Genomic DNA, 72,089 nt, shown 5'->3' with positions numbered 1-72,089 from the left:
CCCTATCGCCAAATCCTGGGTGTGGAGAATCATCATCCACCACCCTTTTAGTTCGGGTGAAACTGTAGAGACATTAGGACTTCTTGGAAGCAGGAGAAGTAAAAAATGCCTTCATCGGGAATCGAACCGCAGACCTCTGGAATACGCGCCCAGCATGCAGACCACCACACAACGAAGGCATGCCAAGAAGGCGGGAGAAATACCTTATAACTTAATTCTTCAGTGTTTTCACTCAGTTTATATTACCAAACAGGGATAACTGATTTGTTTTGTTACTTTATTGTTTTCAGGTAAACTTGATCAACTGAAAAAAACTGAATTTGCTCATTATGGTAAAACTTTCCAGTGCTATATGCTTAGGGGTAGAAATATTTTCCGTTTCCTAGTAAAAATAGCGCTAAGTTGCATTTCTAGTAGAGAAACCTAAATCTATGCAGCCTGCTTTTCGTGCCTCGGGAGACGAACCTAATGAGAGTTACCAGTGTTTCATGGCCTTAACGATTCAGCCACTAATAGGCTGAAACTGGGCTAAATAAGACGGAATACGAATTTTTAATGGAATTTGGAATGTAATAGTTTTTAAGTATGCATTAATTCAACTATTGTTTTATATTTGAAGCTGCATATTCACATTTCCTTCAAATTCATTTAATCTAGTTCTTAATATCAGGAATATTAGAAAAGTTAGAAATCCCATGATATTTTTCTTACCTGGGGCCCCACTAATAGTCGAGAGGATAATACCAGTGAATATTGGTAGTTGGAACCAACTAGGTGTGAAAACCGGTAAATGGGCTGAATACATAGGCGCTCTTGTGGTTTTCTTCATGTACACTTTGAATACGAGTCATTTTATAAGCTGTATCTCTCGCTTTCTTGCCATGCCTTCGTGGTGTGATGGTCTGCATGCTGGGAGCGTATCCAGAGGTCCGCGGTTCGATTCTCGGTGAAGGCGCTGCACATTTTTCATCTTTCCTGCTTCAAAAAATCCTAATGTTTCTACAAGTTTTCTCTTTGAAAATTCTCCGCAAAGGATAGAGATCTCTCATGATGTACCATAACTTAATGAGCAATAAATATTTCTACATGTATTGTAAATATTATTATAATGCCCTTTCCAAAAGTAGATTGTAATCTGGTATAGAATTCATCAGTTGCAATTTACTTCTATGAAACGGCAGTTATCTGCATCCATGTTTTCACAATCATAACCTCCAACCAAATAATGGTAGTATTATGATGATTGTTCTCAAACCATGTTCATATTAAATTTGTTATTGCACGTGCGATAATTTATCCTGTGAACGAAAGGAAGATCCATTTCTTTTCACGTTTTACTGTCATTTCAAAATAGTCTTTCAAACTATTTACGATTTTTATGTAGTGAACTTCTACTCAAAACTGAACTCCACAAGAAAATATTCCTATCTATGAATAAAGTACCAATTACTTAATTTTGTTTTCGTCGGTCCAGGTGGATTTGCTTACAAATTAAATTGGAATATTTTTATTACTTTAGCATGTCTCCGACTACTGAATTTTGCCCATTTTCTATTTTTTGGCAGTTACGTTGATTACTATATGCTTCATGACTAAATATATCAAAATGGCGTTCGCTTAGAAGCTTAAATATATCTAGACTGTTAATGAGAAGAATTTACAACTGTATCTTTTTTATAGTGCAGATATCCCTTCATTCTGTTCTTCCTCTAATATTTTGCACCAGACATTGATGTATTGAGCAAATTTCAACTTATAAACTTCCCCCGATTCCTCCATTAGTGGACTCGAGTGTCAAAAGTTTTCGTAGGCAGTGTTATTTGGTGTGAGACCCCATTATTAATCTCGCATACCACCCGAGTCCGTTGCCCAATGCCCAACGGAAAGGCGCAATCGAACGAGCAGTCCCAGAGGTACCGAGTTGTCAGTTGGAACACGTTCCAACCAATCGCAAAACTTTCTCGTTTTAAAATTCCGACCATTTAAAGTTTGCCAGGGCAAGTTCGCTTTAATAAGATTGGAACCGTCTACAGAGGATTTGTCCTAACTGAGATATTAACCAGATTTTATTCACCTGGTTAGAGAGTATAGCTGGCGTCGAATTTCAATGAAGTCTTTTTTTAATTTTTCTGTAGTGCCTTTTCACGTCCTTCATTTGTTCACTTCTTTTTTCTAGAATTTACTGGAATTGGAAATGCTGTCTCTCGTAAACAGAGAGCTATTCGTTTACGTCAAAATCTTAGAAGTGAATTAAAATCGGTACATATATACATCAACTTCGAGACTTGGTTTTCAAGGCATTTACAAGCACAAACGCATTTTATATTCCGGACTCCTGCCAAGTTTTAGAGAATTTCCTTCAAGTTCCCTTCCATAACATTGATTGTACTATACACATCAAAACTAAATCCAAAATAAAAGCATGAGGATCATTGTCAAAATAAATTTCAGCGCCAAAAGTAAGCAGCAAACGCTTATAACTCAATAATTCTAAAATCACGATTCTAAAATCTAATCAACTCTGTATAAAAGAGGCTTGGGTGGGTAGAACTACAGATTTTACTATATTTAGTATACTGGACTGAATAAGACAATAGAATCTTTTTATTACTTCAGCTTTTGAAAGATGAATCAAATCTACGTATTCAAAATTTGATGTTCTGTCCACAGAATGTGAACGATTTATCTCTGTTGCAAAATGAAGTTTTATTGTTTCTGTATAAATAAGGTCAATATAGCTTCCATTATACGTGCAAACATGTCATGACATGTTATCCAAACATGCCACGTTTGCATGACATGTCATCTTAATAAAATTGGCATCCTTCCATCTAGTATATGCCAAATTTGCAATTCGGACATCATGAACGCAAAGCATCTCTTCTTATATGCCCAGAACTAGTAGATAAAGAGAGAGAAACGTGAAGAGATAAGTAAACCATACTGGAATGCCAGAGCTTGCATGAATTCCTTGTAAAGACTACATCTCGTATGTTACTTTCCTTTGTTGTTTAAATTTTTAACTTTTTACTTTTGCTCCCATGTTCATTTATTCTGAATCTTACTTTTTTTTTATTATATATCATTGTTCTTGGGTGATACTTGAGCTGTTTTATTTATATGTTTGAACTGATCTTTCCAATAAAGCCATATCTAACAACATATTTTTGACGGATATTTAATTACAATTAAAACAATTTCAAGTATAACTTCTAATAGTCATAGGAGCAGAAGCTTCCAAAATTTTAATCCATTCCCGCCTCGATTGAAGCCTTGTTCTGTATGACTTGAACCAGGAACCGAGAGGATGAAGGCGACTGAACACTGATAGTATGACCCTGGCTCCTATCCCGGTGAACAGACTGATTGTATAATGTTCTCGTGGTCTTCCCTCCCTTCTTATATAATGTGAGTACCAATCAGTTTACCCTGAATGTCCTCTACGGAGGCATGACTTTTGTAACATTTTCCGTAATTTTTAGGGATTTTTTTTCATTTAACACTTAAGCAATTTAATTGTTATTATTGTCGCCCAGACGGTATAGTGTTTAGGAAAGCCTACTACGGTACGGAATTGCCCGGGCTCGGATACCGGAGAAGACATGGATGTTTGCAAATGCATAGGGTCGGTGCGGCACTCTAAATATGCGGTGAGCCGAAAGTCTCCTCGTGTGGATTGATGGGAGTGGAGAGGGATGAGAGACCCTCGGATCCCCTCCGGAGTGCTCTTCCTCAAAATTGGGGGTGGAAAATAGAAGCCCAACCTCTCTTTGGATTAGGCTCTGGCAACCTTTATTCCATATAGTATGGACAAGACAACAACAGCACTTTTTATTACTAATTTGACTAATAATAACTACTCATTCTTATAATTAATCAAAGTATTTTGACTTAAAAGTTAAGAAATTCGCTTTTATTTCTCCTTCTTTAACTGGTTTGTAAATCTGTCTAAAAAAAAAGTTTTCTTTGAGAATATCTTCGACTTTAGTCTCTTCCAATTGATCAATTGATTAATTTGATTTATCCCTCTCTTTTATTTCTGGCCATTGAATAATCCTTCACTTACTGTAAAGATATTCTCTTTTTGATTTTGGCAACTTCCCTTTACAGTGGCTCTACTACTCATGGGAATATGAATGGGGGGGACTCATCCAATTAGGGTAATAGCCGCTCTTTCAGTTGTCCCCCTTCATCTGTTTTCTATTAATCTGTCATAAAAGACTAAGAGCTATTGGCTTGCCTAATAGCTTTTAAGAGTAAATGCTCGCAGTTATTTTTTGGTTTCAATTTTAGGAAATAAAAGCAGAGACACATTCCGGTAAGGATTCATTCTAGAGCTTCATTTTAAACAGCTCACGGTGGCAACAGTCAAATTAGGGGATTTACGTCAAAGGAATAAAATGGTGAGATTTTTACTTTTTATAATTTCGTTTTAGTTTCGGAGTTTTCGAAGTTATCTGAAGTTTTAATGAGTATGATTCGCAGAAAGTTTCTCCTGTGCTGCCTTGGCTTCAGTTTTTTTTTCATCCTATTAAAATATATGATTATTAAAAGCGTATTAGCCAGTTCAACCAATCGGAAAACTTTTCGGCTGGAATTTCCAAAAATTTCAAATAGATTGAAAAGAGCGAAAAACTTCCATTGTTCCAGTTTTGTTTTGAATTCATTTGTATGCTTCGAAGAATCCTAATGACTATGAGAGCCCGTCAGAATTCTAATGAGAAAGCGATTTCGTTAAAACTTCGATCTTGTCCTTAGCAAACAGATTTTCGATGGCTGTTTCTATCTGCCAAGGAATTTATTGTATCGTTCTTTATATATATTCAAAGTCATGATCTTTAAAAAAAAATTCATTCGTTCAGATGAAAGATTTCCAAAAGAAATATGAAGGATGCATTAAAATTAAAGAATGATGTTTAAATTATGAGATTGTGTTCAGGAAACAGTTTTTCGAAAGCTTTTCCTGTCAGCAATGAAGCTTATGTTATGTATCTTTACATATATTCAAGGCCGTGATTTTTGGATAATCTGCCTTCGCTTACGATTAAAGAATGGCGAGGGAAATATGCAGGATGCATTAAGATTAAAGATCTATGGTAGCAATATGGATCTATGGTAGCAATCAGGATACAGATTTTCCATGCTTGTTTCTATCTGCAAGGGATTTCTAATGCACACAATTCCATATATACACTATTGTCTCCAAAAGTCTTTATCCTGACTATATTTTCGCAATCATTGTTGGTAGACATACACTTCCAGTTACAAAAACATTTTAAATGACGCAAAGATTGATGTTTTCGTACTTTTAATTTAAAAAAATTTAATTTGTATAAAATGCGAGATCTAATATTTTATATGCTCTCCGATTCCTATGCTTAAATTTCGGAAAATGTTTCACACATTATTTTTAAAAAGTCATTAAGACAAACATATAATTATCTATTTAATTTCAAAATCTGTGATTCTTGACCTCATTTTCAACTCGTCTTTAGGGGTCGGTTAAAAAGTGAATTAGAATAATTCGAGGTTGAATTTTCCCCTTAAACTTCATTCAGTGATATCCTTTTGTGACTTACTCGAGTGTAATATTCTTTAATTTATAAATGTGTTACATCTGCTATGCCACAAGAATTTCTAAACAAATAACTTAGTTGTCTTAAAACGTTAAAAATACTTTATTTATGTACTGATTCAGTTTTATTATTTTAAAATATTAAGCTAAAAATTTGTAAGGTTATACTTGGTATAATATCGCTTCCTTAGACCTATAACCCTAACGGACATAGAGCGAGTTATCGCTATGTATGAGCTAGAACATCAAAGTCTTAGGAAAGTTAAAAAATAATCTTTCTATTTAAACAGAACTTTGAACATAAGGGCATGACTTTGTGCTAAAATAAGCACAGTTTGTGGTGATGCAAATAAAGGAGAACGGTCAATTCAATTAAACGTTGATCAGCGGTCAAGACTACAGAATAAAATACTAAGCTAAATAAATTACTGGCGCGTCAGAATATAGCGGCGGGAAACACAAAGCCGAGATAGTTATAGTTGACTCACTAGCAGAATCTAACCCCGTAAGAGTCGCGATATCAGAAATATCTCTTTCTCAAGATCCTGAAATTTCAGCTTAAACACAAAAAAAAAAATCAAATTCGCATTCTAGTGAGGAATACGGAAAGAAGAAGAGATCTATAATAATTGGTTAGTTTAAAATAAAAATCTTACAAATTCATTACACTTTAAGTTTTTTTTTATTTTTTAGTTTCTGCAAAATGGTTAGAGTAGGCAATCTGACAATGCTAAAGATTGCCAGTGTTTACTAAAACCAGAATTCTGTAAAATTCCTTTAATAAGAACTCTTGTTCGTAAACAAAGTATAGTTCTCAATACTTTTCCCGATTATATGCATAGAAATGTTCGAAACTTAAAACAACTTTTTCTAAACTCATATTTTACTTTTAATTAAATAAAAATGTAAACACTTCGCTCTTCAGTTTGTTTACAGGCCCTGAATTTTATGTCCATTTCTAAAACTACATATTTCATTGAATTTTTATCGTTTGATATTGTACTTCTTATAATAAATGTTACATTTTCCTTAATGCTTCCTTCCATATTAGAACTAGAAAAACATATAAAAAGTTATATTTCGTAACTTTCATGAAACTGATTTTTTTTACTTTAATCAAACATACAAAACCATGAATATTTGGCTCATATAAAATAATTTTGTAACTTGAAATCTATATCTACGTTAACGGCTTCGAAAATAAAGGCCGGGTGAGTACTTTAGTGGAGACTGTGTGTATTCAAAGCCATGATTTTTTTAATGAACTTTGTTCGTCAAGATTAAAGAATTATAAGGTAAATATTAGGAAGCAATAACTCCGTAATAAATAAACGTAACTAAGCTGCTGCCACTCTTTGAAAGCTAAATAAGAGTTCTTTATTTAATTCTTGATAATTTAATTCTTTATCCTAGTTTTTGACATTAAGATTGATACTGCTATTGAGATACACAAAACAGCAGTAGGAAGGATATATTTTAGCTGCATACTTCTAAATATCCAGAATGATTTTGCAACGTTTCAAGGTGCAGTGCGTTTTATATTTTGAGAACTTAATTCCTGATAAATATAAAACTAATCTTATATTTGCAGCTAACTCACTCTTTATGCGTGAAATCTTCCCGTTTTTTATGTAACTTTAATACAGAAAGGTGATTAGTGCATTTAGTTTTTCGCAATATAATCCATTCACTTTCAAATAATCACAAATAACATAAGAGGAACAATCAACGAACCTTAGAAATCCTCTGATCAATAATTCATTCCGAAAGTGTTTATTTAACTTTCGTCGTTTTGTGCCCCACCATCAGTAAGTGAATTAGTAAGACCGCTGAATACTGGTAGTTCAACCTAGTTTGGATTCGAAACCAAAGACACTGGCTGGGTGCATGATTGATTTTCATGGTTTTTCCATATATAACATTAATACGAGTCAGCTTCTCTCAGAAAGTCCTCCACGAAGGTATCACTCCTCTTAGGCAGATAGCCATCGGCTTTTCCCATACATACAAATAACTAGCTGTTGTTTCTGCGTCATTCTTTATCTTCCGAATCTCGTATTGAGAATTAAATCCAAATTTTAGCTCAGGATAAAAAACTTGTGCTTCAGATTTTAATGAAACCAATTCCATTTCCTTCAGTTCGAAATTCGTAGACAAGACTGCCTGATGAATATTAGCAAAAAGCAAAATGGGGGGGGGGATTGCCTGAACATTTCTGCTGTTTGGAGCCAGAGGTTAAGAAAATAATAATACTTATTATTAGTTTTAATAAAATTTACTCAAAACTTTCATACGAAGCGCTCTAAAACTCTCTAGTATCTTAAATATACTTCCCTCTTAGTCCACTAGAATATTTAATTTGATACAAAACTAATTTTAGGAAGTTTTGGATACGCTTGTAAAACATTCTCATCAAAATTAAAACTTACGAAATTACATTACTGATTCCGTTATTCTATTTCTAACAGCTTAACAGGTTCTCCAAATCAAACATTAGGCATTCATTTGAATGTATTTTCCAACAATAACTCACAAAATTCAGAACTTGGAAGTCATAAGAAGAATTCCACGAAAATAACAAATTTCTTTTGCATTTCTCTTTTTTCCTCCTAAAGAAAATTTATGAGGTTATAATAACCCATTCGTTAAGCCTGATTCTTCAAAGGACTTCTAATCTCTTTCATTTCCTCTTCAATCATACGTGACAGCACCTTCAGTAAGCTTTTTATCTTCATCTTCATTTTCACTTAGAACCACTTCTGTGCAATATTTTTCTCCTTAGTATCCGAATTTTTTGTCCTTATGTTTACTTACGTTCTCTTATTCCACAGTCTAATTTAAAACGAGAAAAATTATATTTAAAATTATTCAAAGAGAAATTAAAGGCGAGCCTCTAATTTCTTGCCACACATCGGTACGTAGAGCTAAATTAACAGCAATTATTATCTGCAGTACTTTATTAATTATTTTAAGGTGGAAATTTTGATTAAATCTGAGCATTTTTTGGATCTAATATATATATTTGATATCGAATTAGTAAAGCAAATTTTTCATTTACTTCGAATCAAACATTTCTGAGAATTGAATGAGAAAAAAATTTGTGAAATGATATTAGAACTGTATATCCGAATTTGAAATTTTTTTGTTAATATTTATGATTATTTTGAAATCATTTTATTTTCTAAATAAAAGCAAAAGCTAAGTGTAGTCATTTATATATCTAGTTCGTTCAAAATGTATATTTTGCAGTAGATATTACTTATTGAAACAACCGGATTAGAAGTAGGATTTCTTGGAACCTTTCTACGACAACTTTAATTCAGATAAATTGGCCCATCACCAAATCCTAACACTAAATCGACTTTAAAATAGTTTTTTGAATCTAAGAATTTATGTCTTCAAACCCCTAAAACAGGAGAAGTAGATATAAAGACAGATTCGAATGATTGGTAAAAATTTTCCCGTGCTGACGAAGAATTCTGAAGAAAAAATCCGGAAGAAAATACGGTGATATGCTTAGGAACGATCCATCAGAAGTAACACAAGCTGATAAAAACATGCAAGTAAGTCATGGGTTTGACCATTATCATAAGGAAAATCATCTCCCTACTAAAAGGACTAAGGAAAGTCAAGCCACCGGCGGATATTCTGAACTTATTTTTGAAAACACCAGAAATACTCAGAAGTTTTGTAAGAGAAGAAAAAGTGCTGATTACTACGTCACCAACTCGACAGTGGCAAGAAATGGAATCGGAAAGAATACCCCTTCTTTGTTCCACTATGTGGTTGCACATGATTCTTTTTCTTTTTTTGGAGGGGGGGGGGTCTTGTAGGCGGCGACACGCCCTATAAAATTCATTTGAACAGTGCAAAATCACAAAATATTCAAAAACAGCATATGTTTAGAATTTCAGATAAACAGTTTTGCTCGCTGCAGATAAAAATGCTTTATTTAGAACAGTGCTGCAACTGCTCATTTTCAAATATTTATTTCAGTTTGTTAATCAAAAATGCATTAAAGTTTTAAAAGCATGAAGCAAATATGAAACAAATTCGAAATTCTAAGTTCGAACTCCCAGGTGCACATGTTCGGGTGGAGGACTATGTTATTCAAAATTTGATGGCTTTAGATACCGTTGGTTTTTCACAATACGATTAACATACATACATGCATACAGATTCTTCATTTAAAAATAATGTAGGCAGATAATATTTCGTGGCAACAATTTAAAAAGTGATTCTCCGTTTATAGTGAACTGACGCAAAATTCCATTTCGAGACTAACATTCACTTTGGGAATAAAAATTGTGCTTGTCATCACATTTTACTACAATCTGCATAAAAATAATAGTCACTCAATCTGTTAACATAAGAAACCCTTTTCTCCTAAACTAATATTTTATTTTTAGTTACTTACAAATGCAAACATTTTATTCTTCAATTTGTGCATGGCCCCTGAATATGATATCCGATTTTAATCTCGATCAATTTCTGTCGTTCAGGAACCATACTTTTTGAGATTTTTTTTTATAATACCCAGTACAATATTTTTATAAATATATGTACTGGAAACGTATAAAAAGTTAGATTTTTCAATTTTCGCAAAATTAAATTCTTTGAATTAGAAAGAACAAAGCATGAATACTTGCGTCTTGGAAACATTATATTAACAATGACTAAGTGAAAAGGAAGACATGATAGAAGGGAGGTAAATAAGTAAATAATTTGAATTTTGGACTCTAGTTTTGTAATTTCGTATTTTACAGAACGAAATTTTAATACATTTTGTAAATATGTAACTTTTACTTTGAAGTAATTCTAAAGGCCTTTATTTTTTATTTTAAAATATTTTCGCACACTTTCTATTCGAATGTTTTATTAATAATTAAGTTTTTTAACAATTTTTATCCAGTAATTATTCAAAATCGGATCGTGTCGGGGTATTTTCTTCTTCAGTTAGAGAATATAAATAAATTAATTAATTTAACTTAAGTCGAAATATTGCTAGATTTTTTACTCAAGCGGACAAGGAAGGCGAAACACAATCAGATCTCTATAATTAATGGTAATTATATCAAAACAGTCTAATATCCCTTGAAAATTCAGCTTTTCTCATGAAATCATCAATTATATTTAATTTAATTTTTTGTTAATTTTTAACTGAAATTTTACCTTATTTAGTGCATCATCTAAATTCTACAATTAAAATAGGTTTTAAATAAAATAGTATTAAATCCATCGGTTTTTTTTTTTTTTTTTTTTTTTTTTTTTTTTCCCGGTAGCTTATCCCACCCCATCCGACAGTAACATCGATCTATGATACCAAAACAAACCCACAAAATTCATCGCGGCAAGGGATCAAGATTGCGCCCTGTCGCTGGCAAGAGCCTTGAGCACCATATAGGTGACAGTATGACTTTGCTCAGTTCCGCCCCCCCCCCAAATTATTTTGATGGAGAGCACCCCGGAGGGAACAGGTCCAAGAGTCTCCAATCCCTCTTCCTCTACCATAACCTCTTCCCGTGGGGTTCTCGTGGGGAACTTTTTCTTGAGAGGACTTTCGGCTTGCCGCTTGTTTAGAGTGCTCCCATGCCGCACAGGTACTATACATTTACAAACATCCATGCCTTCTCTGGGATTCGAGCCTAGGCCCTTTGGTATAGCAGTTAGCGTTGCTAACCATTATCCTGATTGAGCGGCCACTATTAATAATTAATTAGCAGCATTTACTCTAGATTTTTCCTTTGAATATTCATTTTTTCTTTTTTTACATTAACTGTTTTTACTTCTTTGTACGAAGTAAAAAGAAAGTATTGTAATCGCGAAACGTTTCAGGCAACACATTTCAACAAAAATACCCATTTTGACCGCTAGCGAATGCAATTTAACGATGTTTTTGCATGATATCTGTACATAAGGACAGAATAAAATACTCTTTTCCTCCAAAAAAAATTATAAAACTGCTTTAAAATGAATTCTGAAGAGAATTTTTCGTGGCGTCTGTACGAACGTACGTACGTACGTATCTCGAATAACTCAAAAACAAGTAGCCTCAGAACGTTGAAATTTTGTATATAGGACTGCTATAACATGTAAATGTGCACCTCGTATTTTGGTTGCAATCGGCCGCACCAAAAGTATACAAATATATTTATATATATATACACTCTGTTACCCGGCTCAGTGATCTGAGTTTCTTTACTCTTATATGTTTGTAAATTGTACATTTTTTGCTTCAAAAATGATTGAATTATGTTGTTCTTATCTTAAGGTTAAGGTTTTTATGCCTTTAGTAAATCTGTAGGCAATATTTTTAGAATTATCAACAATTTTAAAGTTGTTTAAGTGCCGCTAAGCCTAATAATTTTTTTTGATGGCGGCCATTGTTTCTTTACATTTGAAACAGCAGGATAGTGCATTTCTTGCCAATCTAGAGAAACTGAGCTTCGCAACAACAAAGATAAAACGCTTTCATTATTATTGCGAATTAAATCATGCTTAATCCTGTATGAAATGTTTTCGAGGAAATAAGTGAAGATTTACTTCGTAATTTTTTAATACAGATATTTTGACTTTTCATGTATTTTTGACTTGTCGCGAATTGAGAACTGAATTAATTGAATGAGAAATACTCAAACGTCTGTGAAAAACTTTTTGTTTGTTTGTTTGTTTGCTTAATTTCTTTTATAGATCGTTCTAGCTTTATTATAGTATTTGAATAGAACATGTGGCAATAATTAGATATAATATTCCGTACAAGGAAGTCATGTGGTGTACATATCAGATTTTTTAATATATATGTATATGTGTGAGTAAGATAAAAAATATGAAAGCGAACTTCTAAATTTAATTCACTATAATCTCTCTTATTTTTTATTTGATTTGAAAACTTCCTCTGTCTGTCTAAAAACGGCGCGAACTCTACATTTATAGTAGCTGTTACATAACATGCCAGAATATTCTAGAAAGTACTGGTCTAGGGAGCAGATCCTGAAATTGCGGAAAGTTTATTGGAGGTTTCCTCTTCAGGTAGAGCAAAGTCATCGTATGTTTTATATTTTACATATATGTACGTATATGCTCACACATATATATGTATGTTTGAGTATATATGTATATTTGCATGTATGTATATATGTGTGTATATAGTGCGCGTGTGTAATTGGTTTGAAATTTTTAATGAAGGCATCATTCTGTCTTTACAATGGAGCTTTATATGAAACTTTTCATTAGTTAAGCTGAAATCTAACAGAACAGTTTGGAAGAGTTCATTGTTTATTTACTTGTTTGTTTTATTTACGAACGCATCTAGAGGGGTAAACGAAATTCTTCTCATTCTAATCTGTGGAGGTAAGTAATGAGACAAAATGTTGGAATAGCCACCACTCTTTCTATGCGAAAGGCGAAATGGCTTCCTCCCCATTGCAATATTTTGATTCTAAACGCAGTACTACGCGAATCTTAGATACGCAAGCTTTGCCACCACATTCAAGTGTCAAGTTATAATGTAGGAAGGAACTCCGATTGGCAGTCGAGAAAAGCGATGAGGACTAAAAATAAACCCGAAGCAGAACTTTTTCTTGCTTCGTGGGTGCGAAAGGGGAACCGCGACTCTCGGAGGTAAGTAAATAAGGTGTCCGTGACGGGCCTCGCACTTTATGGGCCCACAAATTGTGAGCGAGCCGTCAATTAGGGATCTAATGAAGGCAGATGCGGCCTAAATCTGTCTCGAGACTCCGGCGCCGAACGCAATTAGCCCAGATCGAGGACCCATTACGCAGTGATTATGCGCCGGCCTCCGGCGTAGGGGGACAACGGGAGGGTTCGACAAATTGCGGACATGTCCGGCAAGAGTGACGAACTTTTATCGCCCTTGCCCGTATCTGTTCGGGTAGAGAATCCGTTCTCATTACTCTTCTGGCAGGGATGCTCGCTTTTGTTCGTTCTTCGATTTAAGATAGTCACGCAGCCCTCGAAAATGGAAAAGAAGTCCCGTTCTGTTATGCATTGAGCGATAAATTCTAATAGTAAGCAATTACACTGACTAACAGCCAAATAGCATTTTAACTAAGCATTCTTTTTTCTAATTTTTTGGTTCTTGGAATATGAGCATAATGGTTGAAATTGTTGATTAGTTTCATTTCTATGGATTTCTGGAATTGTACTTGATTGCCAAAGATTGAAGATGTGATTATGGCGTACGAAGCATTTTCCATCTAATGATATCCGTACTTTTATTGTAAAATATTAATGCACTCAACACTGGATTAAGTGAGTTAATTCTACAAAAAGGGAGGAATGTCTTGTGGGGGTCTTTTTAAGAGAAACTGGTTCGCACTCTGGTTACACATAGGAATCACTGGTAGTTCGATTCGGGATTCGAATCCCAGCAGACGGGCTGGCTGCATGGGCGTTTTCGCGGTTTTTCCCCTGTGTAAAGTGTATACAAGTCAGTTTCCCTTAGAAAGCCATCCACGAAAGCATCCCTTCCCTTAGCCAATTAGCCCTCGTGTGATTTGCCGTAATCAAATAAACCGAACCAAATTACACGGAGAAAACAACAAAATAACCCATGCAGCCAGCCCCTTCGCCAGGAGTAGCATCAGCAATACCACGTTTAATAAGTATCACTACTTAGTTCACTCTAGAATTCTACTAAGAGAATTCATGTTAAGAGTTAAATGTTTGCGAGACTCGTAACCCTTTTATTAAAAGACTTTTCCCATCGCTGTAAAAGAAAATTCCCCGTTTTCACGACATTCCTTTTCATGTATATTTCCGAAGAATATTTTCCATATATAAAATGCACAAAAACACATTCATACCTAAAAAGAAATGGGCTCAATAGTCCCTTTAAAATATTGAGAATATGTTATTTTTTATAACTATCTATTTAATTAAGGCATGATTTTATTAGGAGCAATAGTTATGCAATTTTATCAGAAGCATATTTTATATTTTCTGCTTTTAATAACTATTAAATTCTACATGTGGTCTTTTCCACTTAACTATTGAGGTATACCATCAAAAGATCCCAAACTCTAGGCGCTATTCATATCAATTCTATAGCTTTTGTATTTACCTGTCACAATTTCGAAAATTTAGTTTTTATCACCTAATGGTATTGATGTAGAAGCCATGAACATAATTATCTGCTTTACTGGTTTAAAGACATCCTTTCGCCTTATCATATCGTTATTTATAAGCAATCAAAACATCCTGTAAATCTCTCCTAAGCCTAATTTTGCACACATTTCTGTAATTTCTGGGTAAAACGAATAGAAAACTCTTCACTGGAGTGACTTTTAGTCCAAAGGAGCTTTGTCCCTGAAGGGCTATTGTTTTCGTTTTGAGGCTTCCGTTGAAAACTTTAAAAGACTGGACTAAAAAAAAAAAAAAAAAAAAAAAATTATCTCCAGCGCGCGAGTCTGTGTATTGGAAATTCTAAAGATATATTAATTTTAAAATTATTTTGCGATATTGCTGCTGAATTGAATTTTATGATTTAAATGCAAGGAACATGATATTTAATAAATAAAGGTAACACACAAATTGTTAAAAAAAGTCCCTTTGGACGTAATTTAAAATCTGAAACCTTTCAGTTTTTCCCCTTTTTTAGATCTTCTATACGTCGTTCAGCAAAATCAGTTACGGATATCTAGGCCTTTTGTGAAAGTGGGCTAAAGCAACTTTTGCAAAGCATGGTCCACCTGCATATCTGCGAAAATTCGGAGTCACTTTTACGCTAATAGAACCTTAAAAAAAATTGTAACAAAAATATGAATCCGTATACCTAAATTTTACCTTCGTACTGAAAACTCTTATTAGCATCAAATAATTTATAAAATTTGCCTGCTGGTCCTTAGGGAATGATACGATTCAATATTGATTATATGATGCTACCGATCTATTTAACCTACAAATAATATCTCATGGATATTTTTCTTAGGAGTAACGAATATCCATAAAAATAAGCTAAATTTCTTTCCCTGCAAGGAAAAGTTTTTAAGAGACAAGAATGCAATTTTAACCAATAATTATTATCCATACTGTTAAATATAAGTTTATGATTATGTTTTATCAGCTTGCCAATAGATGGCGTTAGAGTTTATTCGTAAAAGAAACTGCGATGTCATACTTGTGTATTAATAGTATTTCGTCTTTGGTGTTCGTGATATTTTCATAGAAAAATGCTCTCTGTTTATTAACTTAAATTCGATCCAGCCTGATTTATTAGAGACTTGCACATTCTCCTCACATAGTTCTAAAAGTTAAGCACATGCAGGCAACTCAATATACCGCAGATACGGATATTGCCAGTCATTGGATGAACTACGTGTAAATAACGCCGCTCTAGAATAACTTACCCGTTGGTAACATAAAAAAAAAGTAACGATTCTTCAATCATTTCTTTTTTCGACATGAATTTCTTTTAGCACTAAAAACACTTTAAAAACACTAACTTTAACAAACTTTCTTTAAAAACACTTTTAGCCGCCTTATAAACCCACAATTTCAGTTCGCATGCTTTTAATTATCAACAATCGAAGTTTAATGCTCCCAAAATGTCGAAGTTAAATCTTTGATGAGAATTTTGAAAAAAATCAGGGATATCAGCTCAAAAAGAGGAAAGCCTTTCCTGAGAACTGTTTGAAGGAAATTGTCTCATATTCATGTTAAACAAGGAAAAAGCCGCGAATACTTCCACCCAGTAAGCCAGTTCAGGGATTATTACGCGAATCTAAACTACCACTTTCAAAAATCTTACCGTTTAACAAATAGTTGAGCGGCGGATTTATAACGTTGAAGGTCCATCTCAACTTAATTTTTTGTAGACTTTCATGTTAAGACTTTAAGATCTATTTACTAATTTTTAATTACTCCAAAGGGGTAATTTGCGCTGAAGGACTATTAATTTCGTTTTGGCATTTTGCGTTGAAAACTATAAACGGCGAATCACTTTTCAAATTGTTGACACCAAATACCACTCGCATTGTAATGAAACAGCGGTACCTAAAGCCATCAAAATTTGAATAACGTAATCTTCCATGGAATATGGGCATGTGAAAGCCCTAGTTTGAATTGGAAATTTGTTAATTACCGACAATTGTTAATTACCGACAATTAATTGGAGACATTTTGATATACAGGGTTCCTAACGATGACTAGCGCAGCCTTTGATCATATGAATATTAAGTGTATAAATACAACCAAAGTAATTATTACGAGCAAAGTGTATTGAATATAATATCGATTTCCATTTGCATACCTATATGAAACCTCCTGTCTTAAGTTTTCGCATGCATTGTATTTTTATCATTGTTTTTTACTGAGATAAATTGTTGCCTGAAACCGAATGAAAAAATTGTGTCTTTTCAAAGAAAACGTTATTTAACCAAAGCAGGTAGCCTTAGTGTGTTTTGCCATAATCAAACACCCAATCTATGTAGCAAGAAGATACCGTTTAAATTAATTTTTAAATTTTATATGAGCATAATTTGTTCTTTCAAATAATAATAATAATTCAACAAGAGGATTTAAGAAATACGTTACACAGTATTATACCAAATATTAAAAGCTGGTGCATCGGATAAATCAAGAGCACATTAATAATCAAACTTTTGGGCAATTAAAATCTCTTGTTTTTTTTTTTTGAAAACTTATTTATATTTTCAATAAAAAATTAATTTTAAATTACGTCCAAAGGGGCGTTTTATTAACGTTTTGTGTGTTACCTTTATTTATTAAATATCATGTCCTACCTACTCAAACCATAAAATTCAGTTCAACAACAGTATCGCAAAATAATTTTGAAATGACCATATCTTTAGAATTTCCGACACAGAGTCTCGCGCGCTGGTGATAAATAGGGTTTTTTTTTTTTTTTTTTTTTTTTTTTTCCGTTCTGTGTTGCCATTGCTCGCTTTGAAATCGTTTAGTTTATAAATCAAAAATTCGTTGAAGTGTTACAAATTATGTAATCGATAATAAAACAAATTTCAAATTCAAATTAGGGCTTACACATGTCCATATTCTATGGAAGATTACGTTATTCAGATTATGATGGCTCTAGGTACCGTTGTTTTATCCCAAGCGAGAAACACCCATACATTCCTGCAGATTCTTCATTCTTTAATTCCTTTAAATATAATACAGGGATAATATTTGGTGGCAACAATTTAAAAAGTGAATCGGGTATTTAATAGTGAACCAACGCAAAATGCCAAAACGATATTAATAGTCCTTCAGGGCAAATTGCCCCTTTGGACTTATAACTCTGACTTTATTCTAGACCCATCTCTCATTTACACATTACAATTTTATTCATTTCACAATCTGTTCATTTTTTTTAAGGTTTATGATGTATTCAAATTTTCATTGATAAAAAAAGTTATAGTTGCATTAGGTTATCCTGCTGAAGTAAACAGTGAAATTATTTCACAATGATTTCAGTGAAGAAGGTTTTTGGATAAAGAGTTATTCAACACAAGGACACTGGCACTTGCTGGAACCTGACGCCATTTACAGATCTGCAATTTCACACTGCCCCTAAGCGGCTTTCGAGCCTTGCCTCTTCGGATGAAAAATAACGTTGAAGAGGCACTCATTATGCAAAGAAAATAATCCGAGGTGTTCTGAAAACGATTCTCGGAACAGGACTTGTACCGAAGTTTTTATTTCGCCCATTTTGCAGCCTCCACACCGCATTTTTTACATTATTTACAACTGCAGGGTGGCAAATACCAGATTTCAGCTGTGGAAGGTCTCAACTATTTGCAATTTCAGCAGACGACTTTTTCTTTCTCTTTTTCGCGGCAAAATGTCATTTTGTTTTGAAGAGGGGAACTTTTTTCTTTCACTGTTCAAACAAGGAGGAAGAGATTTGGAACTAGAATAGCACATTAAACGATACAACCGGAAAAGATAACGTGCGGTTTTCCTTGAAATGTCTAACAAGATTATGGCAGCAGTAAATTTATGCCCTTTAAACATCCCGATGCTTGAATACAAACAATATAACTAAATGCCACTTCATATGACAACTTTTTTTTTTTTTTTGCCCTGCTTCGTAAATTATTTTATTATTTGATAGTTATACAAGATTTAAAAATAATCATATTTAATTATTAGTGAAAAATCTGTAAGAACTATCTTAAAATTTTGCCTTGTCATTGCAAATAGAAGAGTTTTATCCAATTTAAGGGCCACCGAAAATTTCCAATCCAACCTTGTCATTTTATTTAAAGTTTAAAATCAATTCCACGCGAAGGTAATTTCAAGTTGAATCCTTCAGATTACACTAGGGGTCAAGTAGATAAGGTCACCGAATACTGGCAGATCGAATCCCAATGAACTGGCTGCGTAGTTATATTCGTAATTTTTCCTTAAGAAGTTCTCCATAAAATTATTCTTCGCCTTTGGGTAGATTGCTTTCATTTGCTTTGCATATCCATATCCTTTCTACTAAAATTAACAAGCAGACGAACCATTCATTAAGACGAACTCGCCCTACCAATGGCCGAGCGGTTACACCCGCTGAATGCAGGGATTCGACCCAGATTCAATTCCAGGTAAATCCCACGGACGTGGGATTCGTGGTTTTCCCTAAGTATAATGCAAATATGAGCCACTTTCCATTAGAAAATATTCCAAACAAGGCATCGTCGCCTTAAGCAAATAATCCTCACGTGCTTTGCTATACTCAAATAATTTAGCATCAAAATGAGTTCAGGCTCATGCGTGGAGGAGCGATAAAAACGCTCAACACTAATAATTATGTCGGGGATTCAAATCCCGGCGAATGATTTAACTGCAAGAGCGTTTTAGTTGGTTTTTTCGCATGTGTAATGTGTATACGAGCCAGTTTCCTTAGAAAGGTCCTTCACGAAGGCATTCCTTCTTAGGCAGATAGCCCTGGCGTGTTTTGCCATAATCCAGTAAACCAAATCAAACCAGAAGTTAAAAAATAATTATAATTTCATTTAAATGGAAAACTGCGCAAGATCTTAAAAATAGTATTAAGGACTGAAATTCCTTAACGGAACTGATGTTATGTTTCTTTTCCTTTTTATAACTTTTTTTTTTTTTTTTTTTTTTTTAAGATATATATTTCTTGAAGGAGGAACATACGAATTACATAATGTTTTCACAGATCTTAGAAATGGTAAAGTACAAAGAAAAGAACAGCAAGCAGTATTTTTGCAATTTTATAATTAATATTGTTGTTTCGGATTTTCCAGAAAATAAGAAAAAGCAATACAAACAAGAAGCTAATAAAGACTTTATGTGAGCATTCAAATATTTTAAATGATTGTTACGACTTCGAAAATGTTTTTTTTTTTTTTAAATGTTCAAAAATTTAATTTAAGAAAAAATTTTCTAACTATAAAAGACTGCTGTAAAACTTATTAGTAAATAAACAAAACTGATCTCAAAGTAAGAGATGACAATATTTTTAATGAACTTTGCACAATAAAGAAAACAGTAAAAAATTTGGAAAACTAGTTAAAAGCAGGATGAAAAAATTCATAGTTATGGGTATTTTTATTTTTAAAAAAATGAAATTTTCAATCATTCAGATGACAATTGAATTTATATTTAGCATTCTAATTGAATTCATATTTCGCATTTTTCCAATGCGAGCAATGAACAATGTTTTTCTTCAATGAATAACTTAGTGGTGGGATAAAAGAAACAGATTAACACCAGAAAATTTTAAACATGAAATACTTGATCGCAATAACATAAAAAATTAATGTACACATTTTTTAGAAGAAATAATACAAAATGAAAAAAAAAATTGAGAAGCAGTGAGGAGCAACCACAAAGCGACAATTAAAAATTAATATAACATTTAATGTAATTTTTTCTCAGTTACATTCATATAATTTATTATTACGTGCATATATTCCTCATGTTAGTTTTTTCAAATTTATATATTTTATACCATATGTTTGGTACTTTATATTATAAATATAAGCATGTGTTACTCTTCTTACTTTTACATATTATTCTCGCAGTTAATATCAATATCGGTCTGTTACTAATTATTTTATGATATGCCGTATGTGATTATTGTATTACTTAATAACGGATATGTTAAGTTGCTGCGAAATGCCCAGCTTCTTAAAGAGAGGTTAGTGTTGCTAGAAAAATGCCTAGAAACGGCAGAGTTGCCAGATTTGCCGCGAAATCGCCCATTTGGCGATATTTGGCGACAAAATTAGCAGTTTTCTCGGGAACATTCTCGAAGGTAGACTAAAGCTATAGATACTCTGCCGGTACGCGAACAGAGTAGTGTCTTGAGTTCAGAGATTAGCTTGAGAGCGATTCACCGAGTCGGGAGCTGTACTTTAGTGCTTTGCCATGAAGCTGTCTTCGCCGTTGTAGCCTGAAGTCTGTATTGCTGTATTTGTCGTAGTTTTTCGACGAGTGTGAACGTTCTTTGGAACTGTCCTGTGTAACAGTGCCTACTGGCGAATAAATTGTGTTTGGATTCTTCATCAATTTCTCCAAATCATGTTATCAATTTCTCCAAATCCAAGAACCCGTCGCAACAGTATGCTTACCCTCTACTAAAAAAAAGAATATTTTTTCCTTGTCACTATAAATAAATATTAAAGAAAGAAACATAAATTCTATATTTTCCATAATATCTTAATTTAAAATTTTAGCATCAATAATTTTGAAAAGGTGGCAACACTGTATAAAACAGATTTATTTTGAAATGTATTTGACAGATTTGTTATCCTCTGTCTAGTTTTCATCAAAAAATAGTTTCCATTTTATAAATGTCTCTAAAGTATTTGTGTTAAGCTTCAAATCGAATTTTGTTAATACCCTATTTTTAATTTCCTTATATTAACACATAATTTTATGCATGTATCGCGACAAACTTTGTAGCAAATATTTAATTAATACACTTATTTAAATCAAAGTTTCCCAAACTAGTATAATATACGTAATTAATGGTATATTAGATTATTTTGAAGGATACTATTTTAATCAAAAGATTTAAATAAATGTTCATAAAGAATGTAAAATAGCGCCCGTTTTGTAACATTACATTGTTACATGATGATGGATGTATTTTTTATTTTTATTTATATGGCACGAAATTAAAAGTTTGAAACGCTTACTTAAATTATTAATAGACTCTTTTACTGGTTTTCTGGATGCATTCATTCTTCAGTATTTTATTCCAAATGACAGTTATTAATCAAAATCCCTTTTTATTATTTATTTTTAAATTTTGTGTTTTTTATATTTAAAAATTTTGAAATATTCATTTTGAAAGTTGTGAAGCAAGACACTTCATATTTCTCTATGTCCCCATTGGATTATTTTTATTGTATCTGCTCAGCATAGCCACCTATCATACAGACTCTTAAAGGTGAAATAGATATCATTTTTGAATGAATCCCATAAATTTAAATTCGAAAATATTCCAATGGTCAGGCTACGCATAAAAAAATTTGTGTGAGCTCTTTCTACTAAATTAAAATATAATATAGCTTGCGTACAACATTGAACAACGTATTTATAGCTAAATTAAGTGAGTACCCTGAGCAAGACACACAAAGTTCCGTTTCATTACGTTATTTAATCCTGGCTGATAAATCTGTATACTGACCAGACTTGTTTGCTGCGCTATGGTACCTTTGACATTTGCAGTATTTAATATATGCATTTAACAAACGTAACTGATCCAGTAATTCAGATTTCAATGATACACCAATATGCGAATATAAGAAGCCAAAGAAATTATTTGCATATTAACTGTTATCTAACAAATAACGTGGTATGATTGCAAGTAAGTTAAGGGAAATGCGTTGTCAGGTATCGAATCAACAATTATCAACTGCAATGTTAAATATTTCGTCATACTTTCAGTAATAACTTTAAGTACTTCATCACATATTGTTGATGATAAATTATTTACACTTCTCTTTTACTTTCAGGCAAATTGTTTACATATAAAACGCTAAAAAGCTATTAAATTCAGCGAAAAATTCTAACGTTCCGGTGTGATTTTCATTAGATGTGGCCAATAATCTGAAACATTCGTAATTGCCTTAAAATTTAAGAGGAAAGTTTTCTCATATTTGTTATTTTGTGAAATTCTGATAAACCGCTTGTATTTAGACCGTGTGTCTGTGTCTACACATGCTGTGTATTAATTCATAGAATAAAGCAAAAAAAATTTAAGATCTTTTTGTAAAAATATTTCTCCAGTACTGTATATATAGCACAAGCATATTACACATTGGCTACAAGATATTTACCACGGAGTCTGATTTTATTAATTTATCACTGATGGTAATAATTATTTGTATTATTTATAAAAGATCTGATGCGGACACCACACGACTTCCTTGTACGGAATATTAAAATTATACGCATTTTTGCTGCGTTTTATTTAAACTTACTTCCTCGAAAATCATTAGAGATATATTCCTCATTCAATTAATTCAGTTCTCACTTCGCGGCAAATAAAAATACATAAAACCTCAAAATATCTTCATTAAAAATTGAAAAATATAGAAAAACATAATACACCAAATACAGTTAAAACAATTAAAAAACAGTTTTTACAATTAAAATTGGAGTTTTTTACGCAAAAGCAAGCAATTCGGCCAACGGGCAAGAAGGCGTATTTTTTCGGTGCACAAAACTGAAAAATTACTTTTGGAACCACTCGACAAAAAGACACTGAAGGTGCAGAAACTGATTTAATTCACTCTTCTGCTAAGTTTAAAATGTAAACAAACATGGATGCTATGGTAAAAAAAAAAAAAAAAAAAAATTAGGCTTAGTTGCATTTAAACAACTTTTAAATTGTTGATAATTCTACAACTGTTGCATGAAAATTAACTAATGACATAAAACCTTAAACAGGAGATCAAAACATAATTCAGTCATTTTGAAAGCAAAAATGCACAATTTACAAACATATAAGACTAAAAAAAAAAAAAAAAACTGAGCTGACGGAGCTGAGTAACAGAGTGATTACATATATATTTTTATACTTTTGGCGCAGCCGATTGCAATCAAAGAGGGAGGTGTACAGCTACATGTTTTAGCAGCTCTATGCACAAAATTTCAACGTTCTGAGGCTACCCATTTTTGAGTTATGCGAGATACATACATACGTACGTAAGTACAGACGTCACAAAAAAAGTCTCTTCTGAATCCATTATAAATCGATTTTATAATCCGTTTAGGAAGGGAAAAAAAAAAAAAAGAGTCCTTTATTCTTTCCTTACGTGCAGATGTCACACAAAAACGTCGTTAAATTGCTTTCGAAGTGGTCAAAATGTATATTTTCGCTGAAATATGATACCCGAATTTTTCGCGATTACAATACCTCCTTTACTTCGTACAAGGAAGTAAAAATGTAAATATTCCATATTATTAAAGATTTGTTAAAAATAATTACAGAGGGTGTTTACAAAAGAGCAAATGCTTTGGAATAAAAATGTCTTATTAATTATCTTAAAGGCTTATTATTTGAGATACGAAACATCGTCTGCTGCTATTGCTTAAATTTATTCTTTCAAAATGTCGCATATAAACAAGCTGGGGATTGAAAGATAAGTTTTTGCTCATTCCTAAGAGGAATAGCTTTCTTCTATGTTTCAAAATGTAGTGAAATTCATGGTATTAAAATTTTTAAGTGAAAAATAAGTAATATTATTCATCGGAAATTGAAAAATTGTTAATCATTAGTTCTACGTGAAGAGAAGACTCCAAACGAATGCCCAAAAAAGGTACGTACTGTTTCTAATGTTTCTAAAGTTAAATTGTTGCTGATAAGAGAAAATTCCCGAGGCAGAAATCAATCGCAAAGTCTTTAAATGTATCTGTAGCAACAACAAATAAAATAACAAACCAAGATTTACAAATTAAAGAAGCTAAAAAACTTAATATTCTCCAGATTTTTCGAAGGTGGCTTAACGCGAAACACTTGGTAGAACACTATATGAAAAATATTTATGAGGAGAGTAATGGAAATACATAGTGACCCTTGATGAAGCATGAGTTTGCTTAAATAGCTACAACAAAACAAAGATCTATTTACTATAGAAAAGGCGAAAAAAAATGTGTACAAAACTGGTTTCATTGAATACAAAGAAAGTTTCAATAAGAGGTTTATGACTGTCGCAGGATTCTCTTACAGCGGGAAATTTAAAATAAGAGCATTAAAGAAAGTATTAAAATAAACTCAATGCGAAGTGTTATGATGAAATGCGAATGAAGGATTGAAATGGACACCGCTCATTTTTGCAAAACAAAGTGGCGGAGTAAATGGAAGCTGTAGCTTTCAATGTTAATATTGTCGCAATTTCAACGTAATCCAGAATGTTTCAGAATCCATTCTTTGATTAGGCCTATAAATGCACGTTCAGTTCATTTATATGAACAGTCATAATCTCTGAAAGCCATCTTATCAATTTTCAGTTTTCAAATTCAATATCGCATTCGATTGTTACTTCGTTTTTGGTTATACGACACCATCAGTGACAGTGGACTCTGAAGGCCCTTGATCGGGCATCCGTTTCCATAATAATAAATATTTACTTGTACGTGTGTACTGTTAATAAGTTAAAAAATATTTAAATCTAAAATTTTCCTGCGTGAATTGTCAATTGTACAAGCTGAATATCGTCAGTTAAAAAGCTTTTATTATGGTTCACAAATTCTACCGTTTTGACAAGATGCGTTTTCTATGATAAAAATAGCATCGGGTTTCAGGTAATATTATGATTAATAATAATAGTTATACAAGTTAATATCAATAGTTACTTCAATTGCAAAAATTCTATCATCGCATTCAATGAAGTGATAATTCTCACAGAATTAGTCCACTTTATTTATAATCTTTTTTTCCTACATGATGTTTACTTTCTCTGTATAAAATATATATCAAAAGATTGAAAATAAAAGAATAAGAACTATGTTAATGCGTAAATCTGTGTATCTCATGTCTTTTCAGGTGCATGCATGATTTCTCTGTGTAAAATATAGCGCTTCTTTCAGTTTCAAGAAATTTGAATCTTTCATTTGCTTGAAAAAGCACGAAAGAAGAAAAATTTTAAAACACTGAAAAATCTGTTAATGCGTAAACCTGTGTGTTTAATTTTTTGCAGATTCGTGTTTCAAAAGAATGTTAGGTAAGCATCTGCTAGGGGTACCAGAAAATTCATTTTGAATTTAGCTGCAAGAACGTTCTCCTTCGACAGTTAGAACGATGAATGAAATGTAAAGCTGGTGCTGCCCTCTATTATTAATACCAAATATTAAATGTTGATAATAAGTTATGTTGGGACAACACTACTAAAAAACATAAAAGATAGAAGGTCTATAATTAACAGACTTTTAAAAGAGCCATGCTCCAAAAAAATTAAAACAAAATGTGCATTTTCTTTTATATTTTTAGCTTCAATATATATATAGCAATTGAAAAAAAAAGCGACAGAAAAGTTTTTTATAACTTAAAGGATGTAACTAAATATTCACAAGTGGGGCGAGAAAGAATTTTACGACAGGTGTTAAAATAATAATAATAAATAAATGTAAGAAAAGTACTCATGGCATAAACCGACTATTGTGCTGATGAAATCACGTAGCACAGAAAAAAAAAAAAAAAAAAAAGAGTAAAAATCGTTTATATCTAGGACTTTGGGTACGAGCAGTGAGACCAAATTAACATTTCCTTATTTATTTTTAATATATAAAATAAGCTTCCTAACACGATAGCTCATAGCATCAAACGAATGCGGTGTTCTCAGTGAGCTCTTAGTGTTCTTTTAGGTTGCGTACAATGTAGACTCTACGTAGAAGACGACGTAGAATTCTCGCTATGTCTTGAAGAATTAATAATGTAGAAGAAGGTTTAAAATAACATTTTATTTTAACTAAAATAAACAGATGCACACATTTGGTGCTCACAATTTGACCACAACTTGTGGCTAACTTAATTATAAAAGAAAATAAGAATGTAACAAATCGCTAATAAATTAAAAAGCTAACGACTGGTTCCTTAGCTTAACGCTAAATCGGCTGCACACAGCAAAGCAAAGAAATATCACTATAACCTGAAGTTGCCTAACACGGAATAGAGAGTTAAATTCAAACATGCAGCATAAACTCGGAACAAAGTCAGCTGCTACCCTTTATGAAACGCAGCTTAAATAACGTTTCTGAAACACGTTTAGGTTAGCACCTACGTCATTATAAATTTACATTCTGAAAGGGAAATCAGTAGGAAAAGAAAAGTAGAACTAAAAATAATTGGTTAGCATAAAATAAAGTCTTGACATCTGGTTCTATATGTTATCGGTAATGTATGAAAAACGGCTTTTTATAGAATATTTAAGAATATTCTTTATAGAATATTTAATATCGGCTTTTTATAGAATCCCTTTTTTTTTTATAGAATTATTTTTAATCGGCTTTTTATAGAATATTTAAGAATATTTATAGAATATTCTTAAATATTCTATAAATAGAATTTATAGAATGCCGAAAACTTGCCAGCAATGTATGAAAGGATTAACATTTGATACATTTTTCTATGCATCCTCTAAAATGCCGGGAAAGTATGGAATACATCTCCGTTTCGTTTTGAACATCCATACATAACGTGTGCATAATCCATACATTTAATACACTCATTACATAATTCCTACATTTGCATTCTTTGTATTTCATACTTTACTTAAAAACCAAGCGATAGGAAAAGTGATACGCATTCAAAAGAATGTGTGGAGAAAGTCTTTTGGTTTCAAGTGAAATCTTAATCAGTGACTGGTCGAACGTCATCTGCATGTTGTAGTATGCATTACACAAGACCATATGACCCGAATTAATTTTGAAATGATGCCTTTTAAATTATTATTTTATAAATAGTTGCTATTTTTAGAACAGAAATTTAGTTGTTAAGTAAATTTCTGTTCAAAAATTCGGTTTCCATTTCTGTTCAAAATATTCTACATTCACAAATTTGCTTTACTTCTTTTTTTAATATAATGAGGGTATATCGGGATTGCAATGTTAAGCAGCCTGTAGGATGAGTTAGTTGAAAGTGATATTTCGGGATGTCCTGTAAACGTAGTAATTAAGACTTAATCCTAATAGTATTCCAAACTTTGTGGATGAAACAAAGAGCACTTTATGAGGATATCCTGGGGTGTAACATTAAGCATTCTAAAGAATGTTTTTAGGAGCTTAGTGAGATACTCAGAAATGTTCGATAGATGTAGTAAGATTTCAGATACTTATGATATCCGTAGTTCGTGAGGAAAAATAAATATTCATATTTCTACAAAGTTTCTTCACGCCACCGTTGTTGCGTTCTCATTAACACTTCTTAATAAAAACCGTTAGATGGTGCTACGTTCGTTTACTCCTTTTTTTATTCGTTAGAAAAGTGTAAAACTTTAAAAACAGAATTTAAGTATTCTGTCTACCAGTTTTTTGCTCCTTTTTTGAATTCGGGGAAAACCTGCGCCAAACTGAAAAATGGTGAATTCTGAAAAGCTCATTTCAAAAGAACAAAAAAAGCCTTAACTAATAACAAAGCAGGGATCATTTATTACTAAAACCCATAATATCGCTGTATAGTTCTAGGGAGCTCTACAGTTTTATTCGATCTTGGTAAAATTTTGCACAATTCAGCTTGAACCAAAATAAGAGGAAAATCGTGATCTGCTTGAGATTTCGAAAAAACTACCCTTATCCCTTTAAATGAAGTCTCTTCAGTCTGCATAAATCCCGGGCAACGTCCGGTACATCAACCAGTTTTTTTATAAAGTTGATTGTCGAACGTCATAATAATATGTATAATAATTTCAAGGAGCAAACGAAGCCCCAAATATTGATATTAAGATGAAAGCCCAAACTTCAAAGAAAAAAAATTTGAAAGGAAATACCCAGAGAGCACAAAAAAACCTAGAAATATCCACAAGGTATTGCTCACACGGTAAGTGCACATCAAGACATTTCAGAATATTAACGTTATGAATACAAGTGGCATCAGATTCTATGGAAAAAATGCTGGCAGCTTGCGAGTCCATTCATTTTTACATATATGCGAAATTTCAAATGGTTTTCGTAAATGGACCTTACTTAGAAAATAATCTACTCAACTTACATCAGTGATATCTACTTTTTTAAAGAAAATTTAGGAGTGAGGCTTTCGCAAGAGGTTTTGCTCCTGGCCCTTAATTTCGTAAATTAATTCCAATTTTAAAGCTCATTACAGCTGCCGGACGTTTTCGCAGTGTTATTGTAGCTTTACCTTAGGAATTTTGAATTTCAGTAAATTTTTCTCAGAAATATACCATAATTGTTTGTTTCAAGCCTTCAACTCCATAAAATGCAATTGGCGTAAACACAAGGAAATCTTCCATTCCCGTAACCATGTAAGGTGTCTCAAACTATGATAACTAACTAATCTGTAAACACTGAATCTCTAGTCTTTTTTTCTCTCAATAATAACACGTTATGTTGTTATTGGAATGCTCTTATGAGCCCAATGCATATCGTTTATATTTTGCTCAGTGATAAACGCGACAACATTGGTTCATATGTTGACATTTATTATATTATTCAGTATACATTTGAAAATTGTAAGTAACACTTTAAGATCAGTTTACATGTTATATGATTAATAAATACAGATACGCCGAAAACTCATTTTAAAACTAATGAATCTTTAATATTCAAAATTTATGCACGCACAACAAAATCATTAATAGAAGTGCATACTTTCGTATAAATGTACATGAATATTTCGTAAATCTAATGTATCTTGTTGATAAAATCCAAAATTGTTTTTTAAATATTAAACTGAATGGTATAAAGGGATGTATTTTGCATGTAAGTCTAAAAAACACACAAGCGAGTATAAAACGATTTTTATATTAAATATATTTATTTGAAAAGTTTGACTCTAAAATAACAAAATCTGAAAGAAACAATCAACCATTAAAAGATAAAACAAACTTAAAAAGTCATTTGTACTGAATGATTTCATAAAACTGCTATTTCTCAGTTTCTCCACGATTCTTTAATAAAATGAAAGACTGAAGAACGATGTAACAACACTATCAAAATTTCACAGGAGAATTCTTTAAGTATCTTTCGTACCCACCACTACATGTTCAACGGAGTTGCTATCCACAAGATGGACCACAATGGTCGGCAAGTCGGGTGTTTTATACTCACTCTTGCTTGGGGTCGGCGTATTCCTTCCTTCCAATTCATTAACATCTGAACTCTTTGTGGGTGGGCCTTCGGCAACTGGAGTCGCATCGAAAGGGTCAGAAGTTTCAGAAGTGACACTCCTGTAAATCTCGAAGCTGGGACCAACGGCGATTGGCATGAAGACCGAAACGTCAGACAACGAAGAGGAATTTGAACCTTTTTTGCTAGACGTGGAAAATTTGGCCAAGAGTTTGGTCCTCAGCCTGCTTACGGTTGATGTATCTGGTTGCTGTTGACCTATTCCTCTCGCGCAATGGAGCTTCGGCAGACGAGGTGTAGCTGACTGTGAAATACGTATCTCTCGTAGTCCTAAACATAAGATTGAAAATTATATAGAGCATTATATACTTAGGGAATGATCACATATTTCTATTTGTTGAAAGTGCTATAGAAATGCTGATGGTCTAATGACGAAATTACGTGCTTATAAAGTCAGAATTAATCAAAATCCTTAGCCGAATATACCTGTATTTTTCTCAACAAATATACCTCCTTACCCTACGTTAAACGTGCTCAGAGAATGGGGCTTACGTCCAGAAAAACCTGTATCGATTATATTCAAATGGTATTGATAATTACTCCCTAAAACATAAGATTTAATCTGATGGTCAATATTTATTACTATACCCCTTTGAAAGTTATATCTCCCAGACTACTGTGCCAAGGTTTTATAAAAGCCTCGAAACATATTTTAAAATCATTTCCGTGAAACCTCTTCAGTCCTCGCAGTGAATATTTTATTGTATTAGTATATTACAACTAGTGACCGCGAAGCGGGAGTTTTAAATAAAAAGGTCATACAATACCATAACAAGTTAATATGGAGCTTGTGGAACCGTATCTGTTGAAGTTTGGCCAAAATGTCACGATCAGCAACACTCTGAACTGCTGCACCATCGTCGTGCAAACTTCATAAATTATCTCACGGTAATTAGGGTAATTCTTTACAAATTTAAAACAATTGTAACAAAAACAGTCAGATAATACTTTTATTATTAATTTGGCCAATTTCCAAAACTCTATGCTGAACAACACCGCAAAAATCGTGGAAGAGCCAATATTTCTTTGAGTTTTGATAGAATATGGCATGTTTTTTCAGCTGATTGTTGGACCTCTTTCTGTATCACAAGCGTATGTGTACATTTTATCACACATAATATTACGTTTTAAAAGATACTCATCTTGATAAGGCATCGCATGGAGCTCACTGGAGTACACTGGAGCTCATTTGCTATTTTTGGGTACAACTTTAACGTTTTTAGAGAACTTGACTGATGAAACAATGCGCCACGAAAGTTAACTTCTCGAATTACTTTGCAGCATCCAAAAGGTAAAAATGAATGTATTTAATAATACTTACAATTCTTAAAAATGACGATTACTAAGCATCAAATCTTTGACTTGACCAGCTTGTTGCTCACTAGTTACAGTTGGTAATTTATCAGAAAGTGGTTTATCTTTATCGCATTATCTTTCTTTAAAAATTTAATACAACTCAAAAACTTCTATTTTTGATTAGTTTTGTTAAATAGTTTACATGTCGTATGGTTTTGTAGCAGAACCTCCATTGCAAAAATAAAATGTAATCCTCGTTCTTTGCTAAATGATAGTCGCCGTTTTGGGAAATTTCTATATTATAAGCATACAAAGTTACAAAAAATGAAACGAAACATGGATTATTACGGGATGTCAATGAAAGTCGTAACAACATATTAAAAACTTGGGGAAGCATTCTTTATATTTGCGTATTTTAAATGAATGGTTCCCGATGCCTTTTAATCATAATTGTACAAAGTGAAGCGGGAAATTTCAAAAGTATCCAATTTCTTCGTGAAACATTTGTTATCAGAACTTTTTTTGCAGATTTGAGTGTAGTAACGTATGCCATTTTACTTTTTAAAAATAACTCCCCTCAGCTGAGAGTCATTTTTGTGTAAACATTGTTCAAATCTTGACTGAAAATTTTCCATCACTCGATTAGCAGGTCAGGTTGAATCCACGCAATTTTTTGACCGATATTCGTTTTTAGTTCTGGTATGGTTTGTGGGCTATCAATGTAAATCCTGCTCTTCATAAATCTCAAAAGAGAAAAAGTCGCTGCGCGCAGATCTAAGGATCTCGCAGGTCACGAGATATCGCCACGTTTATGTATGAGTCCATCTGGGAAGAGTTCACTTAAAACAGCCACGAACCCGCGAGCAGTACAACTTGTAATCCCCATCCTGATAGGAAAAATTAATTTCCGCAAACTAAAGGAAATTTTGGATTAAAATTATTCTGACTATATGTGTGCAGCGGTCTGCATTAACAGTTGTGGCGTTTCCTCTATAGTCTTGGAAAACAATAAGGCCCAATAACACAAAATGAGGAAACTGCACACAACACAGAATTTTCGGACTATGCAACTGACCTGGGTTTTCATTATTCCAGTATCGATTAAAATCGCACAGTCACCATTTTTATAAAATGATTTTACACAGAAAACACGCTGGAAACCGGACAAATGGCATTTAATATCAAACAATAATCCAAGACCTCTAAGCCCCGTCGCGAGCAGAAAATGAACTATTGGACTCTCCTTTAAAATCTCCAGCTTCATTGACAGATCCTGTATATACACATGTCCAGAGATGTCTTTAATAGGCCTTTATTTTTCAAGCATTGTTCCTAGACATATACTTTCAGTCATAAAAATGTTTTAAATAGCTCAAATATTCATGTTAATAATTTTAAAAATATCAGTTTTGCAAAAATTACAAAATATAACTTTTATATGTTATTCCAGTTCTTATATTTATATTCAGGAAAGTTGTTATTCACATAAAAAATACAGGAGGTTTGACTACCGTATGACAAATAATAGCCGGCCTGTTTCATTTTAAAGTTGGAGATAATATTCAGGAACGGAACATGAACAGAACCAAATATTTTTATTTATACGTAACTAAAAATATCAGTTTAGAAAATTCTATGAAAATTGTTCTAAAAAGTAATTTTCAATATAAAGTTTATCGAAAAGGACATCCTATTCACAGTTGGCAGGACTCAACATTGGTATATAGCCAATTCGTAACATTATATACATAAATGAATAACTTTTCTAGTTTAATGGATTTCTGTGTGATATTTAAATTAGGATTCTAAAGCAACAAAACTTCATATCATTAATATATTTTAAACATTTGAAAACATAATTACGTGTGCCAAAATTCTTTCAGCATATCAGTTGTAAAAAAAAAGTTTTAAATTAAGGAATTACAAAAGAATATCAATGAATGTCACATAAGGGGAAAATTCAATCTCAAATAATTCTAATTTATTTTTTCAGCGACCCCTAAAGGCAAATGGAAAATGACGTCAAATATCCAAAAATTTTAAAGTCAAGGAAAACAAACCGAGTCGAGCGTTTTGTTTACTTTTTATAAATACATCTCAAGGCTTCTTTATTATAAAGATGAGGACGAGTGGACACTTTTTCCAAATTATCTGTATAGAAATACTCATCATTTAATCCTTTTTCTAAGCTAATGTTCTGTTTCTCGTTACGTACAAATCCAAACATTTCGCTCTTCAGTTTGTGCACCGCCCTTGAATATGATCTCCAACTTTAAAATTAAATACTTCAGTAAATTTGTGTTGTACGGTGTCAAATATTTTGTATTTTATTTTTATAACAAGCACAAAATTTTTCTGATTATATATATAAAGTTAGATTTCATAATTCTTATGAAACGAGAATCGATTCTTATAAAGCATTTGAACTGGAATTATACGAGGGTAAGTTGAAAAATAAGTTTCCCCTGTCGACTGTGGTCAGAGTTGTGTATGAAAGTCAAAAAATAGAATGAGGCATTAAAGATATGACATACCTTTATTTTTCCACATAGGTACCAAGTACATTGAGACATTTGTCATATCGCTTGATAAACTTCAAAAAGCCCTCCAGGAAAAAATCAAGGCTTTGCATATGGAAGAAGCGTTGAACGGCTTGTTTCACTTCAGTATTGCTTCCAAAGCGCCTTCCCCCGAGATTTTTCTTCAAAGCCGGAAACAGATGGAAGTCGCTTGGTGCGAGATCAGGACTGTATGGCGGATGATGTAGGCGCTCCCAACCAAGAGTTGCAATATGGTTTTGCGTTGCCGTCGCCGAATGTGGTCTGGCATTGTCATCCAACAGCAGAGCCCCAGATGTGAGAAGGCCAGGCCGCTTTTTCCGAATCGCCTCTTTCAATTTCGACAGGGTGTCACAGTAGCGCGTAGCATTGATGGTTCCAACCTCCAAAAAGTCCAGCAACAAAACTCCTTGGGCGTCCCAGAAAACTGTGAGGAGCACTTTACCTGCAGATGGAGTTGTCTTGAACTTCTTTCGGACAGGTGATGACGGATGTTTCTACTCCATAGATGCGGCCTTCGATTCTGGCGTGAAATGGTGGACCCACGTTTCATCCCCCGTCACAATCTGAAACAGAAAGTCATTGCCATCTTCATGGTAACGCACGAGATGTTCCAGGCTGACACCCATGCGTTGTTCCTTGTGTGTCGAGGTCAATTGTCGGGGCACCCATCGTGCTGACACTTTTCTGTATCGAAGAATGTCGTGGATGATGTTTTGAGCTCGCTCATGTGAGATTCCAAGTTCTTCCGCTACTTCATCGATGGTGATACGCCGGTTCGCTCTAATCATGTCATCCACCTTCCTGACATTTGCATCTGTAGTGGCCGTGCGCGTCCGTCCAGCTCTCGGTATGTCCTCCACTTGCTGACGTCCATCACTGAATGTGCGACACCATCTCCGCACCATTTGCTTCGACATCCCACCTGGCCCATAGACTTCCACGAGGCGGTTATGAATTTCTGTTCCTGATACTCTACGTGCCCACTCATAGCGGATAACCGCTCTCACTTCCTCCTTTGACCACGAATTCAAAACGCACCTTCTCTCCATACCTACCGGGGCTCAAATAAGAGGCTGGTCTCCGCTTTGCGCAGGCACTGCAACAGCGCCATCTGCTTGATTTGCAGCAACCTCTACCCAATGGTGTATCGGTGACTTGCGCGTTTTCCTGTTGTGTCGCCTTTCGCCCATAGCCGTTTAACGCTTCTTCTATATGCAAAGCGTGAATTTTTCTTGGAGGACTTTTTGAAGCTTATCAAGCGATATAACAAATGTCTCAACGTACTCGTACGAGAATAATAAAATAAAGGTATGTCATACCTTTAATGTCTCATTCTATTTTTTGACTTTCATACACAACTCTGACCACAGTCGACAGGGGAAACTTATTTTTCAATTTACCTACGTATATCTACGATCAACAAAAAATGGTCGAGAAATTAAGGACTTTTTTGTGAACATTGTGTGTAATTGTAGTACTTTTAAAACTTTATATCTAAAATTATTAATTTAAATCTTATTTATATGTCAGTTTTTAAACATCTAAATGAATTGTAAATATTTTACAAGCAGTCCTAAGTTATTATAATAAATATTTAAGTCAAACAAACATAGAACCAGAGATCAGCTCCAGCGAGCTCGCAGGAACCTTTTGCTAAATTTGTCTTGAATTGTTGAGTACCTTGTTCTTTTTGTTGTATGTTAATGTGTTTATCCCAAGATGACTCAGGTCTTCTCTGTCATAATATTTTGACTTGCATTGGTTTTTCGCTTTCTGAGAATTCAGGTCTCGTCAGGTTTCGTTTAAGTTCAGTCAAACACATTTTAGATGATCTAAAATTTAAACAGGTACTGGAAAATATAGTGTTATCAACAAATTTATTTCTAAGTATCAAACTGTTTAAGAGCAAGACAAAAAAAAAGATAGCCTTTAATTTGGTTTCCTATTAAAAGATGCTTGTAAGTTGCTAATGAATTATCTAAAAATTTAAATTCATTCATTATGTCATTGAATCTAAACTAAAATACTCAAGAAGTAATTAGCAGAAGTTAACTGAATGACGTAAGAAGTAATTAGCAGAAGTTAACTGAATGTCGCAAGAAGTAATTAGCAGAAGCAGAAGTTAACAGAATGACGCAAGAAGTTATTAGCAGAAGCGAAAGTTATTGAAGGACGCAGCAAGTGCAATCAAATCCCACTGCAGCGAATCCGGTTTATAATGCATCCCCGTTGGATATAGTAAACGAATTTTTTGGTCCTGTCCAATTTCTTATATACTTAATGTTATTTTACACGGCTATAGGAAATCCAAATATATTTAAATCCAATGTAATGAGTTTTGTGGATATCTTCGACTGAAAATTTTCTGCATTTTGATAACGTTTATCCATAATATAAACAGTTCTCAACTGCAAAAAATACTAATCCTTAATAATTAATAACTCTCCCATGTTTAGGCTACTGGGATAATGAAAACACCTTTACTTCACTGTTCTTTTAACTTCACCTCACCTTTGTGATCTCCAAAGCGAAGTGACACTTGGGGATAACCCAAATAAGTAGGCTCACAGTTACTTGCTAATGTGTGATCGTGAATCAGGTGAGTGCGAGCATCTGTCATTGGTTGCCGTGTCTGGTTTCAATAGCATCCGAGGTGCTCAACATCATAAGTTCACCAGCTTTAAAGCGCATGCGTACTACACTCATGTCCATAAATTAAGGATAATGTAAAATCAGGCAAAGGAAGAGTTAGAAGCAAAACAAATTTGACTTATTTGTAAAGCTTATTTATTAAACAAAAGGTAAAGAGTAAAAAAAGATGCTATATGTTTGATATTATTAAAACAAATAGCGATTTTTCCTTCCTGGATCAAATTACAAAAAAAGAAACCTATTTACAGAAAACCAATATTACATGGTTGGTATGATTGTTAATACATTGTATGTCTCCCAGAAGACGCAATACAGTCCGTACAACGCCTAGGCATGCTGAGTATCAAATTATCTATCTGATCTTAGGGGATATTACACCACTCAAAAAGCAATGCTCTCCGAAGTTCCGGTAGACATGTAGGAGGAGGTTGACGGGCTGCAACTCGGCGGCCAAGCATGTCCCACACGTGCACTACTGGATTCAAGTCCGGTGAGAATGCTGGCCAGTCCATACGGGTGATATCCTCCGATTGAAGGCATTCGCTTACGATGTTTGCTCGGTGAGGACGGGCGTTGTGATCCATAAACACAACTTGTACGCCCATGGCATCCCGAAACAAACGTACCTGTTGTTCCAGAATGACGTCCCGATAGATTTGGCTTGTCATGGTTCCAATTTGAACATGCAGGTTAATTCTGGAACCCAGAATAATTCCACCCCAAACGAGCACTCCTGCACCACCGTAACGGTGTCGTTCAATTATGTTTTCTTGGTGGTAACGGGTACCTGGAGCGGCGAAGCAGAAGTACAGCGAGAATCAGACTGCAAGCTAAACCTGGACTCGTCGGAAGTCTACTGTTGCGGTGTCCACAATGCATGCTCTCTTCTCCTGGCTAACCGCAGGCGACAGTGAGTTGCAGTAAGTAGAACGCATCTGACAGGTCTACGAGCATATAGACCAATCTGCCCTAAGCGTCTGTACACGGTCTGCCTTGAAATTGTCGTACCAGTGGCTAAGGAGAGCTGGCGAGACAGGTCTGAGGCTGTGCTCCGCCTGTTTCTTTTGGCAGTAACTGCCAAATACCGGTCCTCATTCGGCGTTGTAACTCTGGTGTGACCTGTGCTGTAACGTCTACTCACATTACCATCATCTTGGAATCGTTGCCAAAGCCTGGAGATGACACTCTGGGCAATTCCAAGTTCTTCTGATACTTCCAGTTGGGTACGCCCACATTTCAGACGGCCGATAATTCTACCACGTAAAAAATCATCCAAATGAGTCTTTTGTGTCATAACTATTCAGTTATTGCACTGAAATTGTTATAAAGAGCCTGCGAACAATTTTACTTCTTTGCCTGTATTCCTTATATATCACTCTCTTACACTCTCGTCATTGTGACGTACCATCGGTGTCATCTGGTTACTTCCTGAAATTTGCATATGATTCTTGAAGATGTGTGTAGTGATTTTACAGGTGATATATTTATTTTAGAGTTCGATTTCCGCGTGACTCCGAATTATCCTTAATTTATGGGCATGAGTGTATATTGTATTATATTACATTGCATTTCATTATATTATGTGGAGTGTAATTTACAGTTGTTTTCGTCTTAGGGGTACGCAATCTAAAATTTTTGGAGATCGCTGCCCTAAAAAGGCTATCTAGGCAGGTGTATCAGACAGTTCTTAGAAAACTCAATGCACGTAATAAACATACCTTAAAAGATCCTATTGCATCACGCTGAGTCAAAGAATCACTGATCGAATGAGTCAAAGAATTTGAATCGGTTCTTTGATTCCATTTAAGTTCCTTTATTGAGATGTTAAACAGTGATCTGTTCAAAGTTAACACTACGATGGAAATTTTGAAATTTTTGCTATTCAGAAAAAGGGAAAGTAGAGAGGATTCATACACACTTGAAGTTATACAGGTAATTCCTCCTTTACGAAATGGAATTTTTTTATTCTTATTAGTTTCTTTGCATCATGTAAAATTATTAACGTATGGTGAAACCGAAAGACAAGAAAAAAGAAATTTAATAACTTCATGTGATAATAATGGTAATTAATCCTTGATGCGTTTTTTTAACCTAAGAATAATCATTAACTTCTTTTGGATGATGGCAATTCTCAAATCAATTTTTAAGCTGTTTTGTGAAATGTTTAATGTCTTCTTATCACATATAACGAATCAAATTGTCGTTCCCTTCACGCTCGTGACAGCGGGGTTTGACTAATTAGTGGAACTGGAAGTTTTTATGTGATTACGGCAAAGCCTCGAGAGCTACCTGCCTAAGGGAAGGGATGCCTTCGTGGAGGATTTTCTAAGAGAAACTGTCTCGTATACCGTTACACATGGAGAAAACCATGGAAAAGCCCCGCAGCCAGCCTGTTCACGGGATTCGAACCTCGGACCGAACTACCAGTGTTCAGCAACTTTGCTGCTCTGCCACTGGCGGGGATCAGAACTGGAAGTAATTAGCAGGAAGGGGAAGTAACTGACTGAATGACGCAGGATGTAACTTGCAGGGAGAAGATCCACAGTCAGAAGATCTTTGATTCTACATATATTTCTCATTTAATGATAAGTTCCTTATATGTAACAACCTTTCAGAAAATTTAATACTTAACCATAATTAAACTTTAAAAAAATTACCGCTTGCCATTAGTACATTCCAGAAGAGTTACTGAGGTAAAAAAATAAAAAACATGTTTTTGGTTTATATTTTACCGCAAACTTAAATTTATTCGTTATTTTAATTAATTTCCGTACTGTGATTTTTCTAATTCTTTTAATTTTAAAAGATTATTTATTTTTAAATTCTATTTTATCTCGGATAATTATCAGTTTTTTTGGTTTTAAGAGTAAAAAAATGGAATTTAATATTTTGTTTTTAGAAGGCGAACCCTTTGCTAAAATTTTCATATTATCTCACAACTGCGCACAATTGACGAGTAACCTAAAACTTTACTTTTTTCTTTTTAAAGTTTATAAATCAAGAACATCTGAAAGTACTATGTGTAACCAGCTTTAGAAAATAGATAATGTGAAGTTTTAAAAAAATTTAGCTCATTTCCCAAATTAATTTGAAAAAAGTTTCACTATTGCTCTATTTTTTTAAATGCCATTGAAAAACTTACCTTTTCTCAGCGGAGCTAAAGAGGCGGGATGTGTATAAATATCACTCGACAAAGCGTATTTATTATCAGACATTGCAGGGACGATATTTTCCGCCTAGGAAATATGATTTAAAATTATTTCAGAAATTCAAAACATTTCGAAAATATGAATTTGCAAAATGTCATCGAATACACTTCAAAACGTTCTATTACACTTTATTACACAAGTTTAAACACAATAGTTACAACTATTTCTATTATACAAGTTTGCACACTTCGTAATTGATGATAGTTTGCCAGTTACAAAAGGCTTAAATCTGTCCTGAGATCTACTTTGAAATTCAAAGCTCGAGCGAAAAAAAAAATAAACTTTTATACATGGTTATGCTGTACTGTTGTGTAGAATTTAAGGAGTAGTGCTTTTCTAACATAACATTGTGCAGAAGAGTTTCACTTCGACCCATATAATTCCATAAGATCCCAAAGATGTGAAAACATAGTACAAGTGAACACAACTATCCAAATAAGAAATCAAAAGGATAAAAAGGCATTTTGTTTAAAAACTGAAGAGAAGTCAGAAATGTTCAGTGGACAGGCGTCTTGCAAGAAAAATCCGGTCTATAAGAAAGGAACATGACCAAACATGGCAGCGATATAGGAACTGCAACGTTTATTCATGTCGAGGACGACAAGATGCTCAAGGAGCTGTTGAGGTAAAGGAAAAGGCTCTATATTTTCCACAGAAAGATAAAAATAGCTGGTATGGGCATCACATGACTACTTTGTACGGCCTATTAAATTATATACGAGTACATTTTTTGCTGCACTTCATTTAAACTTATTTCCTCGAATTTCATTAGAGATATGTTTCTAATTCAATCAATTCAGTTCTCACTTCGCGGCAAGGAGAAAATGCATGAGAACTCAATCTTCATTAAAAATTGTAAAATACAGAAAAACTTAAAATACCAAATACAGTTAAAAAAAATTTAAAAACAACAATTTTTACACTTAAAATTAGAGTTTCTACGCAAAAACCAAGCAATTCGGCCAGCGGGAAGGAAGACAAAATTTTCAGTGCTCAAAATTGAATTGAAAGTTAATTTTTGGTCCCACTGGAAAGAAATACTGTAATGTTAATTGCACCAATTGACTTAATTCACTATTCTACTAAGAGTTTCAAATGTAAACAAATTGCAGCCTCGTTAAGCTTAGCGATATTTAAACTTTTAAATTGTTGATACAACTATAACGTATTTATTAACTAAAGTCACAAAAACTTCACTGAAACATAAGAACAACATAATTCAAACACTTTTTAAGCACAAAATGCGCAATTTACCAACATATAAAATTTAAAAAATTGGACTCCCCGAGTCAGATAATAGAGCGGTTATATATATATGTTTGGTGAATCCGATTGCAATAAAAATGGTACGTACACAACTGCATATTATAGCAGTTCCATATATAAAATTTCAACCTTTTTTAAGACTATTCGTTTCTTGAGTTATGGGAAATGCATACGTACGTACAGATGTCACGAAGCTCTTCTGAATCCATTTTACAATCTGTTTTGTAAAAAAAAAAAGTCCTTTATTCTGCCCGTACGTACAGAGATTGAATTATATTTTTATCTTGTCTGCAAGCATTTCACATATTGCATCGTGATTTCACATTTAGATAGATTTTAAGGAATTCCATCGAGCTCAAGCTAATTGACGTAAATACTCTTTTATGGAGACAAAACTTATGCGCCTGGGGATTAAGATTATTTAAATTGTAGCGAAGCACGCTTAGGAATGCCTTCATGAAGGATATTTTAGAGATATTTGCTCGTATTCAAGTTACATATGCCGAAATCACGAAAATATGCAGGCCAATTGTTCTCCCATAATTAAAGCCTAGTCAAACTAGCAAAATTCAGTGGCTTTACTGCTCGAAACCTATGCATTTGGTCTTCGAGAAGGGAGTTCATACTGTTTTACTCCTTGAAGATGTGAAACATGTCAGTTGCCCTTGAATTTTACTTCAAATCTTAATTAAGCTGAGAGATTATAAAATAAAAATTAATTGACATTAACCTGGGAATTGATACCCCGGAAAAACGGGGAAAATTCAGTAGTATAGCTCTTAGCAAGTGTTGCCAGCGTGCAAAATATAAGACCCTTATCTTCCCCGCCCCTTCTTTCCCACCGGAGTCTCTGAATATTGTCATTCAGGAAAGCATATTTTTGTGATTTATTTCCCATGTCTAACTAGTAACATCAGGAAAAAGTCCATGAATTTCATTGAGATCAAGAGTACAGGATTTGCGCAGGTCGTCCGCATGGGCCCTAGGCACCTCATAAGTGACTGTACGAATTTACCCAGCTATGTCATAATTTTGAACTAAAATTTGCAGAAGACAGATCTGAAGTATTTTATTTTAGCAGAAGTGCTTTCAACAGCATCGTTTTCTTCAGCTGCAATCAAATAAAACCATGATTCAGTTAGTTGAAGCTGAAGACGACGATAGGGCTGACTCGCTGAAAGTATTTCTACTAAAATAACTTTATTTTTAATTAATGAATAATATATTTCAGTACGACTTTGTCTAGTTTTGGTTTTGTACCAATTTTGAAGCAAAATTCCTAAGGTGGCGCATCTGACGATTTTATTCTAATAGGAATGCTCTAAGTAATTCAAAACTATCGTCTTCTTCAACTGAAGCTAAATAAAAGATGCCTTTTATTTAGTTGCGGCTGAGGACGACGATAGTGTTGAATCGCGTAAAGCACTTTGGTTGAAGTAAAACCAACGTCGATTTACGTTGGGTTTTTTTGCATCGAATTTTACTTTTTTCAACGTATGGATATTTGTATAATTTTGCAATATTAGAATTCATATATATATATATATGCGCAAATTAAAAATATTCGATTATTAAACTTACTTGACTCAGATGTTTTTCCTCTGGTTTTCGAATATTACATCGTTGGAAGTTGTATGCTGCTTCAAGCTCTTCTCGACCTGGAGCGTTCGGCAAGGGTCTGACTCGTACTAAATGAGGTTGCTCATTATTACGCCTGCCCCATCGACGACTGCAGAATTATTTAAAAGAAAAGCTGATTAGACACTGTATATCATTAATACTTTTAATACTTCCTTGACCACTAAATATATCATATTTTTTCCCTTAAATCAGAAACCCTCACGCACTTTTATACTTTCTGTTTCGTGTTAAGTCAAGAGCCTCCATTTCCTTAGCAGCTCAAAATGTTTATAAATTAAAAGCTTATGGTATGTTTTACTACTGACATACAGTATTAAAATGTGTGAACAGATTCAACTTCATAACTGTCATAACGAGAATAAATTATTTAGCTTTCCAGAACTAAAAACTTTAAATACAAGTCCTTTATTATGACGGCAGCATATATGAAGATATTGAGTTAAAGTTGCAAGAAGTTCCCATCCATGAAAATATTACTGATAGATCACGGGATTAAAAAAAGTTAATAAAGAACAGACTCACATATATACTTATATTTGTAAAATTAAATAGTTGCTTGGCTTGAATCTTCTAATGGGATGGTTGCAAAATAAATAAAATTACTCTTTATATTTAGTTAATTTTAATTTAATTTTCTTTTGGAAGGATAATGTCTAGAAATAGATTTCAACAAATTTTGCAGTTTTTGTATTTGATAAAAATGTTTATAGTAGCAACCGGATAAAGTTACCAATTACTTTATATACCAATACATTTAAAGGCCAATGCAGAAAAGTGCATTTCATTATTGAAAACTTTTAATGCTTCCTGATAATCCTCACTCTCAGCCAAAAAGTCGCAAAAGTATTTTAACGCGAAACTGTATGTCCCCAAAATAGTTAATCGATAACCCACGATATTACCAAAAAGTATTCATGTGGACAACTCAGGTTTGCGTGTACACATATCTATTTTGGCGGGTGAGCAATGCCAAACTTCGTACAGATGCCAAACTTGTGAAATTGCCCGATGTTTTGTTTAGCTAAAACTGATCGCTGCATACGTAGAACAATAGCGCAGTTCGAAAAGGTTTCTTTTTATTACCGATATTTTCTTGTTATAGATTAAATGCTTTGTCATGGTTCTAGTTCACCGCCATCTTGAAAAATTTTTCCGTAGCATAAAACTGGTCGCCAAAGAGATCGTGACTTTTGGTGGGGTGCGGATAATCAGAAAGTTCCAAACTTTTAGTAGCATTATTATTTATTTGCAACAGCAGTTACTTACCAACAGCAAGTTAAAGCCACAGAAGTGAAGACCAGCATGACGACAGCCGCAATGATAATGGTCTTCAGAGGTTGCATAGATGACGTATCTTCGGGTATTGCTGCTTGTAAAAAAAAGGGGGGGAGTTGAGTTTTCTACCATTAACATGTTATGAAATCAAGTACTATACATGAGCTCGACAGGGTATCAAAAAGCAAAGCTTCCATTTTTATTTTACAAATTTTAAAAACAAAAGAAAGTGTAGCATGTATTTTAACCTTATTTTACCGTGTCATAACTTTGTTTTTTGAGACATTTATCACACCTCTAGATAAAGGAATCAAAACCTTGGCTGCAAGACGGATGCGTCCATGAAATCAATCTATGGTGGCTTCCAAAATATCATCATACGAGAAGAAACTATTGTCCTCGAATATGCACTCTAAGTTTGGAGAATAAATGAAAGTCTAAAGGAACCAGATAAATACTTTGGGCAGGAGTCGAAAAGGGATTTTCTTTTATCACGACTTCTACGTGACCTTGCGATATCATGCATAAGTATAGGCTCAGAAGTAAAGCGATTCTGTTGTGATAAAAAAGTTATAAGGTGTTTTGGGATGCACTAATAGGAAGCTGCATTAAATGTTGCTCAGCGAGGAGTATACTCCACCAAAAGTATTCCATACTCTGTTGCTCTATGCTTTTCTGAACTTGTCTTGTTCCGAATGTTTAGGTAACAGGTGATCTAAGGTGCTTCAGGGTTATCAATTCGGTTTTATTTGCAGGACAAAAGATTCTAAAAACATTTCAACATGTTCCGCATAATATTAAAAGGTCAAGTGATGTTATCACGCTTAATTTTTAGCCCTTCCATTAATTGCCGGGGAATCCATCTACACTTAACCGTACAGACTAGATCAAATACTTTCGAACAGAGTCTCTACTCTGTTGTACTTAAATGGCTGATGTAAAGTCTTCCCATTCTTTACTCATCCAATACACTAATCCAAGGAGGGGCAAACTACGGCTCGCGGGACAATTTGCTGCTGAACAAGTATTGTTTATAAGAGTGTCGATGAGAGCTTTGAAATTACTTACGAACTGGCATGCATGAGGTCATTAAAGGGGACTAAACGGGATGTCATATTTTCTATGAATTCCTGGTTTTGAAAGAATCTATAATGAACAAATATAATATTACGACCGATGAAGCAACCAATATGATAGGAAAATTTCGGGTTTTAACGAAAGTTTCCCACCACCGCAAATATCGTCTGTTCAGTTTCGTTTTGGCGTGTTTAATAATATTTTGTCAAACTATTTTTGGCATTTGAAAGAAAAAGGCTTGCTTTAGAACAATGTTCTGTGAAATTTGTAAAAAAATATCGTTTTATCATTAGTACAAGCAATCTAAAATGGAACTATCACGTTACCAGATTGGAAACATCATTTACTTCCAGTTGTGTTGCAAAACGTCAGCTACAGAATGTCACCACGTCATGTATACAGCTTTAGGTACTAGTGTTGTTTTGTTTTGTTTTATACGGGCGCAGCCCTTCCGCCTGGTTTGTTGAACCTTATGAAGAAAAGCGGGCGCAACCCTTCCAACAACAAACGACACGAGCCAGCCGTGTCCAAAAAAAAAAAAAAAAAAAAAAAAAAAAAAAAAAAAAATCAATTTAGCAGCTTAACAGAAAGAAAAGAAAATTAAGTTAGTATACTAAAAAGAATAACACGGCACATAAAAACACAAAAACATTTCAGCTGTCCCTGGACCTTTGCATATAAAGTCTTTCTCTCCCTTTAAGGGTAGTTTCCATAAATTGAACGCTTTCAGTATGTTAGCTCGATCAATCAGAGATACCGATGACATGTTTATGAGAATTGATGACTTTCATAATGTCTTGTGCAAATTTTAGTCCTTTTTTATAATTTTGAATCATTTCTCTTACACTTCCGATTCCATGTAAGGCTCTTACCCCCCCCCCGGTGAGTGTATAACTTTCAATAAAATGAATGCAGCCACCAGCAGTATCACACTTAAGGCATAAATTTACCCTCTAGTATACTAGTGTTGTATCATATGACGCTGTGAAGGTTTGTCAACTATGACATTCAAGAAGCAGAGAGCTTTAGCCGGCCTATTGATGTTGATGAGGCCCGCCTGCAAGAACTGATGTAAAATCAGTATGCCATCAGCGAGCTCGCTAAGGACTTAGACGTTAGTGCCATGTCCATTAGTCGCACTATGCATCTTCAAGTTCAATCGCTGGATGCCGCATGAGCTAACTCATGCAGATAAGTACAAAGTAATAGGTTTTCAGGCTTGCACTAATCTGCTTGAATATCAACACAAGGATAGAATTCTGCACCGGATCGTCACTTGCGATGAAACGCGGGTTTACTTTAACAACACAGGCCGAAAAGGAGGTTGGTCTGCGCCCGGTGCGCCCATCGGCAGCATCGCAAAGCGGAATTTGACTAACAAAAAGATCATGTTTTGCATCTAGTGGGATTGCCATGGTATTATCCACAAAGAATGTCTGTAAAAAGTTAAAACCCTCGACAGTAAGGTGTACAGCGAGATGCTAGTCCGTGTTGACGCTACTGCCAAGGAAAAACTTCAAACTGAGTTCCGACGTTAAAAGGTAATGTTCCATCGAAATAATGCAAGACCACATGTGTCTGCATTCACTATCTGAGCTCTATACGGACTCGAATAGGATCTTCTGGCACACCCACCATATAGCTCCGACATCGCTCCTTAGGACTCCTACCTTTTTTTTTTACACCTGCAGCTAAATCTTGTTGGTGCTATCTTCCATTCTGCATAGGACGTCCGAAATGATGCTGATCTGTTTTCGGACTCGCGGCCACCAAGTTTCTGTGCCGAAGACTTTCACACACTCCTAAAACGTTGGCAGAAAATCATAGATTTTGCTAGTGATTACTATTCGCACCAAAGCATTTAATTTTTTTAACTTTATTAAGAACGTTTTTGGCGGAAAACTTTCCTTATGACCAGATACTTTGGATTACAAGTATTGCTTTTCAAGGGTAATCTAATAGCGTAGGTTAAACAAACCACAACGATTTAGATACGGAAAGTGTTCAACATTCACAACGAGCATTCTGCTTAATATACAATTTTATTTAAAATCGAGAAATTTTTAACTTACCCTGGAAAGCAAAAGCAAAGCCGTAATTTTTTCTTTCATAATCAGTATCACCATCAAAAACTCCAGAATAAAATCTTACTCTTATTTTTCGTACAGGCAGACTAAGCTCCCTCACTTGTTTCAAGTTGCAGTACCGGTTGATAGTGTAACTATTCTGAAAAGAAAAATGTATATAGAATTAAAAATTTATCAGCATTTATTTCAGCAAAACTTATAGTAAATATTAATTTGTTAGGCGACTTTGGAGAAAATATTTGGCGAAACACAGCCAAATGTCACCAACTGAAATAATAGTAATTTATTAAACTAAATCTATTGGCTAGTTTATCTAAGACTATGGTCCCAGAAAAAGTCTTGCCAATTTTATATCTCTTCAAATAAATATCTGGAGGTGTATGTAAATTATATATAGTTCACAAAACAAATTCTGTTAACGGGGTTCTAGTTGCCAAATGTGCACCAAAGCGCCAAATGCGTTAGCCTGCTTATATCGGATGATGAATAGCTATGCAATGACATCATTGCAAATAAATCCAAATAATCATAGCAATCTAGGAATTTTCTCATCAAAATTTTCAGTTTTTTGAGCAAATGAATCCACTTCTGCCGAATATGAAAATCTGAAAGTTAACCACAAATACAAAATTATTGATCTTGTTAGGATGCCATGGGCAAAATGGTGGAACATTCTTCGAATTCAGTTAACGACAATTGCATGAAAAGACGCAAATAAATGCAATAAAATGTTTTTACTTTTCTAATTCTGTCTGGATTTAATAAAACAGCCATTCTTTTCATGAAGCATTTGCCGCCATCTTGTTAGATTTCACGCCAACGTTTATGTTCGGTGATAAACGGGGTTCCCTTCACAGAAAACTACCAACAGAAGCTTCATATAATCGGTTGTCTAAAAACGTGTGCTGACTGATAAACCATCTCATAGTTACTGTGGGTAAAAAAAGTATTTGCACACCTACATTTTTGTTTGCAATTCATAAAAAGAAGCATTAAGAAATAAAAAATTGGTATTGCCAAATCAGAATAAGTTTAATCATCCAAAACAAACAGAAAAATTAGAATAATATAAATACAATGCTTTTTTGTAGCAAAATTAAAATATCTCGTATCAAAAACGTATTTGCACACCTGCATGAATACAAAAGAAATAAAATACATAAGCAAATTTCAAATAACTAATATATAGTATGCATTCCTTTAGCATCTATTACTGCTTGTAATCTTGCTGGCATTGATTTAATTAAATTTTCTGTAACAGTAGGCTCAGTATTCAATCACTCTTCAATAAGGGCTTGTTTAAGGGCAGATTTGCTTGAAATCTTTCTTTTTCTTATTTTTAAATCCAAAGAATTCCACAAATTTTCCAAAGGATTTAAGTCTGGTGATTGTGGTGGAGTGGCAAGTTTTCTGGGTACATTATAAAGCAACCACATACGTGTTATACCGGCAGTGTGCTTGGGATCATTATCTTGCTGAAAATAGTACGAATTACTGATACCCAATTTTATTGCACTTTGTAGCAAGTTATCTCGCAACACATCAATATAGGTTCGAGCTGTCATATTTCCATCAATAAAACACAAATTACCAACTCCTTTGCTAGCCATGCACCCCCAAATCATAACAGAACCTCCTCCATGTTTAACTGTAGGTAACACATTTTTGGTATGAAAAGCAGTACGAGGTTTTCTCCAAACTAATTTCCTGCCATCTGATTTAAAGATATTGAACTTACTCTCGTCGGATAATATGACATTTTTCCAGAAATCAATTGGCTTATTGATATATTCCTTAGCGAATTCAAGTCTCTTCAGTCTCTTTCGTTCAGTTATGCGAGATTTTTTCCTTGGAGATCTCCCATAAAAGTGTGCATCGGGCAGGACATTTCGAACACTTTGGGCACAGATTTGAACTCCAGATGTTGAAGCGACATCATTGGCTAAAGTAATTGCACTAACAAATGGATTTTTCGATGCTTTTCTTATGATTTTTCGCTTCATTCGCAGTGAAAATTTCTTTGGGCGTCCAGAGCGCAAGTTATTTGATGTAGATCCTCTTCCTTTATGACGTTTTATAACACACCAAACAGTACAGAAGCAAACATTTACTTTTTTACCTATTTCTCGATAACTTAGGCCATTTACACGTAGAGAAACAATTTTTTCTCGCAACGAAATTGGCAATTCAGATTTCTTAGGTGCCATTACAATTTGAAATCCACAATCAACTGATAACGTTTCGAGTCTTGCGTATGTTATTTACTGCGGAATGACTGTCAAATAATAGATTAAATGTCAATTTTTGTATTTCTTAATGCATTTTCTTATAAATTGTGAACAAAAATGTATGTGTGCAAATATTTTTTGTACCCACTGTATATATTTGTTCGTGGATTGGACTGGGTTATTTGAACACGACAAAGAAAACTAGGGCTAAGTGTCTATGAAAAAGTGTACCTTCGTTGAGAATTTTTTAAAGGATATTAGTCCGTATTTAATTTATGCAGAGAAAGACCGCAAAAGCTATACGCAGTATGTATATCCAACTGCCAAGAACCGCACTTGAAGTATTAATATTGCTTTCGAGTTTTGACCACTTGGCCATTAGCAGTTAATCTTACGCATTTGTTTGTCAAGATTTTACCATATTTTACACTCACAAAAGTACTGAAAATACATATTGATTTTTGAAAAGATGCGTTATGTTGTACCATTTCTAATACAAATTTTCCATGTCTTTTTTTCTTATGAATATTTTGCACATGAGAGTTTAATTCCAATTTTGTACTGAATGAGTAACAACTTATTCGTAAATTATAAATTGTTTTCGGATGTTAAAGGAAAGCTGTTAAGAATTTATGCTGAGTATTATCTTTTAAATGGATTATTTAGTCATTTAAAGCAAAGTAGTAGAGAGGTCACTGCCGAAGGGAGGATATCTTCATGAAGAGCGTTTTAAGGGAAACTAGTTGATATTCACATTGAAATTTTTAAATTGAATAAGGAAAATAGTTTGGGTTAAATACGACTGGAAGCATAAGCAAATATATGCAAATGCTTATGCTTCCAGAATGTCCAGAAAATGAACAAATATATAGCTGAAAAATAAAATATTTTTTGTCAACCACGTTTCAAATTTGGGCATTTACGTATTATCACAACTACTCTGCGGCAGTTTGGCAAATTTTCTGGAGAGAAAAAAGAGCATTTATTGTAAAAAATTACATATTGCATACATACATATTATTATGTACACATTCTATGTTTCAAATGCTTATTTACTCCAAAAGACCATCAGTAAACCTAGTTTCAAGCTGTTTTGAGAAGAAATTTGAAACAATGTTCGTTTAGCGATTTGCAGAAAAACAATGTGACGAAAGTTCACCTCTTTCTTCTATTATACGAAAATCCTGCAAGCACAAAATTTTAAATTGAGTTTAAGCCAAAAAATATTTTTTCTATGAAAAGAATGCATACGAATTTGGCAGCACTGGCAACTGAATATTTGTTATGCACATGGATGCCTGAGTAATTGTTATGCGCGCGGTTACCAGAGTTTGGTGTATTCTGAAGCTTTGGTGATTTCTACTAAGGTGGTTGCCATAATGCGTAGTAATCAGATTTGTTATCAAGTGCCAGATATTTTTGCTTTCATGTTGTAAGTCCATCTGCTGCTCAGTCTTCCTAAACAGTGAATTAACTTATACGCAGTTAATAAAAGTTCTTAGTGAATGCATGCATACAAATGACTAACTATCAGAGATTGTCCAGTGACATATAAATGTAGCCAGATGAATTAGGCAATCTTACAGTATAGAAATGAGTGAAGATAACCATAACAGGATTACAGAAATCCAAACTGGCAATTGCAGCATACAGGTAGAGTCTGGTATGATTAACTGTTGTTGCTGAACATAATCCACTCCTTTCATGCACAACAGTTAAGTCTAATTTTAAAGCTTCTCTTCTCTTCCTATAAATTTTACCATCCTAACCTCTTCAGTTAAAACAGATTTACTGAACCTTTACCATAAAGGATATCGCTGAAAATCATAATTTTTAAGTATAATGTATAGTTATATTTTCCCTCTTCCGGAAAATTATAATTCATTTATTCTTCTCAACATTCTTTATCTGAAAATATTTGCAAAGGAAAACAGAAATCTTACCTGCTTTCCATAGGTAATTTCAATATATGCCTCGTTAGGTGCGCAGTTAGGAGACAAATTATCTCCATCGGGTAAATCGAATTTTAAGAATGTCAACTTAATGGTGTGACCATCCGGTACAATCACAATCCACTCGCAAAGAATTCCGTGCATGTAAGCATGTGGATAGCCAGGATTTCCAATAACTCCATCAGTAGCTTGCAGAATTCTAGAACAAGCTGTTAAAAAAATTAAATTTCAGTTAAATCCAAAAGCTAAGTAAGTAAAAGCTGTTATAATACAGTGAACCCTCATCTTGATAACATTACAATAGTTTTGTTCAAACCCGCTTCGAAAATAATCACGCTGAGGAAGACGCAGCTTCACTAAGTACGTGCACTCTGCATGAAGTGCAAAGATTTGTAAAAATCGTCCGAGTAGTTTTAACTTCTCAATCTTAATTGAATTTGGCATATATTAAATTTTTTTTATTAAACTTCATTCCTTTTTTCACAATTCGAAATTTCGGCTCAATCCAAATACAATTCGCAGATATTTTCTGATTTACTTTTAAAATTTGTATTTAGTAATTTTTATATATTTTTCGAGAAAACGTTTGGATTGTAACTTCTGAAATTCTTTCCTTCACCTTAAATTAGATGTATTTCTGGAAATGCCAAAATTATTCTGAAAGACCTAATGATGCATTTTTTTCCCAATCGTACGCAATGAAAGGGAAATAAAAACAGGTTACCATAAATTAAGAACTTAGCGAAATGAATTATTCTTGACGCAAATTGAACAAAATACGCCAAGAAGAATTTGGGTAAGTTTCTCACCAAATTTTACAAAATTTAATATTTAGGCATATTTTGGTTGTAGAATCAAAATATCGAAAAAAATGGGTTCGTCATTTCAAAAAAGGTACGACTTTGCGTCAAAATACCTATGTTAGAACAATGCTATATATAGATCTATCCTAAGTCACGCTTTCAAAACATGAAAAATGCAAATTAAATTTCTTCAGTCGGCCTAGTAGAACGGGAGATATAGAACTATCCTTTCTTGAGTAGAGTGTACATGCATAGAAATAATTTTTATTTATGGAGTCAATTTGCTACTGTTCTGTTATCAGGACCGAGTTCAGAAATGTATGTATGCATGTGCTCATGTATGGATGTACGTATGTAAGTACAAATGTATGTGCATGTATACACATACATACATTTCTGAATCCGTTCCAGATAACACAACAGTACCACCAATTTTATTAACTGATTGAATCGGAGTAATTGATTAGGAAAGGCACTAGAGGTACATCTTCCTCACGAGAATTAAGGAACATTTCTTAAGGGACTGGATTATTTATATTACAGCAGAGTATTTGAGTGCTACTTGCCGAAGGAGAGCTTTGTCTTTGCGGAGGACTTTCTAATATTTCATAATGCACCGCATTATTAAAATTTTACATGAGGATAAAGGAAAATCTTAGGAAGTTTAGCCATTCGACTGCTAGGAGAAGAATTAGTGCGAATTACTCGTTTTTTGTGGCTTTAGTTATTTGGCTGTTGGTCAGCCAAAAAATTGAAACTAAACAGTTAATACATCACTAAATATATTTCGATTGTATTTATAAATAAGATGTCTCTAAAGTTGCCATCTAGCTCCACCACTCTACGACTTGTATTTCAATAGAAAGAGATGATAATTTTACGTAGGTTTACCTCTGCAGCTCTCTAAGATTATCATACCATAGCTTTGTTCGGAAAGTATACAGTAGCATCTGAAAGTAAAGAAGTATTACTTTGCTAATGGAGCTATATAGAAGATTCATAACAGTCTGATGGTTAGTAAACCTGTTTATTGAGTCTTCTATATTTCCTGGAATCATTTTGTCTGCCATTTTATCACTAAAACATAAAATAAATGTTGAAGGGAAGAAAGGTTGTTGACATTTGGTATGCTGTAATATTTAAAGGAGACGTTAAGAGGATTAATGACTGCTAATAGCGTGATGACTCTGTTCGTAACAACGATGCACTATTTTAAATGTTTTTTTCTAAATAACACGTAACTAACAGCTACTGTGCAGTTTCGCATAGCAGTTATATGGTGTTAAAGCTTCATAAATGCTTTTAAACATACGAAAAGATGGAAATGGATTATATGCAAGGTAAACAGGCAACTTTCTGTAAGGACTCAGTAGGCGCAGTTTTTGAACAATGGAAAGAATTGGATAACCAGTTAATCCTGTAAGAAGTCGAATTGTTGTAGTTAATAGATTGAAGTGGAATACTTACAACTACAATGAATTCCTAGAATATTTCGGCAGCGAAATATATCAGTGCCTTTCCAAGTGCACTGTGATACTGACTGTTCATGGCCGATGCATTGCCAGTTGGAAGGTATCAAACCAAGAGGTTCGTGACCAACAGGGTAAGACTGTTTATACCTGGAACCGAACGTTACGAAGCCCAGTTGACGGCATATTATATGAGATAGAATTGCAACTTGTTTGTGCTCGTAATGGTCCGTTGGGTAACATACAGATCGTGCTTGTCCATCAGGGAGGAATACTTCAACAACTCCGTTGTTAGTATGGTCTTTGCTCGGATCTGCAAGCCTCACAGTAACTGCGAAATTAGAAAAAAAAGGTAATTAAATGTGTGACATTTAGCTTTAAAACTTATGTTTTAGTTATTTTACTACGCACTCCACAGCTTCAAAACAACACCACATAAACTGTACAACAACATTTTATTCTGTGCTAACTTAAAATACGTGTTTGAAACTCTGATTATTTTGAAAATATTGATTCCTACTGGAAGTAATGCATGTTTACTATCTTGATTCAAATGTTTGTTAAAGTTTACAGCATCAGATAGAATAACTGTTCCTAATGCGCCTACATAACATCTAATATTTCGTGTGTTCGTGCTAAGATCACTGTTGAAATATCGCGTGGTAAAATTAGCACACACCTTTCACTAATTCTTCAGGCTTACCTGGTTCAAGCAAAAAAAAAAAACTACGTTTACATGAAAAAATAAGAATCATCATCACACGATTGCCAGTCATTCCTGTCAAACGTTAGCGTAAATTTAAAAAAAGAGGGCATCTGAAGACCCTTCCTTGTTAGATAATCGCTCCGTGTTTTTATCCAGTAACTGTAATCTTCTAAGATTTAAATAGAAATCGAGATTTTGAGTGGTTGTGTGATTTCATGGCAAGTAAAAGAAAACAGATCAATGTTGCTGAAAGAAAGTTCATCGTAGATTAATAGAAAAGGGAAAGTTCTCTCAGAGGAATTGCTGAAATAGTTAGCAGGAAACGTTCATCGATTTAAAAAGTTATCAAACTACAACTGAGCCAGACGTTCAAGGTCCCAAACAAGACCTAATCGCCCGTCTGCATTGTCGCCTCCGAAATCTCGCTTTGTAATCCGTTCTGTAAAAATAAATCCAAGACTATCAGCTTCAAAAAGAGCTAAAAGTCTTCTGAGTGATACCAAAAAAAAAAAAAAAAAAATGCCAGTTTAACCACGATATAAAAGGAATCGAGCTACATGCCCAGATTGCAAGGAAGAAGCCATTCATCTCTCGAGTAAATACTGCTAATGAGCTTTGAGAAGGAAAACCTAAATGAGACAATTTTTGAAAAATAATATTTTCGGATGAAAGTAAATGTTTGCAATTCTGCCATCAAAGAACGAAAATATGTCTGGAAGAAAACCTGTACAGAGCTTTGTTCCAACGGGTCAAAATTGGAGGAAGAGACATTGCGGTTTGGTGGTGCGTAGGACGCAGTGGAGTTTGTAATTTGGAGTTTATTGGGTTCAACGAATGAATCACATTAATTGCTTGAACATACTAAAAATAAAGCCGAGGGGGCGAGCACCGGAATGTTTAAGTGGCTGAAGATTTCTGTTTTTCCTCAGAACAATAACTTCCAAGCACACGGCGTACAATGTGAGACTATGTCTGCTGTACCACGTGCTAAATTAACTAACATATGCTAAATTAAATTAACTACACTACTCCCAATACCTATACCTAAACCCTAGCAGAGCACTTGTATAGTTTACTCGAACGGAGAATCAGAAAATAACATCCAAAGAGCTGCTCGAATCTGTCACAGTATATAAGATTAGAACAAAATAACCTCAGATGATTAGGTTATATATGGCACATTATTAATCATAGGTTATCCATTCCAAATATGATCAGATCATAGTTGAATCCATTCGAAATAAGTTAAGAGAGATAATAGGAAAAAAGTATACTCTACAAGGTATTAAATTTTTGTTACAATCAATTATCGTAAACGTTCTTGACAGTGCATGCAGACATTTAACACCCACGATTGGTGTCATTCCCAAGTTATTATTATTTGTATTACCTTATGTAACGATCAAGTGATTGTTGCTTGCACCATTTGAATTTAAAGACATTTGACGAATCACTAAAAGATTTATTGATTCTGATAGACTCGGTTTACTTACTGTTCGCTTCCTAAATACTGAAAATCGGTCACGTGTACGCAGACTTTTGGCAGTAAGTGTAAATAAAATGCCTTAAATATTTCACGTCTCTTTGCTGACATTGAAAAATGACCGTAGATATTTAGAACAATATTTTCTAAGCCCACATTAAAGTTCCCATAGCAGATTTTCTGTATTGTATACTATGTGAATATTGTAATTTCCTTTAACAACACCTTCATTTATTGTAAGGACGTTAGTATATAATGAATACCTTATTCCGAATTTGCAGTTTATATTATCTGCAGTAAAATAAATCTTCTTTCCCGTTCTAATTGCAAATTGTTTATAGTATTTTTCAAGTACTGGAACATACGATCTGCACTTGCATCTGGATTCTCAAGAAAGTCAGTTACGTAATTTTACTGCAGCACAGTTCGTATTAAAATACATTGGAAACATTTTAACTTTCTTTATTATTAGTTTTTTAATTTGAAGAAAAAACTGCAGAGGTGGATCATAATTTTTCAATTCATCCCAACTCTTAACGCCTTTTTATCAAGCCCATTTGTAACCACTGCTTCAGATTTTGCTCTGTTGCAAGATATTTTTAGCTGTTTTTGAATCTACGTAATTTTTTTATTTAATTTTAATCTGCGGTCATGTGAGTTTAAGGGATGATTGTATGTAGCTATATGGTATATTTGAGCTATTTCGGAAGCAACTATAGACCTTCAGAATTTCCTTTTAAGATAAATTTATCAATAAAAGAGCTAGATGATAACTCATTGCTTTTATTATTCTAACAATCCAGATGTTCCTACAATCCTGAACACTCATATACCCGCTTTTAAAAACGCTTTGACAAACAGCACAGTTTGCTTCTGAGGATTAATAGTTGCCTGTAACCATTTATATATTTTTGCAGTTTTCATTATGCGATCTTACTAACTTGGTCCTTTTTTTTATTGTCGGCTGCATAACTTACTTATGGAGATAACAGCATTTAATTAAATGTGCTATGATGAACTCAGAAAGTATGTGTATGAAGATTTAGCAAATTAAAAATGCTGTTCCAAATTTAAAAAAATGAATATTATATACAGCCAAGCATATTTTAAAAGCATGAGAACGAAACAAGTAAATGCAAACAATGCATATTCTATATGGAGACTGAAAGAGAAACCTTAAGTGGCTGCTAAGCAGTAACTTTGGACTTATCCACGAGTTACTAGCTAGATTACCTTTGTTGGCATTTGCTACCATAACTGAAATAGCCTCAGTGGGTTAGCCTGATTGCCTTGAGCCTGGATAGTCCTGAGCTGCGGGTCGCCTCCTAAAGAAGGATGAGAACTGACAGCTTGTCAAATAATGGGAGGCACCTTGCCCATGCGAATAAGAAACATCTACCGTAAAGCTGTCCGAAAAGCCAGACTTTAAAACGTATGAAAGATCACAAATTGCATAACACACAACAGCACTGTACTTGTACAGACCATGTTGCTAATTGAGCACAGGTTTCTAAATACATTAGATAAACTCAAAGAAACTTTTTGAGAATAATTACGTAAGAATTTGAGCTTAATGAAGCATAAGATGGGAAAGGTTTTCGCCAAATGCCATCATTGACCTCCAAGAGATATTTAATTTAAAAATAAAGGACATCTGGCTTTTTTTTTAACTCAAAAAGGACAAAGGCTGGAAAGCTGCTTAAAGTACCCTCTTTTCAAAAAAAAAAAAAAAAAAAAAAAAGAATAGCTAGCAACCCTAGTTCACACCCAGCATGAACTACCAGGATTTAGCCATCTCTAAGTTCTGGTCACTTATGGAACGACTATCACTGTAAGTAATGTGAAAAGATTAGCGAAAGCTGTTTTAAAGAGCACAAAACCGCATAATTAAAACTCATTGAAGTATTCGTTATTGAAAATAAAAACTATAAATTGCATATAGGAATTATAACAACGAAACTGAAATTTCCATACCTGGAAGGTAACGTTTTAACATGGTGTGAGTTCTTTTGGAAGCAAAAAGTGTGCGATTCTCCTTAGGAAAATGTTAAATCATCATTTATATAATTTTTAGCTATTCCTCTGGCAAAACAGTTTCTATTTAACTTCAAGATGGAAGAAGAATAAAACTTTTATTCTATCTTCTAGGTTACACTAGGGAAGTTTAATGATCATTATTGAGATCATAAGATTATGACGGCCCACTAGCGGCCGGGCGATAAAGTCGCTGAACACTGGTAGTTCGGTCTGAGGTTCGAATCCCGCGAACGGACTGGCTGCATGGGCGTTTTCGTAGTTTTCACCCATGTGTAACGTGTATACGAGCCAGTTTACCTTAGAAAGACCTCCACGATAGCATTCCTTTTCTTTAAGCAAATAGCCCTCGAGGCTTTGCCGTAATCAAATAAACCAAACCATAGGACTGTACTAGGTATAGAAGATTTTCAAGTCCACTTTCATTCGTTTGAACTCTTCTGTGACTAGTTTCGCTATGTGAACTGATGCAGTTTCATACTTGATTGCTTATGTGATTACGGCAAAGCCTCGAGGGTTATCTAGGGATACCTTCGTGGAGGACTTTCTAAAGGAAACTGGCTCGCATACACGTTACACATGAGGAAGAGCACGAAAACACCCATGTAGCCAGTCCGTTCGCGGGATTCAAACCTCGGACAGAACTACCAGTGTTCAGTGACTAACCGCTCGGCCGGTGAGCCTTTCATACTTAAAATTCGGAAATCATTCGAAATACGATTTCTTAGAATGCACTGGTGGTCTTTGACTGTTGACCATCAAAAAAAAAAAAAATTAGTGTTCTCCAGAAAATTCCATAATAATGCAATTTAGACCACTTCCATGTTTCATTTTAGACACGAAGCATTTCAAATTATACACTTCTTTCTATATACGTAAATTTCCTCAGAAATGGAAATGAGAGTGAGCAGACTCATTGTTGAACAATGTATATTTTGTATATATATAAATTTTCAGAGGCTTAGCTATAGTAGCTCGATTATGAATATTAATGTTATGAAGCTTTTGGCAGATTTTGTAGAAACGGCTGTGTTCGAGAAAATAATGTATACTGCCTAAATCTGAGTGATGTTTGTTAAAACACAATCCATCCATTTCGTATAACTTCCTCTTACCTCGGCAGTTACTTCAAATGGGCGAAATTCGAATTCCCCTATACCTCCTATATAAAATTATCAAGGATTAGAGAATTAGAATCTCTGATACCGTTAAAAATTTAAAATTCTACTTTGTTAGTTTTTGATAAAATTTGAAAACATTCATGGTTCACAACCGGAAGTTCAGTATAATTCTAAAATTGGTACTTACGGAAAATCCCGTCGACCACAAGGCCAAATCAAAAAGCCCATTTACTAAATAACACGTGTAATCAAGGTTCCGCCCAACCCAGCGTGTTTGAAGACTTTTCCATGTTTGCCGAAAAATCGCGTAATTTGGCGTCTTTCCTTTAATAGGCAAAAATCGATGGGATTTTCCGTAACCCTAAAATCACTATAATTCGAACAGATCGGCGTATCATTTTCATAGAGATTGATGAATTTAGATGTGGTCAGGTTTGGTTTGGTTTATTTAATTTTGGCTAAACATGCGCGGATTATCTACCTAAGGGAAGGAATACCTTCATGGAGGACTTTATAAGAGTAACTGCAACGTATACACATTATACATGAGGTAAGAAAACCACGAAAAGGCAATGCAGCCAGCTCGGTCGCCAAAATTCCAAACCTCGAACCGAACCAATAATGTTCAGTGACCGCCACTAGTGGGGGAATTATCGTCAGAATTCTAACATTACATTAATGTCTAAGTGCGATTTCCTAACAATGTTGTAACTTGACCTTACAACAACGTTGTAATGTGACTTCACAGTAATGCCGCAGTGTAACTTCATAGCATCACAATAAGAGTTAACTTCACATAAATATCGCAGTGGGACGTTACCACAACATGACGTGACAAAAAGTGTGTGTGTGTGTGTGTGTGTGTGTGTGTGTGTGTGTGTGTGTGTGTATGTGATTATGGCAAAGCCTCGAGGGCTATCTGCCTAAGGGGAGGGATGCCTTCGTGGAGGACTTTCTAAGGGAAATTGGCTCGTATACACGTTACACATGGGGAAAACCACGAAAACGCCCATGCAGCCAGCCCGTTTGCGGGATGACGTGACAAAAAGACATACCTACAACGTCATTACGATGCTACATGACGTGGATGTGATGTTGCAAATGTGACAGTGTGACATGTTTGAAATGTCACAGGATGATGCCTCTTTGTTGGATTGGGTTAGTTACTCAGTTATGGCAAAGCACACGAGGGCTATCTGCCTAAAGGGAGGGATGCCTTCGTGGAGGACTTTCTAAGGGAAACTGGCTCGTATATATGTTGCACATGAGGAAAACCACAAAAACGCCCATGCAGCCAGCCCGTTCGCGGGATTCGAACCTCGGACCGAACTACCAGTGTTCAGTGTCTTTACCGCTCGGCCGCTGCCTCTCTGTTGGGGAATGATTTCTAGCAAGATTAACTTGGCGTTCCGAAACGAAGTAGAAATGGGTTTCGCATCAATTAACAGCCGACTTGAAAAAGCTTAGGTTACATCAATATAGCAAAGCACACGGGAGCTATCTGGGGAAGAATGCCTTCCTAGAATATTTTCTAAGAGGAGCTGGTTCATATTCACGTTACATATGGGAAACCAACTACGTAGCCATCTTTTTCGGGTGGGTTCAAATCTGGATTGGATTGCCAGAATTTAGGGGTGCTTAAAACTCTGCTACTGACTGGTCTAGTTTGAAAGACATTAAAAGCATGCCTGAAATCAATGAGAACATATGAAACGAGAAAAACTCCTTGTATACAAATGTGTGCCTCTGTACTTTATTGCCGTGGTCTGACGTTATTCCTGTGAAATCAAGAATTTTGCCTTAAGACCAGGAATCATCATAGTAACGGAATAAAAGTAGGTTTCTTAGATCGAAGATATCTAAAAGCTAGAGGTTAGTACACAAAGGTATGGTGAATATGACGAAAAAAAAGGGGGGGGGATTTTGTTCAACTTCAAACATTAAAACAACGATGAAAAACGATTGTTACGATGCATGAGCCTGGTAAATTCGGAAGGAAGTTTATACAAAAAGCTATAGAAATATTTAAATACCATTTAGTTACATCAGATAATGCAATATTCTTTTCCTGCCGATATCATAGGCTTTTGTGGAACATATTTTGTTTTTTAAGAAGCGAAATTTTTCAGAATTGCCTATAAACTAATTCATGTTATTAAATGTAATTAAATTACTTTTCTACTTGCAAGTGATTATTTCGCTAATCGAACATTTCTTATTGCTTATCTGTTTTTCAAAGTATTTTACTTAGATAAAATATTGTGTTATATTTTAAATAAACAATAAAAATGCAAATAGCAGAAAACTGAAGTTAAGCTACTTTGATATTTCCCTTTTCATCGGATCACGATCTCTTCACCGAATTGGAGGCCCATCAGCGGCCGAGTGGTAAAGTCGCTGAACACTGGTAGTTCGGCCCGAAGTTCGAATACCGCGAATGGACTAGCCGCATGGCCGTTTTTGTGATTCTCCCCACGCGTAGCGTGTATCCAAGCCAGTTTCCCTTACAAATTCCTCCCCAAATGCATCCTTTCCCCTTAGACAGGTAGGTTCGAGTGCTTTGCCGTTAATCAAATAAACTCGTATTATTACAATAAAACTTACCGTTAGAACTGAAGCAATTGTTACTTCTACTTTCATGGTTTCTGCTTTCCTGAAAAATGTTAAGTTTGATATGATTTCATTTCTTAGTTCGATAAAATACTTTCTTAAAATTTATTTGCAAGTAATAATCAATTTGAGTTCATTCTAAAATTAGTGAAATGCTATTATTAGTTTAATTCACAAATTTTGTAAATAAAAAATCTAAAAATGAATTATAAATACGTATAATTTTATTACAAATTTGTCTTTATCTTACTTGATAGATAAAATGTAACTCATTATTTTTGCTATTTCTGTAAGACTACCTGTTCCGCTTTTTCAACTTTTGAGTTCAGCATGCATGTAATTCTGAATTACGATTAATCCATGCCGAGTTAAAGAAGGAAAGCACATCGGAGATGGAGAAAGAATGTTATCCATATAAGTGGTCATTTATACTTTGAAAATAATTTCTGGTAGCTGTTTTTTTCTTTCAAGCTGATATTTCTTTATACAATTTGGCAACTGCAGAGAAAGATTAAGACAAAGTTGAATTCATTTTATTAATTTTTGTTGCTTACCAGCTTTCTCTACCCCGCTAGCCCTCATAATATGGCCTGTCTACTTTTTGCTTTTATACTTGATCCAGATAAGTCTATATCCGAAATTTTTTTATGCAGTAAAAACCAACAAAGCTTCATTTTCTTTTTCTCCACTCTTTAAAGTTTCTTTACCTTTTAATTTGAAAACCCCAAACATCAACAGGCAGTGATGCCGATCCTACTTCATGAAGAGCTTATATGATTGAAAACTGTAAAAATATATGAACCATGTACTTAAGCCTTGGTAAAGGCTTTTTTTAGAAAAACTTCCTTGTATTCATCTTACGCATGAGGAACCGCGAAATCTCCCATCCAGGCAGCCTATTCGCCGACGGTCGAAATTCCATAGCGTTCAGAGGTCTTAAACCCCTATCACATTATGTTTCCGCTACGCGGGATTGGACGTCGAAAGGAGGAATTCTCAGAACCCGAACATATCCAGGAAACCCACGTAGCTAAGGTTACCATTATCGCTTACTATAAAGACTTGAACGCCAAACAGTAATCAATTATCGTTCAGATTGAGATCACGTGATCCTTCAGAAGCAGAACTTTCCTCTAATTGGTTGTTCTCTACACGGAACAGAGCTACATCCGAAGCATTTTCAGGGAGGATTAAAAAAAATCCCGCGTAGCCTGTGCATCGTTTCCGTAGCTCGGCGGGACTTCGCTTCTAGCGGGGCCCTTTCCTTTCTAGGAATCCTCCGGTTTAAACAAGTGCTACCAGAAATCTCAAGTACTTTTCCGTTTTGCCGGCGCAAATCTCGCCAAGCAGTCTTTATTGGCGACAACATACAATATACACAAATAAAACATGTTAACGAATGTTAGTTCTAAGATTTTTTAATTTTAAAGACATTTAAAATTTTGTTTATATGATTTTAATCATATAAATTTTAAACGATATTAAATTTTTTTTTATTTTAATATCGTTTAAAATTTTGTAAAAAGCCAATAAATAAAGACAATAAATTTTTAAAAAGACGTTAATTTAAGAATTTACTATGCTTTCATGGTTCAACATCCTGATTCGCCGGTTCATATCACTTGACCCCAAGTGATCTCATCTCACGTAAATTGCGTTACAAAAATCTAATTCTCTCAGTAATTATCTACATTAATTTTAAGTTAAATCTTCATCTGGAATATAAGTTTAAATGCAAGAATTATTTCAATTCGTACGAATAGCTTACTCAGAAATCACGTAAAACCGCAGTGCTTTACTTCGCTAGTGCATTCGCATTAGAATGGATGAATTTAACTCTTGACTTTCCCTTTTCTATATTTTCGCCTTTGGGTGAGCTGTATGATTGCATCCGAATTGACTTGAATACGGCGAATGACCTTAGGGCATAAAATTGAACTATCTAGTAAAATTTCTATGTAATTTTATGCCAGTATTGAAAGAAACAATCTGATAAGAAATGGCTGCGACTTGTTTTGAAAATTGAGGCGTAAAAGGTTACCAGCGAGTATATTAAGTTTGGCATCGGTTGTACCATTTTTGGCGAATTTATCACCTGCACCAGCAAAATGGTGTGGTGTATTTAATTACGGCAAAGCACACTAGGGCTATCTGCCTAAAGAAAGGGATTCCTTCGTGGAGGACTTTCTAAGGGAAACTGGCTCGTATACACGTTACACATGGGGAAAACCACGAAAACACCCATGCAGCCAACCCGTTCGCGGGATTCGAACCTCGAACCGAACTACCAGTGTTCAGCGACTTTACCGCTCGGCCGCTGGTGGGCCCAGCAAAATGGAAATTAATGAATCTCGTTCCTCAGGAAAGTCCCGTCTAGCAGGGACCATCGCTAGATGTGATAAAGGTGTTAAGTGACTCTGCCACTAATGGGTCTCATCACTTAAAGAATCTTTATTTACTACAGCATGAATCAGTTTCATCAGAGCTAAACAAAACAAATTTTGGGCTTCCCTGCCTCTTGAACTTAAACTACAGGTCTACTCCCTCTTTGGGCACTTCGGGGAGGTTCAACCTCCATTATTACTCTTCCAGGGGAGCAGCGCACCACCTGGAAAGCTCACCAGGCAGCACCGGTCGTCAAAATGCTCCTGCCAGTCGCATGGGCGAGCCCGTCGCAGTGGGCCGTTACCCAGCAAACCGGGGGGGAACTAGCCCTCCGGCTACGGTTCCACACCGCTCAGGAAATGCCAGTCCCTGAGGCCGGTCAATAAGTGACCTTTCCCAGGGGCTTCAGAACCACCAAGTTCATAAATTTTATCCCCCGTGGCCGAGAAAATTTAAAGCAATACATGCAGACTGCCTAAGTACAGATCTTAGCCAGTAGCTTCGCAGAGTTCTCTACGTCGACCCCCGGGGGGGGGGAATTCGTCAGAGCTAAGAATTATGGATGAGCTTTGAGCTAGGTATTGCAGCACAAAACTCGTTGTGCAAAATTTGTAGGTTCACTGCAATGAAATTTGTGGCAATATTTCCCACAGACAAGTCCCACAAACTGTAGCAGTCTATAAAAAAAAAGCTTTCAAAGAGTCTTGAATGTGCATTCAAACTTCATAAACTTATCCTTCTGTTTTATTAATTAAATATAATTTAAATGTCATTGCTTAATTACTAGCTAGTTGCTTAACCGATTGAGTTTTCTTTAGCTTTGCATTTCTGTCCAGTTTTTTCCAAAATTTTAAAGCTGCCTCTCGTTATTCATGTCGCTAACTGAGACGACCCTTTCCTGTGAAAAGCTAAAAACGCATACTTAGTTGACATATTGACCTCTCTTTATATATAGGTACTTTATACTAAGCACATATGGGTACTTTATGAGAAAAAGATCTTCAATAGTAATCACCAATGTACTTAGCGGTATAATATTGCAATAAATACCGTAATGATGAGATGGCATTTCCAGCACCTCCGGCTATACTCTGTTGATGCATGGTTAAATTGGTCACATATGATCAGAAGTTCAATATAATTCAGCTATCGCAACACAAGCAGCGAATATGTAAAATGTTAAGTGGCCAAACATCTGAATAATTATAATGAGAAGAACAAAATATACAATGATTTTAATGTGTTCAGCTGATGTAATTTCACAGATCCTGCTTTTACTTAATAATAATTGAGATGAACTGCATGTATTGCTTTAAATCGCTTAGTTTGTCAATAACATACATTCAGTTTGAAAGAAATTAAATATCGTAAGCTTTGCTGATCGGTAAACAGAACGGTGCTCGGGAGATAAAATATATTTTATTTCAGGCAGTGGCAATATATTTAATTTAAATCGCTGAGTTTGTTGATCAACATTTCATTACGTGCACACAAAACGTAAATAAAAGAATTCAAAACGTGGACTTCGAAGTGCACATATTCGAATGGAGGATTATGTGTGTTCAAAATCTGGGAGTTCTAGGTGCTGCCATTTTCCCACAGTGCGAAAAACAAACATAGGTATTCTTCTGTTATTGGGACCGGATTCAGAAATGTATGTATGTGTCTGTATACCGTATTCATACGTACGTACACATATACATGCATACATGAACACGTATATTCTTTCATACTGAATCCGGTCTTGATAACAGAAGAGTATTCATACATAGATTCCATTTTGATTACCCATACATACAAACAGATTCTTCAGTATTTAGCACGGATTCCTCACAACTTTACTTTCTAAAATCTATTACATTTTTGCTAAAATAATTTGTTTTGAAGTTCCCAGATATGTTAACGCTCTACTAATAATCCAAGTGTTTAAATTAGCATATATATTTCAGGTCAACTAGTGCTTGGAGTAGGAAGGTGGTAATTCGAGCATGCTTGGAGACAGTATACTTGTATTTGGCAAAGAACACGCTAAATAACATAACCTGTTCCTTTTCTTATAAAATGTTAGGAGATGTACAATTTTTAGTAAGCTTTTTAAGTTAGGGGGTTTTCTTTAAAGACAATGCACTAAAGTCACTTGAGAGAAAACGCTCTAGGTCATCGACCAAAGAGGGAATGACCTTCATCGGCGGCTTTATAACTTGTTTTAGATCATGTAAAATAAAACTCTTTGCCACAATTAAATTTTCCGTTTAATAAATATGGCACTTAATTTGTTTTTATATTTACTTTGTTAATAATTACTTATTTTTGCATTTATTTTGACGAAAGGTGCAATTTTTCAGATTTATTATTTGAACCGTTTATGTCCATAGTCCATAACCTCACATTCGAAGACTTTGAAGACAGATTTTTGGCACTTTCTGATTGCCCACAAGCCCATCAAAGAATCACAAAAAAGTTCTGATGAAACCATGCAATTGAAATATTTTATGCGCGTATCATACGTGTGATTAAAATAGACATGGGTTTGTACTTTTGAAATTCAGCGATCATTTTACTCATTATTATTTCTTTCTTTCTACTTAGAGCACACTTGTTTTTGTGGTAAAAAGTCGTTTTGTAATTGTGAAGTTTGTCGGCTGATGAGAAAGAAAGCGTTAAATTTCTTCCAAGATGCTACATTTTGCCCAATAATAGAGAACGCAAAAAATCACATTCCATGAAGCTGTACTTTTTAAAAGGGCAAATTTAATTGAAATGCAACTTTAGAAACTGAAAAAAAAAAGTGTTAAAATGCAGATCAGGAACTGATTTGAAGAAAGGTGTATCCTCTTCACTGTTGTTGGCCAAACCGCCATCGATGAAATTTTGTAAGAACAACTGGGATTATCTCCAAACACAATTACCAGTTGATGTAATTAACTTGTGATAAAAGTGTGCGTGTTCTTAATGGAAAAATATTGTAAAAAAATAGGAAGCACTGGATACACTGTGGAAACACACGTAAGGAATATCCAAATAAACTTTTCTGCCCAAAGTCGCCAACGAGTTTGCGAATGCTCTCGAAAATCACCAAAGTATTCCCAACTCTTGGCGGGCGGCGAACAATCAGAAGTACCCAAAGTTTGTATATACCAGACTGATACATAAAATATGAATTTTGATGTAAATTTTAAACTTAAATGTGTTAATATTCACATAAACACTAAACTGTAAGCGTATACCGCATCAAATTGTTAATATCAGCAACTTTTCTCTCCGTCAATAAGAACTCGGTGCTCTTCTGTTATCGGAACCAGATTCAGAAATGGCTGTATATATCCACGTGTGTAAATGCATTTGTGTATACACACACATTCATAGATAGGTACGTATGTACATGCATACATGAACACGCGCATCTATACATACATTTCTGAGTCCTGTCCCGATGACAGAAAAGTGCCAAGAATTCTGCTAACTAAAAAGCGAAGTTATTTCCCCCGAATCTTTTTCTAATTCTTATTGTAACACTTTGTCGACTGTTGTTGATATTGCGTTTGTATCGTGTCTTCCATCATGTACTAGAACTGAAAACTAGAACCACTGCACGAGAACCGAAAATCTGCCGTTTGGGAGTAAAATACCATAAGCTCGGAAATAATGGATTCTTTTGCTTCAAAATCTAATAAATGCATGATGCAAAACGCAGCAAAAATTCATACGAAACGAAAAAACGTTTGGTTAATCTTTGAATTATGGTAACTTGGCGATTTTTTGGCGAAAATTTGGCGACCAACCCTGCTACAGCAACCTGCTAGTTTTTGTTTGGAAGCCATTTTGTTTTCACGAAGTAAAGGCTTTTTTTTTTTTTTTTTTTTTTTTTTTTTTTCCTCAACATTTTTTTTTGGTACTTTTCCGTTTTGCCGGCGCAAGCGATAAAGTCGCCAATAATGGTACAACCGATGCCAAACGGAATATTCTCGTTGGTAACCTTTTACGCCTCATTTTCAAAACAAGTCGCAGCTTTTTCTTATCAGATTGATTGAAGTAAAGGCTTTTTTTTTTTTTACTCAACATTTTTTTTCGGTACTTTTCCGTTTTGCCGGCGCAAGCGATAAAATCGCCAATAATGGTACAACCGATGCCAAACGGAATATTCTCGCTGGTAACCTTTTACGCCTCATTTTCAAAACAAGTCGCAGCTTTTTCTTATCAGATTGATTGTTTCTTCAATAGTGGCATATAATTACATAGAATTTTTATCAGATAGTTCAGTTTTATGTCTAAGGCCATTTTCGGTAATTAAGTCAATCAGGATGCAATCACAGCGCTTACCCGAAGCCGAAAATATAGAAAAGGTAAAGTCAAGGGTTAAATTCATCAATTCTAATGAGAATGCATTAGCGAAGTAAAACACTGCGGTTTTACATAATTTCTGAGTAAGCTATTCGTACGAATTGAAATATTTCTTGCATTTAAACTTGCGTTCCAAATTAAGATTTAACTTGAAATTAATGTAGATAATTACTGAAAGCATTAGATTTTTGTAGAGTAGTTTACGTGAGATGAGATCGCTTGGGGTCACGTGATACGAACCCACGAATCAGGATGTTGAACCATGAAAGCATAGTAAATTCTTAAATTAATACCTTTTTACAAATTTATTGTCTTTATTTATTGGCTTTTTATAAAATTTTAAGCGATATTAAAATGTTTATGCCTTCAAAAAAGAATTCTTAGAACTAACATTTTTTAAAAATATTTTTTATGTGTATATTGTATGTTGTCGCCAATAAAGTCTGCTTGGCAAGATTTGCGCCGGCCAAACGGAAAAGTACCTTTTTTTCTAACAATCTGCTAGCCGAACTACGCTTATGCTAGAACTTTTATGGAACAAAAATGCTTAATCATGACAAAGATTAGGTGCGAAATTGGGAGAAAGTCCAGAATCGCAAACTGCTTGCCGCTTTTTTAAGAATTGCACATACACGGTATCCATGTACACATCGACCTATTTTCACTTAAAAAAACATCCCGGAATTGCACAAAAATGGCATTGCGCACACTCTTGACTTTATCCATGTACACTGCTAATGTTCTAACTAGTAACCTTTATCGCCTTACCAAAATGTCGCCAAACTACCTGTTACCATATTCCAAAGATTAGCCAAACGTTTTCCTGAGCACTTTCCGATGAAAAAAGGTTACCAGAAAATAAAACAAACAGATATGCTTTTGCTCTAATCGTTCTGAAGTTAAAATAAAAATGAAAGGCCATTCCTACTCTGTGTTGGGGAAAGAAAAACGAGGAATGAAAAGGGGGGAAAATTTCATCTTTCTAAAAAGAACTACGGAAGCTTCTGAGGTTGACAAACTTCTTGCAGGAATCATAATTTAATTTTGGTGACGTATTAGCAGTTACTGTCTAAAACACAAGTACTGACTTAAGTATTATTTCAACAATGCCATATTCAAGATTTTTAAGCGCTAGTAAATCAAGCATATTTTTCTTAACTGATTTCTCATTACTTTCACTCGCAAGTTTACTCTTAACTCTGTAAAAACACTTATTAGAAATCGGTGAGAATTTTATTTAACTTGTCTGCTTTAATTCCTAAATTTTAATAATAAGTGACCATTAATTTAAACCTACTTCTACTGCGAGAAAATATTTAAAGTTAGAAAAAACTTTATTTTAATGTATTTGTCACTATAGTTTTAAAGAAGCACGATTTTGAAAAATAAAGTACAATTTAAAATCTAACTTTTGAGTATTTCTTACACAATACATTACAGAAAACCAGATAAATATCACTCGGTATTTCATGAAAAGTTTAGATACATGAAATGAATATTAAGCTACAGATTTTTTGCAATCAATTTACGTATAAATTTTGAAACTAATAGGGAGCAAAATATATCTGAAGCGATGTGATTTTTGCACATCTCCATAACACAGGTGTATCAAGCCAAAATCACGGATCTATGCAATTGATGTTTAGTTTGGTTTATGCAATTATGGCAAAGCCTCGAGGGTTGTCTGCCTAAGGGGAGACATGCCTTCGTGGAGGACTTTCTAAAACAATCGCTGTTCAAACGTAGAACTGTTTGAAGGTTTTAGCAAAAATTGAGTCTTGATTTGTTTTCCACGCATTTTTGCTTTGGCATATTGTAAAATAAGAAGAAAGTTACTTCATATACCTCTGTAATTGACATGCGCTATTACTGTAACATTTACAATAATTTACAATAATTACGAAAACTTTTCAAGACAATCACGATAATATTTTTACAGTGATATATTTTTCATGAATTTCATTGCAACCGAATACTACCTGAATTTAATGGATAAAATGAGAAATTATACAAGAGAGAAATTACATATTTTCACTTACCTCCAATCTTTTAAGCAATGCTTTGTCATCTAAAGATGCGCACTGAATAATTGTTAGTAAATAAAACACAAAATAGTATTTCATTTTACGCAATCCACTTCAAGAAATTCAACGGACATAAAATTCACCCAACCTCCCGTTTAAACACACACTTATTTCTTCTCTGTGCAGCTTGGCTTTCTTCAGGTGCCGTCCACTCCCACGCATGCGCACTGCTGCTTACAATTTTAAAAACAAGAACGCATTCTCTCCACTACGGAGGAGACATCAGTCAAATAATTAGCTCTTTTCCTTAATTAAGTCCTTTCAGGAATGCTTCAGAATGCATTTAGTGATAAATTTGCCCAGGATATCTCCAAGGATTCTCATTACAATGAATCAGGAGGTTAGTTAAAAGATGAGTGTTTCCCAATTCCATATTCTCCAGCATAGTACTTATAGCCCTATCATATATTTTACAATGAATAATTGTGTGCTCAGTGCAGTCAATCACATATTCTTTATCACAGCATTATGAGTCTGTCCTCCAATATTTGCATGAGAGCACTTTTGTATCAAACAACTGCAGCTTCGGTTTATTAATGACTACCTCCATGGAACTACTGATGCTAAAATCGTTTCTCCACTCTTTATACTCATCACAATAGCTGAATTTGCGCTCTTTATGGGACAGCAACCAGCTGCTAATCCAGTCCTTCTCAATGGCTTTAGTGAAGAAACTACAAGCATCTTCTACTAAAAGATCATCAAACACCTGCACATTATCCTTTCTTGCAGCTTTGCCTGCTTTTAGTCTTCTACCCATGTGGCTCGGAACCTAGAAGACAGTGAGATGGCAAAAAGCCTTCATCCGATCATAAAGCTTTATAAGGAACCAACTGAAACTCTTATAAATATAACTAATAGTATTAGCTACTGACATATTATCCGTGATAATGATGACTTTTCACTCACGCTCAAATTTTCAAAAAGCTTGTAGAGGGCCCAAGCTTCGTCAGAGAAAATAGAGTTTCTGCTAGCAATGCGCTGGCTGACCATCACAGCGGCGCCTACTGCTGCTGTTCCAACACCAGTTAGACTTGAAAGCCATCTGTAGCGAAACCTTTGCACCTTCGTTTCATATATTCTTCAACTATGAGGCTTGATCTTCGCTGCACCTCCCCTCTGGGATCTTGTTGTTCTGGAACTTATTCATTTTTATATTGAAATTTGCATTTTCAGAGAAATCCTGCTCATTGGTGAAAGTGATAATGTTGTTAGAATCAGTCTCAAGTTTAATGATCTCGTCCATGAAGACACTAGCTAATAAGCTTGCGAAACCCGCCCCACTGATAGTGCAATTTTGTAGATGGTTTTGCAAGTTGACGATTTGCAAGGAGAAGCGCCAAAGATAGCAATATTTTTAGTCAAGAATTTTATTCCTACTATTTGTATCCTTCGTTGCTTCGTTAAAACTCTCACTTATACGTACAGCAGTAGGAGAAGAGTGCTAATCGAAGACCCAATGGCTAGTCTTAAGGCATGATTACAGACTGTTTCTATTTTTTTTTTTTTTTTTTTTTTTTAATTCTTTTGTGAGGTGGACATAAGAAGAGAACTTCCGTATTCAGTTCTTCTTGTGGTAACAGTGGCACGTTTGACAAGGTCGACATTCTTTGTCTCCCGCTTTGGGCTTGCAATGAAATTAAAAGTATTTAGCATTCTTTTCAACTTAGGGATAACTTTATTTACATGAGCATTCCAGCTTAACTTGCTATCGAACTACGTGGTGTTTATAAATGAATGGCGTTGATTTAAAAATTAATAATAAATCGATGTTATTACCTTATCCATGTAAAACCTACACCTAAATTATTGGCAACTATTCAACTATCTCATATGCTACTTGCTGTGTGCTTGTCATCCTTACTGCACAACCGCAGCGTCAGTTTCCAAGATGGCGGCACAACAGGAGTGGGCTTTCTGTGTGC

The 72,089-nt window shown here is 34.4% G+C and overlaps 1 protein-coding gene across 1 annotated transcript; it reads right to left on the bottom strand.

Annotated features, from left to right (window-relative positions):
* Window positions 1-29,494: 29,494 nt before the first annotated feature.
* On the bottom strand, window positions 29,495-70,328 carry LOC118185499 (uncharacterized). Its single transcript, XM_035355365.2, has 9 exons — window positions 70,120-70,328; window positions 61,349-61,397; window positions 53,399-53,731; window positions 51,120-51,337; window positions 46,934-47,087; window positions 43,776-43,875; window positions 42,450-42,597; window positions 39,536-39,629; window positions 29,495-30,154 (listed from the first exon to the last, which is right to left on the bottom strand). The coding sequence occupies exons 1-9, from the start codon at window positions 70,201-70,203 to the stop codon at window positions 29,712-29,714; spliced, it is 1,623 nt and encodes a 540-aa protein (XP_035211256.1). The 5' UTR covers window positions 70,204-70,328; the 3' UTR covers window positions 29,495-29,711.
* Window positions 70,329-72,089: the final 1,761 nt, after the last annotated feature.

Source organism: Stegodyphus dumicola, chromosome 7 (assembly GCF_044657685.1).
Source record: "Stegodyphus dumicola isolate Sdum_Otavi_A_Nest chromosome 7, ASM4465768v1".
Classification (NCBI taxonomy): Eukaryota; Metazoa; Arthropoda; class Arachnida; order Araneae; family Eresidae; genus Stegodyphus; species Stegodyphus dumicola.
The sequence above is the reverse complement of the archived record's forward strand: the minus strand, read 5'-3'. Positions and strand labels throughout refer to the sequence as shown.

Excerpts from the sequence above, each read along its gene's own strand:
- LOC118185499 (XM_035355365.2), bottom strand. The coding sequence starts at position 70,203 with ATGAAATACTATTTTGTGTTTTATTTACTAACAATTATTCAGTGCGCA. Across the intron at positions 53,732-61,348 it reads CAATTGCTTCAGTTCTAACG|TTACTGTGAGGCTTGCAGAT; the intron begins GTAAGTTTTATT and ends CTAATTTCGCAG. Across the intron at positions 51,338-53,398 it reads TCTAGGAATTCATTGTAGTT|CTTGTTCTAGAATTCTGCAA; the intron begins GTAAGTATTCCA and ends TTTTTTTAACAG.